The sequence below is a fragment of the Trachinotus anak genome, unplaced genomic scaffold (assembly GCF_046630095.1).
Source record: "Trachinotus anak isolate AG129_WGS33_773 ecotype Australia unplaced genomic scaffold, CSIRO_AGI_Tana_v1 ptg000025l, whole genome shotgun sequence".
NCBI lineage: Eukaryota > Metazoa > Chordata > Actinopteri > Carangiformes > Carangidae > Trachinotus > Trachinotus anak.
Genome location: NW_027273876.1, coordinates 6,339,252 through 6,400,199, shown reverse-complemented (window position 1 = coordinate 6,400,199; position 60,948 = coordinate 6,339,252). Strand labels below are relative to the sequence as shown.

At 41.9% G+C, this 60,948-nt stretch overlaps 5 protein-coding genes and 1 non-coding gene across 9 annotated transcripts; 2 read left to right on the top strand and 4 right to left on the bottom strand.

The window, feature by feature from the left end:
- Positions 1–1,094: 1,094 nt before the first annotated feature.
- Positions 1,095–29,294, bottom strand: LOC139608697 (neurotrypsin-like). Its single transcript, XM_071462676.1, has 14 exons — positions 29,013–29,294; positions 24,975–25,017; positions 15,224–15,466; positions 14,338–14,476; positions 13,319–13,497; positions 12,914–13,061; positions 10,660–10,838; positions 10,132–10,273; positions 8,429–8,649; positions 7,008–7,149; positions 6,645–6,923; positions 5,801–5,923; positions 5,413–5,681; positions 1,095–4,257 (listed from the first exon to the last, which is right to left on the bottom strand). The coding sequence occupies exons 1-14, from the start codon at positions 29,106–29,108 to the stop codon at positions 3,692–3,694; spliced, it is 2,769 nt and encodes a 922-aa protein (XP_071318777.1). The 5' UTR covers positions 29,109–29,294; the 3' UTR covers positions 1,095–3,691.
- On the top strand, positions 18,300–24,014 carry LOC139608907 (E3 ubiquitin-protein ligase TRIM39-like). 4 transcript variants are annotated; one of them, XM_071463040.1, is made up of 3 exons: positions 18,307–18,378; positions 19,819–19,930; positions 20,532–24,014. In XM_071463040.1, the coding sequence occupies exons 2-3, from the start codon at positions 19,903–19,905 to the stop codon at positions 22,208–22,210; spliced, it is 1,707 nt and encodes a 568-aa protein (XP_071319141.1). In that variant the 5' UTR covers positions 18,307–18,378; positions 19,819–19,902; the 3' UTR covers positions 22,211–24,014. The 4 variants fall into 4 exon arrangements, with proteins under 4 accessions (XP_071319143.1, XP_071319141.1, XP_071319140.1 ...); XM_071463039.1 differs by lacking the exon at positions 18,307–18,378 and adding an exon at positions 18,413–18,839; XM_071463042.1 differs by lacking the exon at positions 19,819–19,930 and having other exon boundaries at positions 18,300–18,378.
- An 8,784-nt stretch (positions 29,295–38,078) lies between the features above and the next one.
- On the top strand, positions 38,079–45,571 carry LOC139608509 (cerebellar degeneration-related protein 2-like). The gene is made up of 6 exons (XM_071462351.1): positions 38,079–38,355; positions 39,154–39,266; positions 41,327–41,475; positions 41,584–41,751; positions 43,316–43,535; positions 43,717–45,571. The coding sequence occupies exons 1-6, from the start codon at positions 38,274–38,276 to the stop codon at positions 44,326–44,328; spliced, it is 1,344 nt and encodes a 447-aa protein (XP_071318452.1). The 5' UTR covers positions 38,079–38,273; the 3' UTR covers positions 44,329–45,571.
- Positions 45,572–46,842: 1,271 nt separating this feature from the next.
- Positions 46,843–57,983, bottom strand: polr3e (polymerase (RNA) III (DNA directed) polypeptide E). The gene is made up of 21 exons (XM_071462350.1): positions 57,831–57,983; positions 56,854–56,967; positions 56,387–56,437; positions 56,218–56,295; positions 55,994–56,109; positions 55,398–55,480; positions 54,985–55,092; positions 54,802–54,851; positions 54,575–54,694; positions 54,299–54,384; positions 53,976–54,020; positions 53,780–53,871; positions 53,312–53,432; positions 53,013–53,094; positions 52,855–52,914; positions 52,130–52,287; positions 51,922–51,983; positions 51,358–51,821; positions 49,263–49,340; positions 48,396–48,518; positions 46,843–48,297 (listed from the first exon to the last, which is right to left on the bottom strand). Exons 2-21 carry the CDS (start codon positions 56,890–56,892, stop codon positions 48,241–48,243), a joined length of 2,073 nt encoding a protein of 690 aa, XP_071318451.1. The 5' UTR covers positions 56,893–56,967; positions 57,831–57,983; the 3' UTR covers positions 46,843–48,240.
- Positions 57,984–58,158: 175 nt separating this feature from the next.
- On the bottom strand, positions 58,159–58,240 carry trnal-aag (transfer RNA leucine (anticodon AAG)). Its single transcript has one exon. It is a non-coding gene; the product is annotated as a tRNA-Leu (tRNA).
- A 71-nt stretch (positions 58,241–58,311) lies between these two features.
- Positions 58,312–60,799, bottom strand: LOC139608511 (interferon a3-like). The gene is made up of 5 exons (XM_071462354.1): positions 60,074–60,799; positions 59,888–59,977; positions 59,609–59,758; positions 59,335–59,415; positions 58,312–59,245 (listed from the first exon to the last, which is right to left on the bottom strand). Exons 1-5 carry the CDS (start codon positions 60,203–60,205, stop codon positions 59,150–59,152), a joined length of 549 nt encoding a protein of 182 aa, XP_071318455.1. The 5' UTR covers positions 60,206–60,799; the 3' UTR covers positions 58,312–59,149.
- Positions 60,800–60,948: the final 149 nt, after the last annotated feature.

The following is a 60,948-nucleotide window of genomic DNA, read 5'->3' as shown; positions in this document are numbered from 1 at the left end:
ATCTCACATCTTCTCACCCAGGGCTGTGACTACACCAAACAGGTGTTCTGCAAACTTACATTTATAAATGACCCTAAACCTAAACCTAACTCTGAATATATATATACATATATAAAATAGGGTATAGTATGCTAAGTATCTTTTCTAATCTTCACCCACATTAGGTTTGTGTACTTTTTATCCGAGTCTCCTGAGTTACTTGTATTTCTTTTTTCTGCTACTTTATGCTTTATGAAATAAAGCATGATCTCTTTAATTACCCCTTTACTCCCCTACAATCATCTGACTGAAATTTAGTTATTAATTGTTCTGCAGGTACAAATTTTAGTTACAAGATGCTTTTCATATCAGTAGTTTATTCCCGCTACATCAATAATACTTTTTTATTCAGTAGCCAAAGTCAATCGTACTCAAACCTCAACATATTTTCAATCATATTTCTAAATATTCTGCCACGTCCCCAAAGCTGACTCATTTATGCTCATTATGAATCACTTTTTGTACAGTTCTGAACAAAAATTAGCCAATCCACAGCAACAAGGGTATCCTCTGATCCCCCCTCAATATAAAAAGAAAAACCCATCCAAACAAAAGAGAAGATTAACAGGGCTCATGGGTGACGGAGAGCAGCAGCTAAGCAGATTTACTTTTCAATTACATGGAGGCAATAAACGTTTTGTAAGCAATCGTTTTCATTTTTTTCCTAACTTATAAAATTCATGTATTTGAGTGTGGAAAATGGCATATTATTCCTGCAGGGCTTTAAGAATTTAATTGATGAAATAGTTACTGATTTCACAGTATGAGAGAGAACAAAAAGGATCTTGTTATGACGTGTTTTGCTGATTTTCTTCATCAAATCTCTCTGAATGCCTCCTCCAGACGTAAACATCGTCCTCATTCTGAATCCAAATTATGCAAAATGTGTATAGAAACTGAAAATAAATGCAGCTTACCCTTTGTATAGCGCATCGTCACCGTTATTTAGCATCTTTAGCAACAAACAAGTAAATGAAAGCATGGTACTGAATACTTGGGGTTGAATGAGGTTGTAAGAAGACATGAGAGAAGAGAAACAAACACCACCACTGATGCCGTTTTCTCACCAGGTATATGTTTTAATACTCAACCATGATTCAGCACATTACACTGAGGAACAGATGATGGGTTTAACACAGGTAAAGTAGGCCTACATCTTAAATACTTTACTCTGCTCCCCCACCGCCCAGCCATAGACATACAGTATTTACATCAACCTACAGGATCTGCATGGTAAAACATCAAGTCTCGGGAAGGAAGGAGTAAGTGATTGAGTTTATGTACAGGATCATAACAACAGGCATTGGACAGGTCCATGTTGGAGAAACAGCAGTTGCAGGTTACAAGATGCTTCACGACACAGTGGTTCACAGTACATCAAAGCACAAGTCAAGTCCGTACATGTAATAGCAAGAGTATAAAAAGAACCATCAGGGCCACATTATCCATCAACCGGTGGCCCTGTGAAAATAGAGCAATGTCGCCATCTTCTGGTTGGATCACACATCTCAGCTCAGCGAACAACAGAACAGACAACATTAAACTTCAACAGTTCAGCTATCTAATTCAGTCAAAAATGAATGCAGTACACATACTATCTAAACTCTGGAGTAGTAGCTATCTACCCGTCTATCTGCCTACCCATTTATCTATCTAGCGCCATCTGCTGGAATCAGTACAAAAAGATATTTCATGACCCGACAGTCAGCTTCCAATGGCTTTGAAAGGAGAGATTTGTCCTGTACAATTTCAAAGGACCACACCAGTTTTTTTGTTTGTTTTTTTTTTTTGCAAGTTTTACCCCGTTATCTACTCTATAAAACAAATTGTGTGCACTTAATATAACTGCTGACAAAACCATATTGTAGTGTTTCAGTTTTCCGGGCAGCAACTGTTTCCTTTGTTTTCCCTTTAGATTAGAAATCAATCGGCAGATTCTTAAAAACAGCAATAAGGTCCATTATTGTTGTGGGGTGATGCAGTTTAATTGATCTGCACTGCATTAGCTCTCAACAATAATGAAACTCTGACAAAAATAAATGAAGATTTAACATTTCTTGTGATGGATTCTGCAAGTTTCAAGAATCTGTTAATTGATTTTCATATTGCATGGAAATCAGTGGAAATCACAGGCTGCCTGGAAAGTGGGGAATATTTCTGAGGGGATTAATGCATCTACAACACAAGTCTAAGAGGCAAGACGGCCAAAAACAGACATAGAGACAAAAACGGTAGGCTCTTTAGGCTTTAGGCCCTCTTCCCTCCTGCAGGTTTAAATGTGGGCTCTGACACTGTGCAGTACCACTTTCTGAAATGACATCCTTTTAAAAGGGTTCATGGAAGCTGCAAGTAATGGTTAATAAATTATTTACCAATGCTAAGCTAACAACTTTGTGAAAAAATCTCACTGGTTGATGAACGACTAATAATCACGTCATTACTAAAGGGCCAAAAGTGTCTCGCTTTCCAATATGGTTGACACAGTGGATAAAAAGAAAAACACACTAAAACCGAAGAACACAATAAGATCTCACCAGGTGGCAGCTAAATTTTCAAAACAGTTGTACAAAGTGAGTTTTGAGTAGGTTTTTGAACACAGTCATTCATTACTTGTGATATGTGTCTCTGTTATTTTGATTTCCCAACTGCTTTCTGAATTGATTTACCTTCAGATTTGTGATACATAATTGGACTTGGGAGCGACAGTTGTGTATTAAATTCCCATGTGGAAAAGCACAGGAATGTTTGATGTCATTATAGGGTTTGAGATTCTCTTCAAATATCAAAGGTTTTCCCTGAAACACAACAGCAGCAGTGCACATTCTACATCATTGGTAAAAACATGCTAAATCACTGGTGTGGTCCAAAGTTAAATAGCTTAGTCATGGGTCTAAATGAACAACAGCACTTTCACCAGTAAAGGTATAAGACAACAGCCTGAAGAGAGGAGCCCTGTTTGAAAAAGCAACATCACCCACATCAGAATTTTTATCCAGAGTTTGGGTTTTTATCTACACTAAGAATCTCAGAGGGACAGAGATGATATGCAGTCAGCCTTTACACTAGTTTGTTGATTTTTGTTACTAAACAGAAATCTTCTAAGAGCTCACGCAGCAGACACACATCAAAAGGTGAATTTTTAGCATAGATTCTTGTGCGACCGTCTTAGAAATGTCCCCCTGAATGTTTTGATGCTAACGCTATTGTCCTTAAAATACATGCCATGCTGATTTTTTTGGATTTTCAGTATCAGTGAAAGGCCCGCATCAGCACGCAGATAAATCTGCCGGGCTCAAACTAAACGTTGCCGACCCATCAGTCATTGTTCCGGCTTTTAACGGGCTGTAACTCACATGTAAAGCACCACAAATCACCCACACACACTGACATCCTGGCAGTTTGGGAGGGTCAGCCCACACTGCTCATCTGACGCTTAGCAACCGCAAACACTTGGGATTCACAACACTGAGTTCAGATTTGAAATGAGCACAGAGACGGCCGTTTTTACTGACGTAAGCTATAAGCATCTCTCTTTTCTTCTGCTGTCAAAGTTAAGTTTCGTCTCCCTTTAACCCTCCTCCTCCCCCTCCTCCTCATCCTCCTCCTCAGGCGGTCACATGGCACAGATGGTAAGCCAATGGCACGGCCTCGATCAGACCAGAATTTGCGTGTTTGTGTCTGATTCCCCAACATGGTGGGTATGTGTGCCCTTAGTGTGTGTGTTAACATGCTGATTAGTGTGTGAGTGATGAGTGTGTGTGTGTTTCAGTTTAATCTCACTGATTTCGTTTGTCAGTTGTTGGTCGGGTGTGTGTTTGAGCTTGCCATGCGTGTGGAAGTACTTTTCTTTGCCCTGTGTTAGATCATTGTGTGTCAGATCTTCACGTGTCTGTGTGTGCGGTTCCTCCGGACCCGCTTGTGCGTCGATGACCTCGTCGATCCAGCTCCTGAAGCGACTGACTCGAGTGTAGAGCGCAGGAGAGGAGGGGTCAGAGCAGCTGTAACCCCCGGCGACGACCCCAGTGAGGACCCATCGACCCGTCTCTTTCTGACACACCAGCCCGCCACCGGAGTTGCCCTGACAACTGTCTCCATGGAGGAGGCTGGTGTCTGGAGGGCTGCCTGCACACAGTGTGCCGTGGCTGGAGAAGCTGTCGCCATAGCGCTTCTTACATTGCCATGATGACATCAGAGGGACCCAGGATGCAAGAACTGAGTCTAGGAGAGAGGATGGAGAAGATGATTAAAGAGGAGGCGTCACAGAGGTGCTGAAACAATTAGCTGATAAACTGATAAGTTAATCAACATAAAATTAACAATTCTGACTAGGAGTTAATCATTAAAGTCATTAATCAGCAGCATGTTAATACACTTACAGTGACAACGCTAACATGCTGTTGTTTAGCATGTTCACCATGTTCCCCATCTTACTGGCTGATGGTAAGGTCGTTAGTTAGGTATTATATATTTGGTCATAAATTCATATTTGAAGTAATTATAGTTCATTCTGATAGGAACATGAATTAAATTTCATGGCTGTTTATTGTTGAGGCACTTCACTCGAAAACCACATGGTGGTGCTAAAGGAAAAATCAGGAGATCATAGGATTATTCCTCTGGGCAAACCTGTGAATGTACCAAATTTCATGGATAACTAAAAGCCAAAAATGGGGCCTCTGAACATTAACCACAATGTCCCTGGTCCCCAAGTCTGCCGAGGAATCTTTGCTGCTTCTCCCTTGTTTCCTCTCATCTCTCTACTGCCTGTCTGTCATAAAAAAAAATACTGATGGCTCTAGATGAAAAGTCAAGTTATTAGGGTGATTCTCTGAGGAACATGAATGTCCTGCTGAGATATTACAGACTGGACCAATGTGGCAGACCGACTGGCTGACAGCCCAACATTACCATCCCAGGGGGCAGGGCCACTAGCATGGCTAAAGATGCCAAACATTCAGTAGTTCCAGCTTCTCACACGTGAGGATTTGCTGCTTTTTTCTTTTTTAAGTCTGAGTTAACTTCTGTTGTCAGAGATAACAGGTTATTTTTATAGTAATTTTAACTTCTCATGGTTGTCACATGAAGAGAGAAGCAGCCAAAACTGGCAACAAGTTGAAACTTTTACATTTATTATTTATCATAATTTATCTATTATTGATATCTAACTTAAAGTGAATCTGATGAAATCTGTGGTAAAACTCCTATACTACTACCTGTGATTTAATGAATACGAGCATATGGAAATTCTCACATAAGGCTTCGGCTTCTAATCCTTTATACTGCACTGGTGTTGGAGCTAAAACATATTTTTAGATACGTTCTGATGTTGATATAAAAAAGAAATATACTCTGGAGGGTAAAAAACACACATACCTGGTCCTGTCCAGCCAGTGGTAACCATGACAACACAAGAGGATGGAGCATATCCCCCTGATGCTGTGTCTGCAGCAGGAAGGCATGCCGCGTTAGTGTTAGGGTCAAAGGTCAGACAGTGACCCTTGGTGCTGGGGAGCTTCAACAAAGCCAGATCATGGCCTCCGCTCTGGCCCTTAAACTTCCTGTGAAGCACCACCTGCTCCGGGGTGAGAGTCTGCTCAGACGCCCCCACACGCACCACGTAGTTGGACGGTTCGCTGCCAAACCTAGAGGAGAGGGGGTGAAAGAATGAACCTAAGGTGGATTTATAGTTGCTGGTGTTTGGTGATCCGACCAAAGACGCCTCCAGTGTAGGTACTGATTTATGATTCAGTGTCAGATTTACCTGCTGACACAGTGCGCAGAGGTCAGGGCCCAGCAGGGGCTGATCAGGGTGCCGCTGCAGAGAGGACTGCCATCTTTTCCTTCAGACTGAAGCCACACTGACACTTGCCATGGCCACGTGGTCCTGACAGAGAGCAGGAAAAGGTCACAATCACAATTCTTCTTTCTTTCTTCTACGTCTGAGTTTCTGGAGGTTGTGCACAAAGTATGGTTCAAAGCTGAATTAACACCCACTCAAAGCACAAGACAGGTGCAGGTTTGACAATATAATGCATGTAAATGCAAATGTTTTAATGCATTCAACCTGTCTGTTACACCTCAAGAATATACCTAATATACTACCTTTAATAAAGTAATAGCATCTCTGTTAGGTGACTCTTGCATTATAAACTAACCTTGTGACCCAGTTTAATGGAGAAACCTGTGTAAGTGTGTTTTAAGACCTCAGTGGTGCATATTCCTGAATAAAACTGCTGTTAATCAAATGATCCCAAAGCTAGTTGACACATACACAAATCTGTGGTCAGGTTGTATATTCAGGCGCAAGACTAATGGCTGGTCTGCTGTGTGCATTGTATTTAGTGGGAACTAGGAGGCCACAATGTGCATAAATAATGGACAGTGTGTGGGAGGTGAGGCGTCGTTTATTTCACATGCAACAAATGTACTTGATCAAAATATATATCCATAACTCATTGCAGTTTTTTTGCAGTTTTACTGTATTTTCTAGTGTGTGTGCAGTATTTACAATTGTCAGATTGAGGCTTCATTGTCAGTTCAGTGTCACCAGGACAAAGCCACAGATTCGGACATATTGTTCCACTAAACTCGGGCCTAAATCTCACCTGAGCATGTTTTCCTCTCCTTGGTTCCTCCTCTTGCTCTCCTCCTCCACCAGCTTCCTCAGCCCGCAGCTCAGCTCCTGAGGCTTGACCTGTACCGTAGACTCCTGCGGCGCGACGTCACACCTCACCCCCGCATCTTCCCTGTGCCTGCAGCCCTGGACGCTCTGACCCAGAGAGGGACACTCTCCCAGGAACTCCTCCTTCCCCGTGCACCTCACCTGGTCCAGGTGGATGGGTCCTTTCCCCTGACCGAACCCTCCGGCTGCTACCGCTCCCCCGCTGAAAAGATGTTTGGGAGAGAATGTGAATTTTTGTGCCTTATTATTTCATTCTCATCTTTCTTTTATGGACATTAACATTAACCTGTGTCCAAGCTGTCTGCACACCACGGCTGCGTTCAGGTCGTTCCAGCCTGAGTCGCAAATACTCCCCCAGTCACCATGGAGATACACCTCGACTCGACCCTCCTTCCTGCTGCTGCCACCCACGAGACGCACCAGGGGACCTGACAGAAAGAATAAAAAAAAAAAACACAAAACTCTCATTGATATTCATGTCTGTGCATCTGCATACTCCAGTCTCTACTTGTGGTGAGCGAGCTACATGTCCACTGACAGTGTTAAATGTCATCCGCAGCCTCGTGCGTCTTTGCTCAGCTTCTATTCTCATTCTAATGGGCTGTGTGTGTCGACAGGAGGCGCAGGACCTCTGGAGCGCTGAGACAGTAAACAACGTGCTGCTCTCTCTGCTGTCAACATGTGGCATTTAAACTATGGACACCGGCGTTTTCACAATGAGGTAAAGATACAGAAGGAGAGAGAACTGGTTTCATTCGTTCATAGATAGATAGATAGATAGATAGATAGGTAGATAGATAGGTAGGTAGATAGATAGATAGACCAGCACTCTGCAGGGACAGCTTGGCCTTTTGCCACAAAATTAATCGCAGTTGCACAGTCACCACACTCCTGCAGTGCAATGCAATGATAGCCTGGTTTCTTCCTCCCTTTGTTCTCACTGCAATTGCTTTCCAGTGAACTAAATCTCTCAAATCGTTGCACAGCAGTCTGGTCTGTCTGGTCAGCATGTGGAGGATACAGTCTTGATTACTGCACTAAAACGATCTGAAACGGCGCCAAGACCAACATCAGACAACCTAAACCAGACTTCAGAGAAAAAAATTCGAATTCATTGTGAATGATCCGGATCTGCCCCAAAATTTAGAGGGTTCCTCCCTGGCCCATGATCCAATCCCTCCACCAGGTTCGGTAGAAATCGGTTCAGTACTAAACTTCCTTGATGGAGGTAAATAAATGTATGTTTCACTAAAGTATAGATCTGACACAGGATAATCTCTTTGTCAAAACCTGTAAAGTTAATTAAAGCTTAAAATCTGGATTCTGTAGAAATTCTAAAAAAAATTGTGAAGCAAACTTTTTGTGATTAAGTTCTGAGACAGGAACCCACAGTCACCTTATTGCTCTTTGCAGCTTTGATTCACAGCATTGTTCTCTGAGCCTGGTTTTTTGTTTTGATCCTCACACACTGGGGGCAGCAGTGCTATTGGTTGGGAAGAGAGTTTGTGACTGAATGGTTGCCAGTTTGGGGAAAACAGCTGCTACAACTGCTACAACTCCACGCTGTGGTTGTGCTCGGCAGCTCAGAGGTGTGAACGTGCTGACTGAGTGTTAAACGGAGTGTTAAGAGTATCTCTGTGTAATCTTGAATAGATAAAAGGTTTAAAAAAAAACATAGAGTGGCTCGCACCAGGTTTCATCTCTTACCTGTTGAAGGTGCGATGACCGGCACCTCATTGGTCTCGTGGCTGGATCGGCCCCTGCAGCGAACCCCGACATCCTCGCTGTGGGAGCAGTCGGTCCGACCCCAGATCCCATATTGACAGTCCAGCAGGGAGGTCTCAGATCCGTCACACTGGACGTCGTCCAGGAGGATCAGACCGACACCCTCGCCGAACGTCCCATCTGACACGACCTCAGCGTGACCCCTGAAGGTGGGGAAAAGTGTGATTCTTTCCTATTGTGGAGTCTGAGACTTGAAGTGAGTTCTCCAAATGTGCAAAACTACAAGTGGAATATTAGTTGTTCAGACTCCAGAATATTAAAAGTGAGGTTGTTGTTATTAATGTGTATTTTCCCTGGAACTCGGCTACTCAAGGGAAATAAACAGGCTGCAGACTTTAATCAGAGCAACAAGAAAAAAAAACACCCAAACTTTCTCTTTCAGTCCCAGATGTCCACTGAACATAACAGAAGGTAGAAAACAAAAACACCCTGCCAGACTGGGAAACTTCACTCCTACATATCTACACTTATATTACTGAACTTGTACCTGCAAAAGTCCAATATAATGATATGAAACTGCTGCAAATAAAAATACGTAATGTCCCACAGAATATCATGTGACTTCATTTTAAAACATACATTAGTGAAGTGAATAGTTAAGTAGTAAATTCGAACATTTAATTTGCTTTTAAATGAACAAATACAAAGCAAACAACAAGTTGGAGTAACAGAACCAAATTATTAAAACAAGGTAGTTTTTATTATTGTTTGTATTTACTTAGCGTGTGTCTTTGGATGCACACATACTGTCACCACGCTCAACAGCGATGCCACAGGGTCCTGGAGTGCACATTTACATCACTGCAGCCAGGTGAGAGGTTAAACCCGTGGAGGTCAGCGAAGACAAAATGTTCCAGGGTCGTCAAGTTAATCTTTAAGTATATTTGCTTCGAGTTCAACACTCAGCAGCTCAGCTAATCTGCCTCAGGACTGTGTGCTTGTGTTTTAACAAGGTGTGACAGGCTTTGATTTCTCGTTTCCCCCTGTTCCTCAGTTAATCCAAACACAAAACGTCTTGATAAATTCACCACAATGAGCATTTCAACAGCACTAATTCCATCAGTGCAGCAGGAGTCGTGTCAGGTGAATGAATGAAACCCAGCACGTCGTGCAGCAGCCTTCTTTTAAAGGTAGGCTTTTAATGTGAAAAAAACAGGAAGTGTTGAGTTTCGTTAACACTGACCAGAAGTATGGCAAAGAAGAACAAAGGAAACAACAACAACTATGTGAGTATTATTGAACTAGTGCTGTGGAAATGTACATTACACTCAATTTGTCATATGAGCTGCTTCAGGAGGAAACAGGTCATTTCACTGTCCTCTGGGTTTTCTTTTTTTTTACCCAGCCTTTTTTATTCACTGGCCTTTATTTCTTCTTTTCAACTACACCCCCTGCTCAAACAACCCTATGATCAGAGTGAGTTCGGTACAAATATTGATTAATCCTGATTGGTGAACAGAGTGAGTGACATCACAGCCACCAGTGAGAAGAGGAAATACAGAAAATCTCTCCTAGTACCAAACCTGGTTCGACTTTGGCATAAAATCAGACGTGTTTGTCTAGGACCTTTACTCAAAAACAGGTTTAACACAACAAAAACACAAGCGCTGGTTTCGTATTCATACCTGTAGCCCAGCTGTCTGCAGACCACCTCTGCATGCTGCTGGCTCCAGTGGTCGTCGCACACCGTTCCCCAGTCACCGTTGTGGAAAACTTCGACTCGACCCTCCCAGGGACTGTCGCCTCCCACCAGACGCACCACGCCATCTGAAACAGTTTCACACCGGGGTCGTTATTAAGTCCTCTGAGACCGTAAATGTGATTAAAGCCAGATACGCTTGACCTGACTGTGCAACCACGAGGCAAGATTACATTTTACAGATGCTACTTTTTCCATTAGCATTAACCTTAATATTTCATTTCCAGATGAATTATTAATCTTAGATTAGTTAGTAATTGTAGCTGCTGTTTCATGCCAGTAGATATGTTTCTTCTGCTGCCATTAATCCTCTTTCTGCTTGTCACACGGAGGATGTTGCTGCTTCATGTGGTAATGATTTATTGATGTTCAGGGGCTATAAATAGCAGCTTTATAAGCCTACCACTGTGTACAGCAGTGTGTGTGTGTGTGTGTGTGTGTACAGTGCATGTACCTGTATAAGGGCTGCAGGAGACTCCAGCATCCTCCATGTGGTCACAGTTGTGTTGCTCCCAGTCACCATGGGGACACTGATCCAGGAAGAGCTCGTTTCCTGTGCACTTCACAGCGTCCAGCAGGATCGGGCCTGAACCCTGACCGAAGTGAGCCCAGGACCAGGCTTTCGCCACACCCCTGCAACACACACACACACACACACACACAGGAGGACATTGTGTGTATGCCTAGATTTTTTAACAGCGATACACTGTGAGACGTGAATCAACTGGTTAACCTATTTGAATATTTTAAGTCTGGGCACTTATCAAAGACAGAGGGTGTCATATGTTGCACGGATTATAAAGCCCCTTCAGGCAATTTTGCAATTTGTGTTGACACTTGACCCTTGACCTCCCTGCTGGACTCTTACACACTCGCTCACAAGCAACTTGAGCTGCCACTCTCAACAGTATCCTAAAATATGAACTGATATTTAAAGATTTGTTTCCATATCTCAGAATATTTGCTATCATTTGCTAATTAGCATTAAACATAAAACTCAGCAGAGACTGATGGGAGGGACGTTCGTTTAGCAGGTGTTTGGTGACATGTCGAATTTTATCAAGGTGAAATTTTGACCCGATAAAGGTGCAAGAGGAAAAGTTGATGGATAATCAAGGTTATTACAAGGGAAGCATTTATATCTGTGAAAAAATATGTACATGGCAGCTGTCAAGATATTTCATTAAAGAGATGTCAACCTCATGATGGTGCTAGAAAAGTCAGGAAATCACCGAACTCTGTGGAGCTACTGGATATAAACCTGAGCTACATGTAGCTCTGCCCAGTTCTTACAAAACAGAACAAAAACAGCAACATCAAACACTTTCTAAATAAAGCATATGTCTAAAAAAATCTAATTCATCCAAATAAATAATAAATAGCTCTCAGAAAGATGTTGCTGTATTCATGTGGTGATGATTTATTGATGCCGAAATGCTACAAAAAGCATCTTGTGTTCGTGTGTGTGTGTGTCCATGTATTTCTGCTCCTCTGTCCATGTTTAGACTGAAAATAACATAAGAAGGTGGTCGGGCATAGAATATAATGGAAGACTCCTTCTTATTCTTATTCTTATTATTATTATTATACAGCTTTTAGAGTAGAAAATGCCTCAGAAATCAAAAGTGGAAGGATGAAAAGACTGTTTTGTCGTCTGTGCTGTCACTCATGTAACACCGACAGCCGTGAGTAGATGGATGGTTGTTGTCAAAAATCATATTTGCTGGAGAATTTATTTCACATGCCCAGTGGGAGGGGGAGAGAGGGGGTTGTTTTGATTGTTGAAAACATGAAAGTGCATAAATGCTTGACACAAATATCTATTGCAGCCACACAAAAAAAGCTGCGCCGGTGGGAAAAACCAAATCATTTTCGGTTTGTTGTGTCTTCAAGTGTCAAAACTCCTCAGTGCCTGTGTGCAGCTGTGTGAGAACCCGCGCATCAGCATCAAGACATCTATTATTTAGAGACGCAAACTCAGATGGCGAGGTGTCCCCCGCTGTTTGTGGAGATGAAATACAACCTCATGTTGAACATGGAAGGGTGTCTCTCTCTTCACAGCAACAACTTCATCACTGTTTGACACTCAGTTGTGTTGTTAAACCTTCTCTGCAGGAGTGCACACACCTGTGCACGAGGAGGAAACACCTGCACAGATTCAGATGGTGTTTCCCTGAGATTCAGATGGTGAAACCCTGATCCAAACCACACCCATGTGCTCTGCCCCCAAAAGTCTCCACACTAAACTATTCCAGCTCATTAATGGTTATTAACTCATTCGCTTCAGGAAAAGAACTCAATTTTAAAGAGTCGCAGCCCCTGTTTATCTAATTTATAGTAACTATAGCACAACTGCAGGGACGTGTCCCATTTCTATTATTCAAAATGACCCAAAGTAGCTTCATCCTCATTTCCTCTTTCCTTTTCACTCTCTGTGTTAAGAAGAAGGTTCCTCCCAGACCAGAGGGTGGACAGTAAAACCCTCCGACAGCAAGTCTGCACCAGCTGATTTTGTAAACGTCACTTCCCCTAAACAGCAGAGCTGGGAAGAAGAATTCAGGTTTCTCCTGGTTACTTTGTCAAATATAAAAATACAGATTTCCAAAGGTAGATAAACAGTGCTGGATGTAACATGTTAACCCCGTAGTTACCCAGAGACAGGGACTGAACGTCACCACACATATTTTAACTTGGTGTAGCGTGCATACCCAAAACCAAGCTGTCTGCACACCACTTCGGCGTCTCTGTCGTCCCACTGGTCATCGCAGACGGAGCCCCACCTTCCAGCGTGAAACACCTCCACTCGACCTTCAAAGTCTTCCTCACCTCCGACCAAACGCAGCGGAGGGCCGCTGCCTACAAAGCAGAGGGGATGTAGAAATACACCTGAAATCGGCCTCTGTTTGTTGTTTTCATTTCAAATTTAAATTTCCTTTATTAGCAAAACTGTGATTAATTTTATATTATTGTCCAAGTAGGGCTGCATAAAATGTCACTGTTTAGCTTCTATAACAGGAAAACAACGACAATAAAAATAAACTTGTCTCTCTCAGGTGTGTGTGGGTGGAAATATTCAGGTCTGGTTGCCATGACGCTGTAGAAGTCACACTGACCTTCTGGTGGCGCACACAACACTGCGGCCTCGTTTCCATGGCTACAGTCACCGGTGACGAACGTCCTGCTCCGGCACTTACTCAGGCTGTTCTCATCACCGCGGCAACCTAGACGCTCGTAGTGAAAGAGGCCGGAGCCCGAGCCGAACTGTGAGTGCTGCAGGGCTGTGCCAATGTCACTGTCAGAGCAGAAAATCACCAATGAGGGAAAATCTACTCAAGAGCTGTACTTAAGTACACATTTATACACACTTTATACTTCTACTCTACCACATTTCAGAGGGAAATGTTGTACTTTTTATTCCACTACATCTATTTGAGAATTTTGCTTCACGATTTGCACACAAAGCACAGGAAGAGCTTTTACAATATGATGCTTTCTTATAAGTGAAACTACCTAGCAGTATATACACGTAAAGTCAAAACAATTGGTCACTTCATCAATCAGTTGATCTACATAAAATTATTTCCCAACAGAAATTATTTAATTTTCCATGCAAAAATGCCAAATATTTTTTTGGGTTATGGTTTCAGCTTCTTGAATATCAGAATTCTGCTGCTTCAATTTAATAATTTTGAGGTTTGGACAAACTTTGTAACTGCCAAACTGTGGGAACTGGTAACAGGCATTTATCACTCTTTTGTGAATTTTTACAAACCAAACAAAGAATTGATGAATCATGAAACTAAGAAGATCAGTCCATCATAAAAATAATCATTAGTTGCAGCCCTACATAAAACAATTGAGTATTAGCTCCACTTTTACCAGGTAAAGGAGTAAAATGCTGCTTATGCATTAAAGTAGTGATAATCTAATGATATAATATATGATAGTGCAGCACACAGAGGGACCATTTTTCTTCACTAAGTACATGTACCTTTATTACTTTACACAAGTTTTCCTGTTTTTACTAACTGATACTACCTCAGTAACATTTTCAATGCCACTATTTTATTTTTACATTGTATTTTTATTTTGAAGGAGCTACAGATCAAACTTGTGTTTTGTTTCCTCCTACCCCAGGCCCAGCTGCCTGCAGATCACACTGGCGTCTCTGTCTGTCCAGTGGGAGTCACACACCGCCCCCCACTGGCCGTTCAGGTAGACCTCAACCCGCCCACTGCCGGAAGACGAGCTGCCGACCAGACGAGCGGCGCCTAAAAGACCCGAGAGAGATGAGGAGGTTTAAGGCTCAAACACAAACGTTCATCAGAAACAGTCGGATGTCTCACCATGTACACAACAGTCACACAAACATACAATGTCAAATACTATGCCATGTCCATGACTTATCATTTATACTCATTTATAGCTACATAAAGAGTTTCCAGCCACTTGATAAAAGTAAGTGCAGTATTCACTCTTCTTTTAGCACCGTCTTTTTCTGGCTCCCTAGCAGCTAAATGCTCTGTTAGCTAGATGCTAACTGTGTCTGCTGTTTGGTGCTGAGCACAAAACTGTCTGCAGGAAATGAGGTGGATGAGAGCAGAGTTTGCGGCCCAGAAAAACCAAAACCAATGACCGGAAACGGACTAAAAAGCTCTAGATTACACACAGTTATAAGATCCATTGTTTGCCTTCTTTACTCGTCTCACAACACCTCAGATTTACTGTGAACCATTAATCGATTGATAAAAGTCAACAGATTACTTGATAATGACAATGATCGTTAGCTGCAGTGGCAGTTTCATGAGTCCGATATTTGAAATGTCAAATCTGAACTAACTTGGTTTACAATGGAATAAGGAAGCGTGATTTAACTGTTGAATGTTGTTCCTTATCTGTGTGTTTTATTCTGAAACTTAAACCGCTTTGTAACTCTGTGCAAAGAAGTGCAAAAATAAAGTTTATGGTTTTTACAAATGGTCCTAAATCAGTCATCTCCTGGTAATCTGTGGTCGCACCCTGGTGGCAGTCGCAGTAGGCCCATCCAATGGCTCCAGAGTTTTGTCTGAAGAAACACCAGGGGTTGGACTCCCGGTCCGGGTTCCTGCAAAAGCTGTGGTCGCCCAGCCCTCGGCCCGGGTACTGCATGACATAGTCTGGAAAGTCGGTCCATTTCAGACAGGGGGCGCCAGAGTCTGTCTGGGACACGGTGCCGTTGTAGTATCCTAACTCTGTGAATCCCTCAGAGCAGGACAGAGGCACTGCACAGAGACAGAGGAAGGGAGGGAGGGAGAGAGTAAATGTTAAGGAGGATGCAAGAATAAGATGTTTTGGATGAAACAGGGAGGAGGGGGATTTGGGTCAGAGAGGACAATGTGAACAAAAGGAAATGAAATGGGGAAAGTTTGATAGCAGAAAGAGGAGTGGAACTGCTCTTATTGAAATCACATTATCCCCGTGTCTGTATTTTATCTGAACATAAAAGCTTACATGGATGATTTTCATGTGCTGTCCACTACCACAGTAGGATCCTGCCTAATGTACTCACCATTGCTGAGCCACGTTGAACTGGTGAAATTTCCATAACCTTAAAACCACCCTTATTTAATGTGGAGGTGACCAGATACTCGGTGTAATCTTCTCTGAGGAGCAGGAATGTGAGTGAAGCTCAGGCAGACTGAGAGGGAAACTGCTGACATCAAAGTGTATAGAAATTAGGCCACAAAGCAGCAGGGCTTACATACTGTAGCCTGTTAAAAACTTACATCACACATTAATGAACAGGGATCACACTGCAGAACATAACAAGCAGAGAGGCGCACTTAACCACACCGGGCAAGCTAACGCACTCACAGGTGCAAAGTGTGTTTTTTGGTTTAGAGGAGGGTTATAGAATGAAAATAGAAGATCTGTATCCGTATCCTTGTTTATGGGACATTTCATATCAAAATATTAAAATGTGTTTGTGAATTTGTGGAAGTCTACACCATGAACCACCATGTGGCCACACTAGCATCATGGCTCCAGGGATGGATCACCAGCAGGTTGACATTTTTTACTTGTAGTGAAATGTCCTTACAAGCACTGGGTGCATGTCTGTGAAATCGGGTTCAGATGTCCGTGGCACTGAGAGAATGACTCCTGATGACCTCGGCGATCCCCTGACTTTCTCTATAGCACTACAAAGGGCTCACATTTTTGCACTTCTTCTGTGAAATATTTCAACATCTACTTGTTGGATTGTCAAAAAGTTTTGTACAGACACCCCACCCATAACTTAGGGGATTCCCTGACTTGCCAACAAACTAAAATTTTCCTTTTTTTCCCAATATTTGGATTCATGATCCAAATATTTGCAAAACTATACTCCCATGTATCAAAAAGTGAGGATATTGAACACAACTAACACTACAACTGCTTGTAAGTCTAAGTGTGCTTTGAGCTGAATGTCAGCTCAAAGCACTGCTGTGGCTGTGGACTGTTGTTTCTCGAAAGCCCATGGTGCCCTCCGGTACAAAAATAACATGTAAATTCATGCTTTCACATGTGAATTGTCCTGAAACCACTTGTGCCTGTATCATGTGAAAAGTATAAATCTACCAATATCATGCAAATTCATCACACTTAAAATGCTGTTGAATATCTGCAATAAAACCCTATGTTTTCACGTGTGACGTCTCACACTTTCATGTTATATATCAACTGCGTATGCCTGTATGTGGCTTTTACACATGTGAAATAGTGTTTCTGATTATAGTCACATATAAATAAATAAATAATATGTATTTGGGAGACTTCACACCTTTTCTCCACCATATTTCAGAGGGAAACTTTTTATCTGACAGCTTCACAGAGTTACTCTGTATGGAGCCGCAGAGTGCTCAGTATTAAATAAATCAATAGGACATTATGAAATAAATTATAAATTAATGTTATTTCTTCATTCATAATGGCAGCAGAGCTGTCACCACCCGTCACCTTTCAGCCAACCATCAGTCTGAAAACATGGAAAACCCCCAAAACGAGAAAGAAACCACAGTGACTTTCTCTACATGTAGTGGAGAATTGTCCCCATGTTGTGTTTATAGTTTCTGGTCAGAATTTTAAAACTTTCCACACTGAAGCTTTCAGGGTTTCTGAGGCCAAGCAGCAACTAAACTATGATGAATGGTGGAGGTGCTTCAGTAACCAGCAACAGTCTTATCTCCTCAACACACACGGCTTGGCCGTCCTGGAACATTATCTACACAGTGCAACACTTATGCCCAACTCGCACACTAACACACAAACACACACTACATTCCAGTCAGATGCAGAAACACACACACACACACACACACACATACATACACACACTGCAATTTGCAATTTGGAGGGAGATAAGAGAAAGAGGCAGCAGGGAGAAGCAGTGAAAGCACTGGAGAGTCTGAGAAAGAGGAAATCAGGCAGAAATGTACTGAACTAAAACAGAGATCTATCCTCAAACAATAAATAATACAGAATACACTCAGACACTGGACCCAAAAACAACCCTCACAAGTATCCAAACCTAAAAGAAACAGCCTATTGATACAGCGACAAAAAGGGTGTCTGTGAGGGGCCGAGTTGTAAGGCAATGAGGAGTCACAGGTATCTTTTCAAAAAGAGGGTTTATTTACTCCAAATTAACAAACCTCAAATTACAAAAAATGAACCAAAACAGTCTGGGCCCATAAAAGAGGTCAAAGTGACAAAGCTAACTGAGGCAAAATAACCTAGAGCCAAGCTCAACCTAACTCAACTGACCTACAGACGAAGAACACAAGGGAACATATATACTGGCTGATCAGACCAGCTAAGACACACAGGGGGATAACATAAAAACGAACAATTTAACTAACAAATAAACAAACAGGACAGTCGGTCTCAAGCTTAACACAATATCTAATAAACCTGCACAACAAAAAGAAATACCCTACTATCAAACTAAGGTCTAAATAAGTAAATAATCAAACATAAGAACTCCAATCTCCCCCCATAATGACAGATACTTAGTTCAGTCCTAATTAACACATCCCCTATAAAAGTCTCCAGCTTCCTTAGGAACATCCTTTGCTTGACCCCAGCCAGATGACCCAGGCAGCAGAGGTAAGGAAACACCGAGCACCGGCGAAACAGAAGAACACATCTTAAGGTAACTTAAATAAACACAAATGTTAAATGTAGAGAAAATTAACTAAACATGTGTACTGCAAGTTAATCTAAATGATAAAATAAGAAATAAACCATAAGTATGTCATATGAAATAAAGAACTTTGTGTCCTTCTTTATGTGTTTACATGTATGTGCAATATGGGTGTAAAGTGTAAAGAAAACCTAAAATAACTAAAGAGATGTCAGTGCATGGAGTTACTGACTTTTACTGTGTGGCTGCAAGTGTGGCCATCACAATACACTCAGACACTGGACCCAAAAACAACCCTTACAAGTATCCAAACCTAAAAAAAAAACAGCCTCTGGATACAGCGACAAAAAGGGTGTCTGTTCCTTTAAGAAACATGACACAGGAAGAAACTGAAAGTTAAGTTCTTTCTGTAGAAAGGACAGAGCGCTCCACTGTTTTTCCCTCTGCTTCACTCACCAACGTCAGCACAAGTAAGTGGTCATTTCTGAGTCAAATGTTCATTCTAACACATGAGAAGTGAGACTTGTTGTGTGTAAGATGTAGTTTTCATCCCACTCTTTGCTAATTTGAGCCTTTTGGTTGAGAAATGTTGCTTCTTACTCCAGCACAGTTACAAATGTGTTGCCAGAATAATCTGACCTCAAGGTCCAGTTAGTGAGTTTTCATATGACATGATCTCTATTAGCACAGTTTGCTCAGTTGTTATGTAACTGTTGATGTTCAAACTGTCTGAAAACAAAATAGCTGACCACAAGGTCCATTTATTACATTTTCTGGAGCTTTCACATATGTTACAATGTCTTCATAAAGATCATTCATGATATTGTGGTGATTTTTTTTTTTAAACTGCTGTATTTGAAGTTAATAATGAACTTTGAACTTCAGCTTTCATTGTGGCTGAGAAGTCCTCATAGATGCAGTGAAATGACAAATTCCTTTCCACTTTCTGATTAAACCTGTGCTTTTGTCTCATTTGTCCAGTTATCTTTTCATATGTGCCAAATGCAGGTCGAAAAAGAATGTTTCTGTATTTTTATATCATCCTGATTTATCTATATGAATGTATCCAGTCAAACTTATTTTGGAGCATTTAATTTACCCCACTCAGCATATACAGCTGCCCGTTCCTGTGGGTCATAGTTAGCAGAGCACCGTCATGGCATGAGGTGTGTGTTTGGATTTCAGCTGACAGAAACTTTGTTTACATTTCCCCCACTGGCCAGATGTAGTAAAGATATGTATTATTATATATTATTATATATATTACTAAGGGAGGTGTGGGAGGCCAGCAGTCTTCTGCAGCCACATATCATGCCCCGCCCACTTTTATATGAACCAATGACATTTTATTTACATCACTGTAAACTCAGCCCAGGTTTTCTGTTTCACCCAGAAATACGTCATTACTGCAGCTTAAGATGTTCTAACCATTTTAATGTGACTTTAAAGGTACTAGCAGAGCATTGGACCACTTGATTCTGATGAATGGATCCCTGTCCTGCTCGTATCTCGTTCAAGATCACAAACCAGTAGATGTGGTGTTGGTGTTGTAACAAGAAAGGTAACAAGAAAAGTACTTTTTTCAAAAGAAATTAGCTTGGAAATGTTTCACGGTGGGTTATTTACATTACATACTGAAAGATTCCCATCACGGTTTCAGAGCCCAAAGATATTCACTTTATCAGAAGAGAAAGTGGAAGCAGTGAATTTTTGCCATTCTTGCTCTAAACACGACCTAAAAATTAGTCATCAGAATTGCTGCCGATTCATTTTATAAATCGATCAACCAGCTGGTTAACCGACTAATTGTTTCAGCTCTAAATTAATTCAATGCATCTGTTACAGACTAAGCTTGGTGGTGAGAAAACAATGAATGTAAACAGAAACTTTCTTTGTTTGGAACTGGAAAACACTGAAGGGTACCTTTTAAAGTGCTCAGACAAATGAAAAAGCTGCTTACATGGGATGTGATTTGACACGGTCTGGTGTTTACATGCACTGACGCATTTCATGGAAACATTTTATTCTGTTTGGGCTTTTAGATTTCAATATTATTTTGCAAATGCTGTTTCTAAGGTCAAGAACGAGCTCTGGATCTCTGAGTTAAGTTGTAAGATTGTAGATTCTTAAATTTTAGTTTTTTGTGTTTTTGTTTGTTTTAGAAATGGCCTCCAACACCAGTCTCTTATCTGAGGATCAGTTTCTTTGTCCAATCTGCCTGGACACGTTCACTCGACCAGTTTCGACTCCGTGTGGACACAACTTCTGCATAACCTGCCTCACATCCTACTGGGACAACGAACCAATCTGCCAGTGTCCAGTCTGTAAGGAAACGTTTGAAAGGAGGCCGAATCTCAAGGTCAACACTTTCATCTCAGAGCTCGCGTCACAGTTCATGTTGCTTCATGCGACCGATGCTCACATCTGGAGCCCAGACCAGGTGAAGGCTGATGGCGGCGCAGTGCTATGTGATATTTGTGGTGACATCCAGCAGGCGGCTGTCAAATCCTGCGTGGAGTGTCTGACTTCTTACTGCAGCGTTCATCTAGAGCCTCATCACAGAGCTGCCGGTCTGAAGAGACACAAGCTGGTTGAACCTCTGGCGAACCTGGAGGACAGGGTCTGCAAGGAGCACAACCACCTCCTCGCATCGTTTTGCAAAAACGACAAAGCTTTGCTGTGTGACATCTGCGCCAGTTCGCTGCACGTGAACCACGATGTAGTTCCCGCGCAGCGAGCACACAGAGAGATGAAGGATCTGCTCGCGGACACGGAGGCAAGGGTGCAGCAGATGATCCAGGAGAGGCAACAGAAGGTGCAAGCCACGAAGGAGTCGGTGAAACAAAGCAAAAGAGAAACCAAGGATGTGATTGCAAACAGCGTGCGGGACTTAACAGCACTGGTGTCCGAGATTCAGAGGAGCCAGGCGGAGCTCGTCAAAGGGATGGAGGAGAGGCAAAAAGCAGCAGAGGAACAAGCGGGTGGTTTTATTAGCAGTGTGGAGCAGGAGCTCGCTGAGCTGCAGAGGACGGCGATGAAGATGAGGGAGCTAAGACAGACCGAAGACCAGCTCCACTTCCTCCTAGACTTTCCAAAGGCATCCCTCCTACCACCCACCATGGACTTGTCCACATTCATCTTTAACAGAAACCTGGAGATACAGCACGTGGAGAAATGTTTGAGCAGCTCTGTGTCTCAGCTGCGAATGCTACTGGTAAAAATGAACACAGAAATCAATACATCCTCCGCTTCCAACGACGCCATGCTGACGTACCTACAGCGGTACGAAGTCAACGTCTTGCTGGATCCTGATACAGCTCACCCTCTGCTCATTTTGTCTAATGACAGGAAGCAGGTGAGATACAGCATGGGTGCAAGTTTGTGGAGAATCCAGAACCTGAACCCGAACATGTTCACTGAACACCTGGCAGTTCTGGGACAGAGAGGCTTCTCGTCACACAAGTTTTACTTTGAGGTGTTTGTGAGTCAGAAGACTGAGTGGTGTCTGGGCGTGGCCACGGCTTCGGTCCAGAGGAGAGGGGCGCTCGTTCGGAGTCGTCACTCTGGACTCTGGGCCATCTGGTTTCTGGAGGATAAGTTTGAAACCTTCAGTTCTCCTGGTAAGACGGTATACTTAGGGAAAGTGGAGAGGGTCGGTGTGTTTGTGGATTACCATGGAGGTGAAATCTCGTTCTACGATGTGCAGACCGCCGCACTTATTTACTCATTTACTGAGTGTGTCTTCACCGAGGAGCTCTACCCATATTTAAACCCCTGTGATAATGAATATGGTTCAAACTTGGATCCAATGGTAATTGTTCCAGTCAGTCGCACAGCGTGAACAGAGGCTTCAGAGATGCAGTGATTTGTGGGTTAATTAATAAAGTGCAGCTGATGTGTTTGATTTCAAAAGCACCTTGAGTTCAGTGAAGACTTTTTGGTAAAGTAGCTTTTCATTATCCTAAAATATGGAATTGATGGAGAAGAACCATCTGCATTGTGTGAGGCTTAGAGCTTACATTTTTCTGCTATATGTGAATTTATATAGTGAAACAATATTTCTCTATAATAATACTTTGAATTATTATAAGGGAAAACATGTATTTATGGCTGCGTGTGTTATATTTAAGGTATATTGTGCTCCTGGAACCAGTAATCAATCAATTGTTAAATTATCACTTATATGCACTTATTGTTAATTTATTTTGACTGGGCAACTAATTGTTTAAGCTAATCAGAGCGATTGTTTCTTATCTCTAGGATGTTGACTTCAAAATGTTTTGATTTGATCAAACAATATTTCTTTATTACACACAGGGAGCAAACAACAGAAATTCTAATTACTAAAAATGACATATCAGCCTGACTCTTTCCTGACCACAGAAATGATGTGGTTTTTATGAAGACTATGTTTGGAGCTCCTGCATCCAGGTACTCAGAGTGACGTCAGTTTAAGTCTGTGAAAGTCCAGGGTTTTTCGCTGGAGACATTTGTTACAAAAACACAGGTGTAAATAATGAAATGAAGGATGGCTCAGTTTCAGGGTCCTGGTTTTGCTCATGCTGACTCACTGTCACACTGTCATGGTTAACTGGGAAACTTGAACAGATAAGAGTTATTATTTGCAGCTGTGTTTTTACAACTATGATGAATCATAATAAAAAAATACATCATTCAACATTGAATTTTAATTCCCCAGTTATAAAACTCCACATACCATTCCTCCTTTGGCAACACTTTATTCTAAGTCCCTATTTAGCATTTATAAGCAGTACAAAAAATTAATAAATGGTTTATAAAACACTAATAAGTATTTGATGTAAAGCGTTTGTTAACAATTATAACTTCTACAAAGACATGCTTATTATTATTACTACTGTGTTCTACTCTATTATCATTCATCATTTGTTTATACACAAACTACTTATTATAGTTGTTAACAACTGCATTAATAAACACTTATTCCTGCTTACAACCATATTTTCATGTGTTATAAACAATTCATTATCTTCTATAATTGTTTTATATATATATCCTTTATTTATTATATTATACTAATTTATTATATTAAAATATTGACTTACAAAGCTTCTAAATACTAAATGGGGGACTTAAAATGTTACTCATTCTTTATTTAATTGTGTTTTGTTTCTCTATGAGTGGAATAAGTTGAGCAGTGAAAGAACAACAATGAAGGATAAAGTTTAAGATAAAAACCTGCATCCATGAGCCCTGCAGCTTTCTTAACAGCCACAGACACTATTATCTAGGCTTTTATATTAAAGAAAACACTATTTATACTTTTGCACCTTCACCTTCAATCAGTTATATTAAGGCAAATATGTGACAGTCTGTTTTTTGATGATGTTTTCCTAATTCAAAGACTACACTAATGAATCTATGTTATTTAAATCAAGTCAGGTGTTTGTTCATTTTGTTTTTATGATGACACTACATGCTGTAACCGTCACTGTAGTTGTCTGTGTTGGTCATGATTAGCCAAACGAATAAATAAAAACATGTTTTAAGCTGTATAAAACTTTTATGTCAGCTACTCCAGGCAACATTTTGAGTTTATTTCTGTCTAATCCCTCATTTCTATCATTGATGAAAGCAGGAAATATTAAAACAAACATTTCATTTTTTGTGTTTAGTTTCATTTTAACTCCACAACTGAAATTTGTCATTAAATTCCCTTTTTTCCCCTCGTCCTGTAAATTTCACTTCCTGCTCCCTCATCGTCATCCTGCGCATCTCATTCAACCTCTTTAATTCATCTCAACACCCGCAGCGTTCAGACACACACACACACACACAACACTCACTGCTGCTAACACCCTCCTCATTGCCACGACAACGGTACCCAGCCCATCGCCATGGGAACGCTCAGTCTCCCTGCTCCCATAATCCATTTCCCAGCCACAATGGGTATTTGACACGGTTCACACTTGGAGGTTTGCTGTATTGGATGGGGGAAGGCAGCGGCATCTTCTACACAAAACACACGCACTGTAACACATATGGAAAATGTTTTTCACCATTTCACCTGATTTTGACACAATTTCACGCAACAAAAGAGGAAACGCACAACATTTGTGCAACGTCTGCTGAGTTGTCATTATGAAAATAAACCTCAACCTTTTGAAAAGTGTCTTGAGATGATAAATGGGAGGAGCATTTGTAACTGCACATAATTTTCACTTGTCTTTCAATGTGTGCGCGGCTTCAAAAGCACAGATCAGCGCTGGTAATGAGCCTGAGAAGGAGGAGTTCCTCACTCTCCCCACCCCCAACCACCACCATCATCATCATCATCATCATCATCTCCTCTCAGGGATGTTGAGAAAGAAAGAAAGAAAGAAAGAAGAGGAAAATGAAAAGCAGAGGGGTGCAGGCCGGAGGGAAGAGGAGAGGTAAGGCTGAGTGTGGGAGCAGGGCAGAAACAGAAAGGGAGGGGGGGGGTGCTCATGAGTGAGTCAGAATGAGGGTTAAACTGGAGGGAAAAAACAACACAGGTAGAGCGGAGGGAAGAGATGGTGTAGGAGGAGAGGACAGATGGAGAAAGAGATGAGAGTGCTGTGTTTGGAGTATCACCTCCCACCTACCTGAGTTCTGCACCTCGTTTAAGTAACTGTCCTCAGCCACCACCTGCAGACAGGAAGAGGAAGATGCACCGAGTTAGATAAGATAACCAATACTAGGAGATTATTTCTACTGCAAAGAAGGTTTTGTTTTCTGACCTGTTTGTCTGCTAAATTAACAGAATATCAGAAAACGTAACAAATAATCAGTTATTGATGCAGAAAGTGCAACATTGAGCAATATTAAGCTATTTGCGAGAGATGGAATTCACCAATGACTTTGCTGATTCGAGCCATTTCGGTCTTTTCAGTTCACAGATTTGTGGTCATTGACTGTTCGCTTTTGTTCCTGAGGTCGAACCACTGATATGGCTGCAGCGTTCAGCTCGATTCCATCCATCCCATGTAACGTGAATGTGACATTACAGTGGCTTCAGGAAGTATTCAGACCCCTTCATGTTTTGGACGTAACATCTTTAATTGGATAAAAAATGCCACATTTGACAACCGAGCTACACTCAATAAGCCATAATGACAAAGTGAACACTTGTCATGTTTTCAGAAATTCAAAAACCAGGCCGTGAAGTCCCATGATAAAACTGGTGTGAGCCATAGATCAGGGCAATGGTATAAACCCATTTCTGTTCCCAGGAGAACAGTGGCCTCAGCAATTGTGAAATGAATAAAGTTTGGATCCATTAAAGTTTGGAACTGAGTTATCTGGCAAGAACCCAGACGCTCACACTAATAAAACTGAAGAAGCCTCTGCAGAGACGGAGAACCTGCTGGAAGGACGACCATCTCAGCAGCACTCCATCAGCCAGGCCTCTGTGGTAAAGTGGCTCCACAGAGTGAAAGGCTTATGATCACCTGCTTGGGGTTTGCCAAACGGCATCTAATGGGATCTGAGAGCATGAGGAAAAAGGTTCTCTGGTCTGATGAGACAAAACCTCAGCTCTCTGGGCAGATTCCCAAACATCATGTCTGGTGAACACCAGGCACTGCTCATGAAGCACGGTGGAGGCCGCATCACGCTATGCTTCTCAGTGGCAGGGTCATGCAGCCAAATACAGAAAGGTGTTTCAGGAAAACCTGCTCCGGAGTGCAGGCAACCTAAGACTGGAGCATCGGTTCACCTTTTGACCTGAAGCATTCAGCCAAGAAAACAGTGGCATGACTACTTTTGTAAATGAGTTTTTAATTTTGAATGCAGCCTTGGTGAAGGTGTTTACATTCTACATATTCTTGAATATGAAATACAGTCACTCAGGTTCAAAGCCGGAAACAAAGAGAACAAAGAAAAGTCTGAGAGATCAAGAGGTACAACTGTAAACTGAGCATTTTTTTCACAATTTCCTCACGAGTTTATTCACTGATGATGCAGGGATCACCAATCAAAGGAAAGAAATATTACAAGTTTGAACCACCCAGGTACATAGTGTACAGTGTCAACACACACACACAGACACACACACAGGCACAACAATAGTACTAGACAGCATCAAATGATATCTGACAGAGGAGTGTTTCTTTCAGTTTCAGAAATCAGGTCACACCTCTGCACAGCGGGGCACCTGACAGAAGAGGAGAGGACACACATGTATGTAACACACACACACACACCCATATACACTCTCTCTCTCTCTCTCTCTCACTGTGGAATAAAAATAGTGAGGGCAGTGAAATACAACACATTTCACCTTGACTCGGGTGAGTTCTGCTCTCTGGTTGTTTCTTTACAACAACAGACGCACACACACACACACACACACACACACACACACACACACACACACACAAAAAATCATCGCACAAACACCTCCCAGAAGGCACTGCTCATCCTAATGACATTAATGCAGGAACAGATGACCTGTGGTTGTGAACACTGATATCTCCATTTATATCAATCACACGGCTCGATTACGGCGCTAATCCGTTATGATGCTCTCACACCTGCATCCAGTGCATTGCCATGCAAACACAGCCACAAACACACACACACACACACACACACACAGACACCATAGGGAAGGATGTGTATGGATAGAGGGGAAGAAATGAAAAGGAGAGTCCATTTCTGCTCTGGGTGAAAAGACAGTACTTTAGGATGGAAGCTTCTCCAAACTGAGCTTTAAATCCTAGATAACAGAAATTGTGTTATCCTGACTGGTTGACACTTGAAAGCTTGTAAGGAAATCGCAGTGTTGTCCTCTCTGTAACGGTGCAATCTGTGACAAGTAAAGTCCTTTCGGTTGACGTTCCCAGCTGTCCATCATTACACAATTTCATTCCCCTCTCCGTGAGAGACTGGTGGTGCTGAAAGCTTGGTGACATGGTGACCACTTGCACCACTAAGCAGTTAAAATGGGAAATTTAAGTGAACATATTTGGACCATCCACTCCTACTGAGCGGAGAAACACAGCTTCTTTGATAGGATAGCTACATTGAATTATTATTATTTAATCTGACGATTACTTACAAATCAACCAATCAGAATACAGATACAAATCAAGCAATCACAATATGGCTAAAAATCAACCAATAAGAATCTGTCTACAAACCAACCAACCAATCAGAACACAGGTACAAATCAACCTATTAGAATACAGGTACAAATCAGTTAATCAGAATACAGCTACATACCAACTAACCAATCAGTATACACCTACAAAAAAACTAACCAATCAGAACACAGGTACAAATCAACCTATTAGAATACAGGTACAAATCAATTAATCAGAATACACCTACAAACCAATCTGATTACTCGTACTACAAACAAACTAACTAATCAGAATACGTCTAAAAACCAACTAACCAATCAGAATATGGCTACAATTCAACCAATTAGAACATACAAACCAGCCAACTTTGCAGGTTGAGGAGGACTGCTGATTGACAGTCTGGTTTCTTCCTGTTTACCTGTGTGGGTCTGCCTCTCTGATATTTTGTTCAGATGAAACCAACAAAAGAAAGTGCTGCTGCGTTCAGGAGCCTCCCGGAGAAGAGATTTGTCTAATGAAGCTGAAATGAAAAAGAAACTAATCTGCCATGTGCTCTTTGTGCTACTGCTCCCAGTGTTTGTGGGTCTAATTAAACCCTGTACATCACTGTTCCCCACTAATGACTCCTGCACAGGCTCCTATACACACTGCACATGAACACAACACACACTGTGGCAGGAGAGAGAAGAAAAGGCGAAAAATGAACGAGTCTAATCATTAATCGATTGATTGATCTTTAACTGATACTCGGCCCATTGCAGATCTAACATTCAGGACCATCAACCAATCCTGTCTCATAAATGACTGAGCCTGACCTCCAGCTGAGAGGACGAGCATGTTCTGCCCCGCACCTGACAACAACACCTGCCCCACCGGTCTTCACTCTCAGCACGTCTGAGTTGGCTGAATTGCTGTGACAAGCTCCAACGGCCCATGCAGGGTTCACTCCCACCGCACCGCGGGGGCAGAGGAGCCCCCGACGGGTTCCTCTCATGATATCCCGCCTAAGGGGTTGGGGAGGGGAGGGGAGGGGAGGGTGATTGATACCATGCGTGATTTTGCGTGTGTGTATATATGCGTGTGTGCTGGCACAGTGTCCGCTCTTAAAGTGGATAATGCGCATCACTAACTGGCTGAAAGAGCGGCTGTGTGATGCCGCTTCACTGCGCCGACCCGCACCTGCTTTGTTGGAAACGCACCCTGGACAAAACACCGTGCACGCACAATACAGGACCGCGTCCGTTAGGTGTGTTTTCAGCTCCACTGGATGACAGCTGTGGATTTATTGTAAAGCATGAAAACGCAGCCAGTCATCAAAGCCTGGTGCCATTGCCCTAAATTCTGGTACAGCCTTGTCAATAGGCTAATTATCAGTAATTTATCCATCGATTTAAGGTTTCTGGTAAAAAAAAAAAAAAAAATGCAGCATAGGTCATCAAAGCGTGGTTGTCATGGGTCATGGCTCCAGAAAAAAAAAAAGCATGTAAAGAAAAATCAGGCCAAATTACAAAATCAACCCATCATCCTCATCATCATGAAACAGGCTACAGTACGTACCTCTGCCAGCAGCGGCAGCCAGAGGCAGGCTCCGATCAAGCACAACATTTCCCGGCTGGTTAGAGCCATCCTTCCCGCCCGGTGCGTCCGTGTCATAGCCAGAGAAGCCGTCGCTCCACTCCCATCTCTGTTCCCCAACTGCCCGTGAGGTGAGCGGCTGTCCTCCCCGCGTCCCGCTGCTGGAAGAAACGTGGTGTGTGATGATGTACGTGGGAGGTTTTACGCACAGAAAGAAGGCAGGGTGGGGCCCAGTGAACGGGATGGAAAACACACACACACACACACACACACACACACAGATACAGTGATCCTGAGTTAAATAGTGTTGAGCTCTGCAAAAACCTGATGCCACAAGCAACCCCCCCCACACACACACACACACACATTGTGCAGGCATTTGTGTATTACAGGGACACTTCTCCCCAAACACTCCTTTCCACTTGCTGTACAATTACAAAAACAACAAAACACAAATTCCACGACTGAACACACTTAAGACTATACAACACAAAGATGTCAATGGGCTGATTAAATGTGCAATTGAAATAATGAAATGAAAGGGGAAGTTTTACAGAAGCCCTGCAATGCAAAAACTTTTCCATAGTTGTGTTTCAGTTGTGTATGTGTGCAAGTGCCAATAACACATTACAGTATTTACAGTTAAAAAACACATCACTGTCATGTCGCAGCTCCACTTTGTGGGTGCTGGACTTCAAAATTCGCTGCAGATCCTGAGGATTGAACCCAAGACCTCAAAACCCCAGAGTAGACCAGTTTTTAGGTCCAGTTTTTTCTGATGCTCATAAATGTTAAAAAGTCCAAAGAGGTGTTTTATGACTGGTTTGAAATTTTTAAGTTTGGGGTTCAATTGTGGCCTGGTCAGAAAGGCACATTATTACTTAAGAGCATGAAGGGGTTAATACAAACAGCCTGCTCCAAATACATTTCAGTAAATCTATATTGATATAGGAGAAACTGGACTTTGACTCCTGAGTTCATGCGGACAAACCAAACCTCTCAGTGCTCTCCGATGGAGAAACAATGAAAGTGAGACAGTTTTATCATTTATCATTTATCATGTCTGTTTTTGGTCAAAATTCTAGATCTATAGCTTTTGTTTTCGTGGTCAACAAGAAATGGACTACAACAGAAAGCCCAGATATCAGCTCACAAATGATTAGAAGTCTATCGCAGGAATAATAGATCAACTCACACCTCATCTCTTTTGCTTTTAGATGTTATAAAAGCAATAAATGCAAATTTAAAAGGCATTATTTTATGTAACTTTGCTGCACTAATAATAACATTTAGAATAGAATTAAAGAGGCTGTATCACTGCGTGTCTGTGCAGGAAATCTGTTCATATTCTGTGGAAAAGTTTTTGGTTTTTTTCTTTTTGCTGCAGCTTCTGTTTGTAAAACCAATAAAAACATAATCAGCTTTGGGAGGAAACATCCAAAATAGAAACTGGCTGAGAAATAAAATCAACACAACAAGGATTTTGGCCGACGGTGACAAAAACGTTTCCGAAAAAAATACACATTTTGATTATAGTTGTGGACAAAATTGTGTGTGTGTGCTGCTTCAAAAAGTAGTATTTGAGGCTGATCCAGGAAGATGCATTTCAGATCAGGAGCGATAAAAACAGAGTCAGCTGCCAGGACATGTTGTCTTTATTCAGCAGTTGGACTGTGCCGCTGGAGAGAAGTGGTCAGTTCAGCTTTTTCCAGTTTGTCATATCTCAAGAAACACAGTCACACCAGGCTGCAGTGTGTGTGCATTTACAGCAAAGTCACTCAAATCGCACAAATTAAACTGCAACTATTTTATTAGGTCAAAATGTTATTGATTCTAATCAGTGTTACTTGTTTGATTAACTCTTACCTATCTATTTATAAATCTATACCATATCTGATTCTATAATATTAGGCTGGGATCTATGTTTTGTGACCTGTGATTTGCTGCTGCTGCTCCTGCTGCTGTCTTGGCCAGGAAACTCCTGTAAAAGAGATTTTGTTCCTCAGGCTCCGAGCTTCAGCACATTCAATATGAAATAAAATAATGGACACAATATTAAGGGACAGAGTCTCAGCTTCATTCATCAGTATAGAGAGAAATGTGTAGGAGGTAGAGCCCTTTTTACACATTCAGTAATTCCTAAAGATTAGCGGTTCAAATGTAACTAAAGAAATACACAAAATGTATGCTGGTGATGTTCTCCCCGGCCTTGTCCATAGAACTCCTTATATATGTTTTTGTAAACTGCACCCTGGCTTTTGTGTTTTTGAGTTTTTGCGTTTTGAGGTGAATCATCTGATCATGGACAAGGAAACATGTCTGCCAACGTCCTGGATAATTTTTCTTCACCATCCAAATGATTCTCTGCTCATCGCTGGTGTTCCTCGGTTTACTGGTTGATTTCCATGTCGTAGTTTTCCTGTACATCTGTACTTTTACAACATACAACATATTGATTTTGGCAAACCAACTACCTTTGATATCTGATAGATTTATGCTTTTTTGAGCTTCATCATTTTTTTCCTCACTTGCACGGTCACCTCTTTGCTCCTCATATTGACAGACAGCTCCACCTCAATCCACATGTATGGCAGCTCTCAACTCTCAGTCAACTCTGAGCCATGTGTGAGCTCTTCAGTGCATGAATTAACAATAAAATGGCAGCTGCCCAAGAAACATTTATTGACAGGCGTCCAATTACTTTTGAACCAATACAATTTCTGCACTATGTTAAAGGGCTCAATTTCACATGCAGCTCTTTCAGTTATGCTGAAAATCTCCACAAATTAAAGCTCAGACCTTGCACTTTAATGTAGCACCTGAAGAACAAATTCATACACACATACTGTCCAATTTATGGTCTATGGATTCACTCAGACCTCGTATGGTGGGGAAGCACAACGCAAAATATTTTCATCATCACAAAGAGGTCGCGCTCAACAGTCAGTAGATCAGGAGATCAGTCCTCTGGGGACCATGAATGACAAACCAATTCATCCACTAATCATTTCAGCTCTTAAATGGATTGCCTTTTTGAAAGTGGGGTTTAGCACCTCCTCTCCCTTGCCATCCATCATCCCTCCTGTCTGCTGTATCAGCAGTGTGTTGTGATGCAACATCAGCCACGTCTCTTCTCATCCACACACACACACACAACAGAAGACATCTGAGCAGGAGGCAGCTGTCCGTTATTCACTTCAACCTGGAAATGCAGAAGCCTGTCATCCCGTCTCAGACGGATTTTCCACTTGGATCCTGATTATGTCCTTCTTCTTGCGTTTAAGATCACTCATGCTCAGTATTTCTGCGGTGTGAGATGTCTCTGTTTCATAAAATTGCAGCACCAAACCAGGCACTGGGTTGATTTTCTTTCCCTGTGCCTCTGCGATCCCCTGAAGCTGTGCGGGAGAGATTAGCTAAATTCATCTACTTCACAGAGTTTTGTTTTACCCATGAGCCCCAGGGTGCGGAGATTACTTATAAAATTAAACTTTAAAAAAAATAATCTTCATAGTCTCCCTTGCCAATGATGCCTCTGATGTTGCTTTTCAGTGATAACAGTTTGTTATCTTTAACCCAAATCCAGCTTCTCATCATCATCATCATCATCATCATCATCATCATCTTTGTCTGTCTTGTTATTTCCGTCTCTATGTATGGCTTTCAGTGTTTGTGAACATCATGGGTGGACTGGTGCAATATAAAAGTAATACGTGCAACACACACATGTATACAGCATGTGTGTTTCCCTGCTTCTGCCAGTATTACTTCTGCCCCCCCTCCACACACACCCCCTGCTGCAAACACAAGCCCATATGTGATACTGGATGAGAGTTGGCATCACGCTGATTTTTGCAAACGCTCGGTTGTCATGGCAACACTGCGGCTCCTCTCAATGCAAGTATATCATCCCATCCCTGGCTGTTTGTGTGTGTGTCCAGAACAAAAGGCGACGGAAAACAATAAACGAAGGGGGGGGGGGGACCAAAAAAACATGAAGGAAGATGGGAGTCAGTCAAAAAAAATCACAACAAATTAAAATCACTGCAGGCTCGTTGCTCTCCGCCTGTCATGATGGATTTCTGTGAAAAGGAAGAGCTTTGAAGATTAACTTAAAACAAGCGCTCACACACACATTGTCATATGCATTTTGTGTGTATGTGTGTGTGTGTGTATTGGAAGTACTACCCAGAAGTACTTCCTCAAATCCCATTACACCCCCTCCCCAGCTTCGCCCCCGAAATACTGAGAGGATCCAGTCCCCCAAGCTAAGACAGTTGGTATAGAAACGGATCAGTAAAGCTCCAAATCTCTCTTTTAACGACTCATTACCGGTTGTTGTTGCCCATTAATGTCACAGCTTCCACGCGATGGCAGCAAGAAACAGTATTACCAACCTTGAACGCTGCAGGGATGAGGAGAACTGTGTCAATCGGCTGGTGAGCACAGTGGTAATGATCCTGTTTACTTGCACTCTCGCCTGTAATATTTCAATTTCCTCCCTCAGTTTATCTAACTTCCTTTCATTTGCAAACCCATTATTGTGCTACTTGAAGATTCCTTTGCCACCACAGAGAAAGCATGATTGGAAACCTTGTTTTGCATTTGTAATACACCTTTAATCCCTTTTCTGACTGGGAGATGACATAAAAGGAGGACTACAGGAGAGCATGGGGGTCCCATTCTGTCGTTCTGGCATTTCACACCCCATGAAATCCAAAATGAAAAGGCAGTACAGTATCAATAAAAGCAAAAGATAGCAGAAACACAAGCAGAGTGTTGATTCTGCAGGAAAAAGATCACAGCTATTTTATCACTCTGAGAGGCCGAATCCCCACAGAGAGCTCTTGCTTCCTGCTCTGCCTTTTCCCTCATCTTGCTGACAAGCCACAAAACAGAGGTGCAGAAATCAGAAGGATGGTGGAGGACAGATGGGAAGAGAGAGAACACACTTTGGGGTGGAGCACAAAAAGGGGGAGAGCACGTACGACATGAAAGAGCTGGAGCTAAGAGGCCTTAAAGGAAAAGCTTGTGATGTTACAGCTTCTAATCCTCAACCTGGCTGAATACTGTGGCCCCAGGTGAGCGAGTTAGAGATGTGACTGTATGACTTCTGTTCCAGCAGCTCCCAGAGTCAGCGGCTGCGCCAGTCTCACAACTACTCACACAATCTGTTTGTGAAAATCTGTTCTGACTCAGCTTCCTGGTTTAAGTGACACTTAGTAATCAGGGCTTTGATTCACGTGTGGTAATGATTGATGAATTAATTGCACCACCATCAATAACTGGTGCAAATATAACATTTTAATGGAGGAAATGAGTTGGCTTATAAAATACTCTGATACTGGAGGATTTCCAATGTTCCAGCTTTTTTTATCTTTCTCTCTTGAGGCATTTTAGGCTTCCAAGTAAAAGTGTCTCACAATATCATTTCCACTACTAAACTAATAGCGAGACTACCCACACAAAAATGTATGGGTATGTACTGTATGTGTAGATATACATAAATTATTTCCATATATGACATACATGTACAAATAAAAGCACATGTGTAAAAATCATATATGAAATCTATTAGAAATTGGAAGAATTTCATATATGACATACATGTCTAGCCCATACAAACATATGTGTATGTTTATACTGTAGACATATGTTATGTATATACATAACACATAAAAAACATATATAATATTTAAAATTTTTAAATGTATGTTGTTTTAACAAACTTGTAAATATAAATTAAATATATATAATTACCAAATATTGGTATACCATATAAAATGCATCAAATAGATACTCCTAATATGAAGTTTTACTATGGGTATTTCATATATGTTATAAACTATTTGTATAACCGAAGGATGTACATATGTGATGATGATATAGGTGACATATATGGCAACATCACTCTTGACATATACGTCATATATATCTAACATCATCTTGCTAACAGGCTCAGATTGACAATGCTAGTTTGTTAAAGTTTAGCAGGTGTGATGTTGTTATTATATTCACCATCATAGTTCAGTGTGTTAGCGTGCTAATGAGCTAATTAGTACACTTGAGACAAATGGGAACGTCATGAGTTTTGCAGGAATTTAGTCATGAACCCAAGTAAAAATGAACTTGATGAAAAGTGTGTGTGGCTAAAATTGCAATTAGGTGGAAGCCAGAAATGTAAAAGTCCAACTGGCTAATTGCTCTTAATCAACAACACTATTAAGTTCCAAAAATCCATTCAAATCAATCAACAACGTGGTCTTGGTGTTGCTGAGGAAAAATGTAATTTCTTACTTTGTTTTACCATCTACTGAAGCAGTCCGACAAATTACAAGAAAAACCTGAATAAGTGGAGGCACTCACTGTCATGCAGATGCTTCCACGGTGCAGGCCTGAATGCTTGACACCTAGAAAGAGGGGATCTGGTTATGGTTTGGGTCCACTTGTCCCCTTAAAGGGAGGGGTCACTGCAAATCACTTTAAAGGTGTTGTGAGTGATCACCTTTATCCTGTGATCAAGCATTTCTATCCTGATGGAAGTGGTCTCTTCCAGGATGGTTTGATGGGTGTAGAGATGACGTGAATCACATGCTGTGGCCTTATTTTCGTCTTTTGTGGAATAATTACTGTAAGTCTTTAAAACAAAGGGAATTAAAAATAACCTTGGATAAAATTACCTCACACGATGAACATAAACACACACGAACATGCAGTACGTTCCAGTTCAGCTACGTTTTGCACCATTTTAGAAAAAGGAACGGCAAAGCGGTGGAAGACGAAAGTGAAGGTGAAGGGGGCCGGCGCTGTACTCATCATCGTCCTCTGGGTGCAGAGCAGCAGATCATTTATCATCAGCTGGCAGGATGTTTCTCAGAGCAAACATCCACCATGGAGAATGTTTTCATCTGTGTGCGTCTGATAATGAAAATGAAATATGACTGTGCAGCTGAGCAGACGCTTTAGTTTATGTTGTCCTGTGTTATGTTAATCTACTTGATCAAGGTAATTTCTTTTAATGAACATAAAGAAATAGTCATGTTGATGTTATGTTATTTTGTTTCATGTATTTGAATGAATCAGTTATTGTAAATCAGTGTGTGTTTCTCGAACATGTCTTCTTTGGTTTAAATGAAGACTTCAGTGTTGTGCTGAAGGAGGATATCAGAGGAAAATGTGAGATTACACTGCCACCAACTGCTGGAAAACGAATGTGCAATACACATAATAACACTGGATTTAGGTTCTTTCTATTGAAACTGAATTGGAAAAATTTAAAAGTAATTTCTGTCATAGGTAAAATGCTTCTTTGTAATTGCTGTTATTGTGCCTCTTTTTGCCTGCTTCTCTGTCTTTTCTTGCCTGGTTCTCCCGCCTGCTGTTGGGTGAACTTTGCCTTCAGGGTTTTCTACCAGGGAGCCGTACTGGCAGAGAGGTTTTCTGGCTTCAGTTTTCAGTCACAGTTTGGTTTCGTTTTAGGCAACAAACTACTTAGGTTTAAAAGAACATCATGGTTAGACCCTTTCACAACTTTAACCACATGCAAAGTTTTCTGGCCGACAGCCCTGAAGACAAACTTCTCTCATGTGCTCCCTGCCTTGCCTTCTGTTTATCTTTGCCTGCTGAGTCTCAATAAAGGTGAACTGTTTTAACTTTTTATCTCTGTTTCTGAGGCATTTTAGTCCCTCCAGCTCTGAGCGGGGACTATTTAGTGCCTCTTTGTATTTATTTTGTCTCTTTGTAGTTGTTTGTGTCTCCGAGTGGTCCCTTTGTGTCTTTTTGTTGGTTGTTTGAGTTTCCAACAAGGAATGTGATCATTCATTTGGTGGCTCTGGATCAGGGGCCCCAGGGCCTGAACCACATCCAGGTCAGACAGACGTCTCACAGCCTCTCAGCTGGCTGCCAGTTGGTGTGTCCTGGCCAGCTCAGGTCCAGCTGCAGGGAAAAAGACAGAAAACAAACAAACCAAACAGGCTTTTCACAAGTCTGCAGCATGTGGCTGGTTATTTAGAACAACCGTATGAATAATAAAATGTTGTTAACGTGTTATTTCAATCTTTTTCCTCACTGCAAACTCTGGTATTCAATATGGTGGTCAAACTACTGGGTGGCCTAATCTACACCACAGACTTGTGACTCAAAATCTTAATCTGGATTCACAAAAACAACAGGATGAATTGGATGGAGGATAGAATACAGTATTCATGTGAAATGTGATCTATGTACAGTTCAAGTCGTGTTTTGTCGCCGCGGCGCCCCCGTGTGGTCACCGGGACTCCGTGGGCGGAACCGAGCAGAGGAGCAGGTGTGGTGAGCCGCTGGTGAAATCCACAGAGAGACAGGTCAATGCCGGAAACAGCTCGAAGCAGTCTTCAAAATAAAAGCATAAACATGCGCCTTTTGGAAGGAAATGTCTGAGTTCTTATTATTTATTGGGTTAAACTATATTGACTAGAAAATGGAACTTCTGAAGGATGCAATCTGTAAGCAGTTGTTGAAATACCCAGTGCCAAGCACCAAGCAGCACTATGGTCCCTACAGTCGAGAGAACTTAACAATATATGCCATTTTAACATTAAATATTTAGGTTATATTGATGTAAGCATAGTAAGCCTGCAGTCACACTGAAATTCATCCCATTTCATTTCAAACCTTTGCACTTATATCCAAGTTAGTTGTGTTATATCAAGACTGAATTGCTAACCAGGCAAAGTCAGGGTCACTCCATGTCCATCTGGTCCATATTACTTTATTGCTGCATCACTGAAATACAATATCTGATGGTCCTTCATCCTCTATTGTGTGGTCTGCTCTATATTAGGATCTTTATTGTTTTAGTTCACATTCTGTCCTTTTGCTGTAAATAGACCGAACAGACAGAAAACCTTGGACACTGCCCCCCCCCCCCCCCCCCCCGCATCTCTTTGTGGTCATTTTGTTTCTCTTTGTGGCTGCTTTTTTTTTTTTTTTTTTTTTTTTTTTTTGCTAAAATTGCTTTTATTTTGAAGTCGAAAGCCGGAAACGTGTTGTGGTTCAAAGCGGGGATCCGTCTGTCTGTCCGGGGATGAGCGCACACCGGTGCCGGTTGCAGGCGAGGACGCGGCGGCGCGGAGGACGCGGAGCGCACCGTGTATTAACCCGTGTCTTTGTCATGCTCAGAAACCGGGGAAATCCTTAAAGTGTGTGTGTGTGTGTGTGTGTGTGTGTGTGTGTGTGTGTGTGTGAGCGATTGTAGTCGTGAAGATGCTGACAGACATGATTGTGGAGGAGGAATTTGAGATCAAGGAGGAGGAACCGTGGTACGACAAGCAAGACCTTGAACATGGTACAGTTTCCTCTCCGTCTTTGTCTTTCACCCTGAGGAGAAGCAGATTGATGTTTAATTTCATAAACAGTTTCATTTCAGCTCCAACAGAGACATATGCGGTGCCTTTATTTAGAATCACGTTAAAAACGTCTAAACCACAGTAGGATGAAATTGTAGGAATTTTCTTGCGATTATCTAAAATTATAATGTTTATTATCTTTAGCTGGGATATTTAATGAGTGTACAAGCAGTTGCAGAGGAAATGAAGCACCTTGCCAGGCTGCTGGAAAAGGCAGAAGTCAGCAGGACACTCACATATGCGGCAAAGTGGGAAAAAAAAAAAAAAAAAAGAAAAGGGCTGAAATGAATTTTTGATTCATTCTTTTATTGCAAGTCTTTACACTAAAGCTTATATGTTTGTCTGTGAAATATCCCCTTCCTCTGCTTCATTTTCTCATCCCAGTTATATTTTTTTTTATTATTTTCTCTGGATTTTGTTAGATATTAGAGGGTGGATGAAATAAGGGCCAAATGATAAGGGGCTGGAAAGTGGAAATTCATACCTGTGCATAAGAAATAACCAGCAGTCCCTACTTATGAAACGACCTTCAAGAGCCATTTGCATTAACGTCTGTCAGTTTGTAAACTGGATAAACCCTGTGGCGCAAATTTTAAAAAGTGGGTTACTGGACTCCTGCCAGCAACAACAAAACCTCCCAAAGCTGCTTGTGCAGTGAGGTCCACCAGATCTCCACCAGTGACACTGAGCTATGAGCGCCGACACACTGCTGGTTCCTCACTCCGTCTCTCCTGTAGACCTGCAGCTGGCAGCCGAGCTCGGCAAGACTCTCCTGGAGAGGAACAGGGAGCTGGAGCAGGGGCTGCAGCAGATGTACTCCACCAACCAGGAGCAGCTGCAGGAGATCGAGGTAAGAGAGCTGTCTGACGTCTCTGTCGCCAGTCTGGCTTTTTGTGTCTTTATCCCAAACCCACTGTCGCCCTAGACAGAGCCTCTGTTAGACCCGGAGACACTGTGACTGGAGCCAGAGAAGAAGACTGATTTGTACAATTAGAGGTTTATGTTGAATTAGAATTAGAAATGCCACCAATTTAGCCTAAAAGAAAAATACAACATGCTGCTGTGCAACGGCAGAGTTTCCACTGGGGATAAAGGGGCACATGTGGGGGGACATGCTGCTTTTTAATAGCCTTGCACCAGTGCTCACCTGAGTGTCCTCCAGTCATTACCATCCACTGGCAGAATTTACGCTTCACATGCAGGAGAGAGGGATTTGCAAACTTTCTTTTGCCCCAGATTTTGCTTGTCAGGCAACGTGCAAGCTGTGCAGGCTTGTTGTTGGGGGTTGTTGATGTTGGTATGTAGACTGCAGACACGCAAAAGATGCTAGAACTGATCATCAATCAAAGATAATGCAGGAAAAGACAGATATCTGCTGTAAAGATGAAGTATGCACTGTGTTTAAAGGTTTATTGTTTTATATATAAGATATTTCCATTGTTATTGTGCAGCTTTATTATTATGGAAAGCATGATAAACAATTGAATCAGAGGATATAGAGTTATATGAGGTAAGAAAAAGCTGTTTGTATTACTTGTATATACTTGTTTTGTTAGTGTTATTGCTGAAGAACCTCTGACTTCATTGCATGTGTGTCCACACCACCAGAGCTACACCCTTCCTGCTGTCTCTCTGTGTCTCCTTGTGTTCACTTTTAGAGATGTACGTACAGGAACTCGGCAGGAAACCACCATCATCTTATTTACGCCTGAAATCACAGAAACTCAACATTAACTTCTGCTTTAACAGATCTTTCTGGATTTTAGGGCCGGGTTTTAATTTCCTTGAGTAGGGTCAGTCTGGGGTGTCTGGCAGTAAATCCCTCTCTCTGTCACTGCTGACACGCCGAATTAATCTCTTAAGACCTGAGCTGGACACTTGTGATGTCACGGTTCTCATTCAAGCTCATGACCTGTGTTGCAATTGATTACCTGCTTCCCGCTGCGTTTACTGTCACTCTTTACTCAGATGAACCGAATCGAATGGAGCAGAAACGACATGAAAACAACCTTTAAAAATAGAACTAACCTCCTTAATGTTGACATGCTGTACATACACGTTACTCATTGACTTCTGACTGTTTATGTCCCGTGTATTTGTTTAGTTTGGCATTGAACTGCTGCGCCGACAGCAGGTCTGCTGTCAGTGTGAAGCGGATGTGTTGGTTTTTTCAGCAGCACTTTGTGTGACGAAAGGTTCAAATTGTTCTGGCTGCAACAGCTGATAAGATAAAAGCTGCTCTTTAAGGAGCTGAGCTTTCAGAGACGTTTAGGTGTTACTGGGAAATAAAAGGGTTCGATTGTCTCTTTACATTCCTTCAGAGTTGCATTTATAATTGGCACCTTAAGTAATAATAATAATTAATAATAATAGTAGGGGTTTAGTTTCCTTATGAGCATCATTTTAATTAATAGAAACTCCTGACTCTGCTGGCAGTTTGACCTTCTACCTATTCATCTGTATGAATTGTTGTGTAGTGAAAACATTACATTTAGCCTTTCAGATGAATCAGAAAAAGGAGGTTGAAGACATGAATTCCCTTTGTTGTTTGTGCCTTTCAAGTCATCACACAGCATCTAATGACTGAAAAGCCTTTTTCCTTAATACTCTGGGTTTTACCTCTCCTACAGTATTAATGGTCATTTATATTTGTCGTTAATCAATTTGTGTATGTGTATTTTTTTATGTTATTGTCAAGCACATTGTATTTTGTCTTTTTGTATGAAATGTCCTTCACTCGAGTTTCATTATATTTTATTCTAGTGTGATGTATAATATGAACCTAACTAATAATAGTGATGATAGTCGACTGGATGTGTCAGTGTTACAGACGTCTCAGCAACAGACTGTCCTCATCCCTCTCATTCTCGTCTCAACACTTTCACCCCCCCGTCTCTCTCTCTCCTCCAGTACCTGACGAAGCAGGTGGACCTCCTCAGGCAGGTCAACGATCAGCATGCCAAAGTGTACGAGCAGCTGGACGTGTCGGCCAGAGAGCTGGAGCAGAGCAACCGCAAACTGGTTCTGGACAACAGGACGGCGCAGCAGAAGATCCAGGGGTAAGACAGGGGATGAGGATGCTCTGGAGAAGTCATCATGGACACGTCTTTTGGACTAAAATATCCCTCATCAGTAACCTAACGGAGCGCTCTGTTCTCTCTGTGCAGGCTGACAGAAACCGTGGAGCTGCTGCAGACGCAGGTGGAGGAGCTGCAGCATCAGGTGGAAGAGATGAAGTTGAGTCCTCCGCCTCAGAAACCTCCGCAGGGAGAGAGGCGGTCAGCTCGCAGCAGTCAGAGTGTCTCCTGCCTGCAAGAGCTGCAGAGAACGCTCCGGTGAGGATGCTCGAACGCTGTATTTATATTCGTCATGATGAAGCCAGTTAATCGAGTAGCACGCAGACGTAAAATCAGAAAAGTTTTCACAATCAATTTATCGTTTTGAATAATTAATTAAGCCAAAATGCCAAACACGCACTTGTTTTAGATTCTGAAATGTGAGGATTTGCAGGTGCTTCTTGTTGCTGTATTTGGACGGGAGCATTCGGCTCACAAGGGTCAAGAAATTCATCAAACCCTTAAAGAAATTTTTGTCATTAACTTATCCCTGAACTTGGTGAAATCTTAATTGCGGTGTCACGGATCCAGAAGCTCTTTGTAAGCTTCAAGAGGGAAAACAGCAAATCCTGCACTGAGTCTTTAGCTCTGCTGTCTGTATGTGTGCTAATCCTACACACTGGCAGCTGGCCATGTCTACCTCACAGCAGTCTGAATGCTTCACGCTGTGGTCACTTCCTCTTGGCCTGGACCGGGGCAAGTTCATTCACTGCCTGAGTTTAGTCTCTGCATTGTGTAATCCTGTTAGGGGCCGCTACATCAAAACATCCAGGTCAGATGGTTGGAAATCTCACTGATAAACACAGCAGACAGATACGAGGCGGGTTCGAACACGCAGTGCGTTGGAGATGAGGTTGGAAGGAAAGAGGTCAAAGTCTGAGCTGGAGGGCGCACGCATGTCTCAATATCTCTTTGAGGCTGTAATCGATTCCTCAGCTGATTTCTAATCACCTTGGTTCTGCTGATAAGTGCTCGATTTCTCGCCGAGTGTGCTTTTCTCTGCCTATCAACTGATTTTTTTAAAATCTGACATCACCTGCTTTTGTGTTTTCCTTTTTCCTGTTGTTCAGCTGTGTATTGGTTTGACTTATTCTGGTTAAATAAATAAAATACTGCATACATAAACTACTTTTCTGTCACTTTAGACGTCACGTGTCCTCTGTGTAATAAGACTGAACCTGGCTCATGACCTTTGGTACATATTATCATCATCTGTGCATTTCCTGTCACCTTCCTTAGACAAGTGATGAAGATAACATGCTAAGGACAGTGAGGACAAAGTATCAGCCTGCATGGTTTAATAAATGATACTGGTTGATTAAGAATAGCTGTTGAAACAGTCTTCACTCTTAATGGCTCGGTCTGGAGCTTTTGACTGTATCGCATCGGCTTCATCAGCAGATGTATTTTTATCAGTTGCCCTGGAACTGTTGCCATGGAAACATTTAATTACTCTGGCATTTTTGTAGGACCTATTGATCATTTATTTTATAGATGGCAACCTCAGTCTGTCGCTCCACCACTTCTCTTCTCTGTGTTTCCAGTCTTTATGCTAGGCTAAGCTCCACCTTCATGTTTACCACACAACACTCTTCTCATATTATTCTTAACAAGAGAGAGAATAAGGGTATCTCCCCAAATGTCTTAATTTCCTTTAAAACAGACTGATTTAGTTTATTTGTCACTACATTTTATCAGCATTCATCATATTGGAAAAAATCAGAAAAATCTTAAGGTCCAATCAGAAAGAGAGTTTAGGAGAGTGTCTGTGTTTTCTGTGCAGGTACGACTATAATGCTGATGAACCCTCCAATGACCTTGAGGCCTCCGACGTGTCTTGGCGGGAGGAGGAGCAGGCGTCGCTGCGACACTCCCTCCGCGCCCTCCAGACTCAGTTTGCCAATGAGCGCGCTCGGAGGGAGGAGGCGGAGCGAGAGGCGGAGCTGCTCGCCGGCGAGAACGCGGCGCTGGAGCAGCAGCTGACTGGGCTGGAGGGATGTCAGGTATGTCCGACCAATGGGTTTGCGCAACAGACACGTACAAGCTTGTGAGCTGACACAATTACATAGAAATACATCGACATCATCAACATATAAAGGAGAAAATAGCTGATGCTCTTTTCTCTTTTTCTTGGGTTCATTGAGAGCTTCCTCAGTCTGTGTGTCATTCATCTCTCCTCTTCAGGCCAGAGTGTTTGAGCTGGAGCGTGAGGCTGAAGAGCTTCGTCAGCTCTGGAAATCAGAGTCCTCTACTCGATCCTCCAGGCCGAACGTCATCCACAACATGCTGCCGGACTCAGTGTTCCTCAACCCGGAGGAGGAGACTGAAGGGGATGCGGATGCGGCCAAAAGCCCCAAGAAGCTGAAGCGCTGGGGCAGCGAGCGGCTGATGAAGGCGATGCAGATGCCCGGCTCTCCCGACAGGATCTACGACCACGAGTGCTCCTGCGTGCGCCGGGCCGAGGTGGTGAAGTACCGCGGGATCTCGCTGCTCAACGAGGTCGACGCCCAGTACAGTGCCTTGCAGGTGAAGTACGACGAGCTGCTGCGGCGCTGCCACCTCGGGCTGCAGGAGGAAGAGCAGGACGGGCAGAGCCACAAATCGGTCCAGACTCCGTCCCTCGTCGGTGCTTGTCCTGCTCTGACAGACATGGGGGACTTTGAGGATGACTTTCACCAGCCAGAGTACAAGGAACTTTTTAGGGAAATCTTCTCCCGTATTCAGAAAACCAAAGAGGACCTGATTGAAAACAGGGGGAAAGCCTCAGCTGGTGACGTGCTGCCTGTTTTGCATTAGTTGCTTCCAGAAAAAGAAAGAAAAAGACGGACCTGCTGCGAGAGGAATCACCATCTTCCAGTTACAGAGCGACTCTTTGTAAAGACTTCTACAGCAGCACACGAGGCTAACTAAGTCTGAACTTTACTGTATGTTATTTGCCCAGAAACACCCAGCAAAGGGGTTAAGACAAAGGAGTGATGCAGAAACAGGAAGGCCAAACACCACCAGCTCACGTCTCAGATGTGGCCCCATTTGCACAGAAACACCAGTGCCTGATGCCGCCGTCCCTACTGTCCAATCACTCTACCTCACTTTGCACAGTTTTTAAACAAGCTCCTGGGGAATAATCTGTCTTCTTTTCATAAGATGTATCAGTAACACTTTATTTTTTACAGGTCCTGTAGTTTCCTGTAATTTCTTATTCCATGCTGTATCTGTTTCCCTAGTAATTAGTCCCAAATTATGTACCCCTCCCAGGACCGTGGAAAATTATTAGGAAATGACAGATTTGTAAAATACAGTGCTACTGTTGTATCTGCTCTTTTGTTTACTGATCTCTTTCGGTCTGATGTGAACTTTTTCATTTATTTTTATTTTTCTCCTTTGCAACTATAAAAAAAAAAAAAAAAAGTAGCTTCATCTGTGATAGTTTTGCCTGCGCCTATAAGAACGACCAATGGAAAGGGCGACTGATATAGTAGCTGATGTTATATTGGAGAAGGAGGTGAAGTAAAAGCCGGTGATTCAAGGTGCTAAAATATATCTGGATTTTTGTAATTGTAACATGCATTTCTCTAAAATAATACTCGATTATTGTCTGTTAGGTTAGATGAAATGAGTGAATGTCATACTAAAGGGAAGTTTGGAGTTTTACCAAAATAATAACTCTCTATGTACTTGATAATGTAACGGCCTCCTGATATATTAGCCTCAGGAAGCCATGTATGATTAGAAGCTGTTGCTTTTGCTGCCTGACGTTCCCGTGCCCTCGTCCAAGCTTAAAGATTGTGCACATATTTGTAGACGTCCTGTTAGATCACATTGAGATGCACTTTAGAATTGCACAGGCATTATTAATGCTCTCCTGACACTTTATATGTCTGTCTTGTGTAGTTAAAGCAAGTGTGATGTGCTACTGTTTGAATCATATTCTAGACCTGAATAATCTGCTGTATGTATGTACGTATGTTTTTACCTGTTTCATGACTGGACCTCGTAGTTAATGTTATTGCTCTGAGCCATAAACCATGAAACAAGCTGAGACAGCAGCTGTGTCTTGTTTTCTTTCGCTGAGTCAGTCCGTTGTAGAAAAAGATTAAACCTTATTGATAGATTTGACGTCACAGTTAAACCTGGACATCATAGATCACTGTGAAAATGATTGTATCTTTGTCGTCTGATGTAATAAACTTATAAACGTCGGCTACCCACACATCACATCCTGCTGGACTGCAAACAAACGCAACACACCAGCCTAAGAATAAAACTGACAAAGAATAGTCTAACAACTCAAATTAGATTCATAACACCCCCGATCCCTGTGGAAAATAGTGATGTAGCAACACAGAATCTAAACACATGGTGTGTAAATACAAAAGAACACAAACACAACAGAGGCTGTTGTTTTTATAATCCACCCTGAAGAGCTCATCAGAAATGAGGAATATTTTTACTAAAAACCACAGCCATTAAACCACCATCATACCTACAAAACATGAATGGACTTTATCTTTAATTTGACTTAAGTTGAAGCTTGAGCCAATAATCGATAGTAGAAAATATTTCCCACAATATTTTGCCCAGCTGCTGAGTCCAACCCTCATTTTCCTGCTTTACTTACTGTGCTTTGTCAAATAAAACTGAACTGCTGTTCAGTTGCAATCTTGATTATACCAGAAATATAAACTACTATATATATATATATATATATATATATATATAACTTTCAACATGAAATACAATAATTTAATTACATATTACAAAAAGAACAACTGAAACACAAAATACAATAATATAATTATGTATCATAAAAAATTAAACATAAAATACAACAATAAAGTTATAACCCCCCCACCTCCTCCCCCCACTGTATTGAGATATTACATTTTGGATATCACCCAAGCCTATTAAAATCACATAAACCAGCCAGTTTCCCTGTCTAATGAGAACGTACCTGATTGTAATAGTACACACAGATCTCTAAATTGGACATTCTGAATTTCCCCTGGGGATTAATAAAGTATTTTTGTTTCTGATGAGACCAGTTCTCTTCACAATTTAGGGTTGTACCAGATATCAACAGACTGTTGTCCTTTATACAACAATCACCAGAAAACATGAGTATTACACTGTGATTTGTTTTAAGATAAAAAAGACTAATACAAAATAAAGATTTCACCTCATTAGTGAAGGGATGTCCATGCAAAATGTTCCAATTCCTAATATTTCTAGCGAGCTGCTGTTCAGGAACAAGTCAAATCATTCTCATCTCGTGTCCCTGCTGACGGCTGCAATAACAACAGAACTCACCAAACAAGTTAACATTACAGTGTTTATTGAGCAAAGTGACAAACCAATGAAAAAAGATAAAACTGTCATTTTCTGATGAAGACTTTATTCAGAGTTAAGGTCTAAATGTCTTGTAGTATTTCAGTAAAACTAAGAGCATTGTTGTTCCTGTAGTTCATCATGAGTGGGTGGGAGTTTGTTCTGAGAGGCAGAGGCACTTTAGATGGAGGCTCAAGATAGCAGCACGTGATGATAAACCAGCGTATCCATAGCAACAACACCCCATCACCAAGACGACGGTCCGGTGTTTGTACTTGGCCAAGGGTCCAGTCCATAGACACCATCCATTCTACTTTGTTTGTACAACATTTAATCCCAACAGATTTATGACAAAACTTTATTCCAAGTTGCATCTTTATTGGCTTTCATCAAAATCAGTCACTCAAGTTTCTCTCACAAAGGAAAACCATTTGAAACTGTACATTCAACCAAGAAAAACAAAACCTCAACAACAGCCATTTAATCCACTTTTTCTCAAATGTAAGATTTGACTGAATAATACAGAAATGTGGGAAAAGCCACATTTGATGTAGCAGCTTCCAGGTCCATGATTGCCAAAGACAAGTGATTTCAGTTTAACAACATGAGAATAAGGACATTAGGGATTTTTTTTGCTTTTTTTCCCTTTTGTTTCAGGTTTCTCGACTCGAGTTTGGCAACGTTTCCTCAAGTGCTTTAATTTTTATTAAGCACACATCACATCATCCATCCTTAAAGCTCACCCCCTTTCATTTGTGGATAGAGGGTGGAATAAATACTCTGTTCAGTTGATATTTTTTAAACCAAGTCAGATCCAACAAAATGTATGAAGTTAATGGATAAAACAAAAATATCAGATTTAAGGTTTTCTAACCACAAGGCATTAAACAATGTTTGCTTTGTTGATAATACAGTAAAACATGTTTTTTTCTGGCAAAATGTAAAGTTAAATGAAAGCACTCTGAGCCACGGCTGCTTTCGATAGTAAACACCACCCTGATCTGGTAAAAGCTGAACTGAAAAGTAATCAAACATGAGGTCATAAATCCAAAAATCTACTGATAAACCGTATATGTATCTTACTATTTCTTCATTTTTGTAATATTCATGTTGTCCTCCAGCTGTCAGTGTGAGTATGTGAGGAGTTTCTGTCCTCTGCGCTGCATCAGAGTGCTCACGTTAACGGCCGAGATGCTTCAGTTGAAACGAGAAAAGCTTCGTGTTCTGAGCAGAGCAGACGGCTGACATCTTTGTCCTCCAGACGCCCGCCCTCACAGCTGGGCGAGCTGCGATTGGCTCTCATCTCTCTGACTGCCCTCCCACTGGACACCTGGGAGAGGATCTGATTGGCAGACGGTGACCGCAGGGGGCAGGACCTCAGTGTCACGACTGTATCGTTCCCTTGAGGTACCACATCCCTGCGTGGCTGCTGCAGCACTCCTGGAACAACAGAGGACATGTTATAGCTGTGGAGAGGAGGACAAAAAAAAAAAGCGCTCCTTAACAAGGTGCACATTAAGTCTCGTCACCAATCTCACCTTGAGCAGCCGGTCGATGTCCGCTTTAGAGACGTCTCCTAACTCCTGGGCCAGTTTGGCCTGTATAATGTTCCTCCTGACCCGGTAGTTCTTCGTGAACACGTCGAACAGCAGCCGGCGGTGCTGCAGGAGGAACCAGGCCAAAGAATTCAATTCCAGGAATAGTTTCCTGTGAAATCCATTTATTTGTTTCCTGACTAGAGTTAGATGAGAAGAGCTCCTGTGTGCTTGTTGAATTTGAAGCGACAGCCAGCAGAAGATGAGACTTAGCCGAGCTTATCATTGAAATAAAAGGTGCTCTGAGAGTTTATTATTTGGCCTCCGTATTGTTACAGGGTCAGATATGGGCTGCCATCATTTTTTAGATTTTCAAGTTGGCTATGAGTTGGTAAAGGATGGGAATCGCTGGTCTAAAGTCATCTTTGCATTAGGAAGTCTGGAGCTGACAATGGGTGTTGAAATGTCCTTAAGGTCACAAAGCATTAACCATCACTACCTCCCTTTTCAAATTTTAAAAATAAATAGAAACATAAGATGAAGCTTTAGTGTCGTCCCTCACTTTTAAGTTGCTCTGGATAAAAGTGTCTGCAAAGTGAGTCAATGTAAATATACGCAAGAGAGAAAAAGCCCAACTTCGCATGCAGCTTAGACACTTTCATTTGGTTGTGGCTGGCACACAGACCCGTGACCCACTTTACTTTTCTGTGTTGCGTTGCAGTGACTAGCCAATCGTGGCCCAGGCTGAAAAATGCTGCATGTGGTTTCTGAAATTCATGTGAACTTCAGTGATCGCTGTGGTTTGTGGTGCATTTCAGCTGCATGTTCAGACAGACGAGAAGGATGTTGTGATGCTAGCAGAGTGTTTACCTTGTCGAAGTCCTCTCCAGTTTCCCACAAACCAAACACCTTCTGTTCGTCGGGGGCTGCTGTGCTTTGAGCAGGAAACTAAAGTTAGATGGAAAAAGCAAAGTTAGAAAAGCGACTGACCAGGAGGTGACAAGTTCAAATCCCTAAACCTGCTCCTAGTCTGAGCAGGGAAGTAAGTTAAGTCTGGCTCTGTCCTTAAACATTCTCAGCACTCAAACTGTGTTTAGACTGACATAACTGTGTGTATAATAAACATAATTAAGTATGCATGTTCATCAAAACCTTGATTCAAGTGTGCAAATGCCATTTTATTCAGTAGTTCAAATTATAGCCAACTGTCAAATCATTTCCATTCTCTCAGACTTAATTTGATCCGTCGTCGAAAAGTCGAAACAAGAGCAGGACGACCACCAGAAGGATCAACACTGAGCACTCCAAACTGGGATTAACCCTCCAGACACATTAACTCGTCAACTAAAAACTGATCTGTGAACTGTCAGACCTCTAGATAATGTTGTTTACAGCGACGTCGACGGCAAGTCACCTGATTCCAGATCTGCCTGCATTTGCAAACAACTTCGCAGATTAACCCCTGCTTCAGCTTCAGTAATGAGCTTTGCTTTGAGGCCAATAATCTGTTGCATAATAAAGATGGCGGCCGGCCATTCCCTCCCCCCATGGCGGTTGAAAATCCTCTCACGTCAAGGATGCAGATTGGATAAGACCTGAGCCAGGACAGGGTTGGTCCTGGCAGGAGACCTGGCTGCTTAATGAAACAATAGGATGTGGCACAGACCGCGCCACTCCACACCCTACGAGCAAACACCGCTACAAGCAAAACACAGCCGATCAAGCCAACTGATAACAGACCACATCTAACTATATTAAGCCTACAAACAGCACCCTTAGTCCAAACACAGAGGGCACATAAACACACTCAGGTGTCAGGTGGCTGCTGGAATTTAAGTGGAACCTGAGAACCACTTCTGCATTACGAGTAAAACGACCGTTACTGTCGTTAGGAAAACTGATAGCAGCGTTCAAGCTGCTAGCGAGAAAAAACCCCATTATACAGCACCAGCGGGCAGTTTGAACTAGACAGAACCCGGAGTAGAAGCGGCTCCTCGTCCGAGACAAAGGGGACTCTAATCTGTGTTTTTTAAAACCTGATGTGCAGGTGAAACAGGGGATCACTTCATTCTAATCCTCCTGGGGCGTTCTCTCTGAGTCCATCTGAGCCAAAATTAGACCTAACTACTGAAGTTTGACACTGGGTCTTAGTCGTTACCTCAGCTCAGTTATGTTCTGCTGCTCCACATTTCAGTGCTTTGTTGCATTTACTCAACAGTGGATGTGGTCACTGTACTGTTGTGTGTGTCTTGCGTCTTCCTGTTGTGTTGCATTATCTGTGCGCTGCCGATTTTGTTGCTTTTGCTGTGTCATTTCATCAGAATTAGCCATGTGGCTGACACTAGCACATTTACAGAAAAGCTGATGAATGTGCAGTGTTCTTATAAACAACAAAAAAAAAGACATGATCAGTTAAAGAAAAGAACCAAATTGCAATAAAAAGGGAATAGTTACAGTTATATCTTTGCTTTTAAAACCTTCATCATCTTACCCGAATATATGCTATATAACAATATACTGCAACATTTTATCTACAGTATATCCTCCAGCTCTAGTTACTACACACATTATACATGCCTTGTGCTCTACATCATGTTTCATTGCGCTAAATCCACCGTCAACTGTGCCGAGTGTCAAGATGGAGGAAGTTGAGGCTGCTGTGAAATCTTTACAAAATGTCCTCCCTCAAAGCAAAATTAAATGCCGTGCAGAGTTTTGACACCTGATAATCTTTCAAACTGGATTTCCAGGTAGGCATCTATTCAATGAATCACAGAAACCTTTTGCAACACACCCACAACAATGCAGCGCTTTGCCAGACTACTGCCAGTCTGAACACAACCTGAACAGTGACAAGAGTCTGCATTAACACTGAGAGAAGGGAGGAAAACAAGAGCATCCAGATTCTAGGAATGAAATCCTTCATTTTGAACATAAAAAGGTGACGTCCTGTGGGGATACTCACAGGCACCATTATCTGTTTGCACTGGCAGAGCAGAATGGCGTCCTGTAGCATGTGGTCCGAGATGGAGTGGAAGATGCTCTGTCCCGCCGGCATGGAAGCCAGATGGAGGTTAAACAGCCTCTTTAACTCATTCAGCGTCAGTACAAAATGTTTCCTGAAAGTCTTTATCACAAAGTCCTGCAGCTCCGGGGACGCTGAGTTGCCGTTAGTGTGATCGAAGCCGGGGGAGGTGACACTGGGGTACCCGTTTACATAACCATTGGGGATGTAGGAGGAGGAGGAGGAGGAGGGGTGGCAGGAGGTGTCCATAGGCTCGTCTTCCTTGTCGCTGACGGGTTCCTGTTTGACGTGGACGCTGCTTCCTGCTCTTCTGGCGTCCAGGTCCTTCTGCAGGGACAACTGGTTTTCTTGAGCTCGCTCCTGAGCCACCTTCAGACGCTGCTCTCCACTGACGTGGACAGGCTCTGCAAAACAGATATCAGCTCAGTTAAGATTCATCTCCACTGAACATTTAATGTGTTATCTATTATTAACAGTTGGCTGTTACAAATACAAGGCACACACCAGGCTGAGGGGAATTCTTTGGCACAAAGTCTTCTTTAGAGAAGTTAAAGACCTTTTCCAACCTTTCAAAAAGAAACAAGAGATTGGTACAAATTAGTCTTGATAAACAACCAACTATCCTGCGAGAAAAACATTTGACAGCATTTCCATGATTGACAATAATACTCCGCTGAGATAGCAGAGCTTCTTCAGTGAGAGTGTGACCTACTTGCTCTGGATGCCGAGCCACAGCATGTGTTGCCTGTGGGCAACATCTGGGTGCTTCTTAATGAAGTCTACATCAGTTGGCAACAGGAACTCCCAGCCCCGGTTGATCCGAGGTGTTGCCACATGCTCCAGGAACTCCTTCACATCCTCTGGAGGAAGCTGATGGAGACAGAAGGAAGGACTTGTTAGTCCTGTTTCCCCGAATGAACTGCTGAGGCTGCTGCCTCAGGGAGACAGGAGCAAGCTCGAGCAAGTATTCAGAGGTGCTCCTGTTCCACTGAAGCTGCCTCTAAGCCTCTAAAAACTACCAACTGACTATATTTCGTTCCTGCTCAAATTAGAGGAATAAACTTGAAAAATGATCAGCCGGTTAAACCTTCATACATAGATGTACAATCCGGTCTAAGAAACGGGTGATAATACTAAAGGGAAATTATGACACCTCCGCAAAGAACATCCTCTCATGTACTGCACGTTATGTATGTCACACCCCATGGGACTAATTTACTATGAAGTGAGCCTTGAAGGCAGCACATATTCTGAGGCTGTGTGGCTTAAACAAGTCCAGCTTTACTCTGCTCCTTCAGGTTTTCAAGCTCTCCTGACAACAGCAAAAATCTAAACATGCTGGACAAACAACTTCAAGATGCTGATGTGATGGCTTGATTTAGATTCATAGTTAAAAAACTGTTTCTCGTGCCTCTTTTAGGTAAACTTGATCCTTACTTTGATGATGGATGCAATCTCCTTCCTCATCACAGAGCGCTCCAGAGTGAACCTCCACATCTAAGAAGGAAGAAACGACTGAGTCAAAACTGCACTGACCAAAGCAAACTCTGAGCAATAACTGATTTGGTTTAATTCTGAGTAGCGCCTTAACTCACCACAAAGTCCCTGCCACGACAGAGCACTTCAGCGGGGACACCACTGTGAGGACTGCAAGTGTTTTTAGGATACAGAACATCACTGAGGAAAAAAAAAAAACACAGAGAAACGTCAGTCTGCTGTCAGGTCGGTGTTTCATGTGGAAAATATTACACTGCTCTCTCACTGTAGGCCACAACACCCTCTTATGATTTGTGATCGTTGTAACTTCAAATCCTCACTTTACACTATTCATTTAAAATCTTTAAAGCTTTCTGTGACATTTTTCCTTACGATACATCTGCTTGGTTGGACTCACCTCTTGACAACCCAGTTCCCCTGAACCAGCAGTGCCACCTGCTGGATGCAGCGCAGCACTGAGGTTGAGTCTGTGCCAGAGGCAAGGAGGCCCATCAGGTTAGCGAACGGCATCACCTTAACTGCAGATGAAGAGAAGACGTCAGAGGAAGATCAACCAATCCTATGGTTAAATGCTGTAAATTCAATGCAGGTTGATATGGTGAGTCAGAAATATGGATGGAAAGCAAAAAAGACAGAATATTAACTTTATCTTTGAATATTAACAAAGAAACAGATCTGTTATTTAAATGTGCAAACTGAAAACCAGCCTCCCGGAGACACAGCAACTAATATAACATTTATTTAACTCTGTAGCTGAGAAAGACAACATCTTCAACCGTTTCACATAGGACTGGCATCAGTACTGATGCTCCGTCACCCCCGTCTGACTAAAACAAAAACTGCATGGAACTGTGAAGCAACGTACCATTCTTCATCAGGGTTTTGACTTGCTCTCCCAGCGGCAGAGTGCGGAGCTGGGCCATGGAGAGCACATTACTGGGACCAACAGGCTTCACACTAATGGTCAGAAAAATGAGATGTTGGTAATGCCTCATGTCTGGAGCAGTCAACCAGTTTAAAATCAAGCATTTTTTTCTCACAGAAGATTGAGGAATACTTACACTTTTTCCTCGGCGAGAGGGGGCATCAGCATCGCCAGGTACTCCCTGAGAAACAAAAAAAAAAGGAAAGGAAATTACATAAGAACAAGGGAACTAGAACAGTTGAACCTATAGTCAATAGTCCTGGTAGAAGATTGTAATTTTGCATCTATATAAGCCAACACGGACAAAACACATGCAATGAATATGAAATGTTGAACACTGAACATCCAGGAAAGACAACAGTGGCTTTTGTGTTACAAAAATATGAAGAATACAGTACAGACTGCAACTAAAATAATAATCCCACTGCAAGTCAAAGTAATGAAATGTATCATACTCACTTAGGAGTTTTGACCAGTTCAGAGTTCTCTGAGGCGTCCACCGACTGACAGAACAGGTACTGCCTTTCATGCTCCGAGCGACTGTCCTGAATTTCATTAATAAGACAAAGAGAAAACAATGAGACAACTGCTGCTATAAAAACCACCATTCTATAGAATAGCATATCATCACATAGTGTATGTATTGTGGTGAAGGTGATCAGATCTGTGCTCAGTGTCAGCTGACAGTAAAGTGTATAGAATGTGGTACCCTGTCCATAAGTGCCCCCCTCCTACCTTGACACTGTGGTAGTGCAGGTGAACCCAGGGCTCCTCTGCCTGCTTCTTCTGGAGGAACTCGTAGGACTGGATCCTCCTCTGCCGGGCCTGCTCCGACTCAGGTCGAGCAAATCTCACCTGGAGCAGAATACATGCAGGAAATTCATAAATTATGGGTTTTCGTGGGCGCATCAAGTCCGAGTGATCGTGTGTTTACGTGTGTGTGTTTGTGCACAAGTTCTCACAGTGATGGCCTTAGCTTCTTCCTCGGCTTCATCCTGGGAAGAGTCTCCCCCTACAGACAGAAGACTGGTTATATAACAGTCTTCATAACTGACTATATCAGGTAACACAAGGTTTTAAGCAAATTTTCAAAGCCGATGAAATTAAAAGATGTTCAGATGTAAAAACGAACAAACAACACGCACCTTCATTGGCTGCCTCCCTCTCTCTGGTTTTGTTGTCAGCTTTGTCCAGGTAAGAGAAGCTGGGTCTCATCTGGAGGATTCCTGTCAGAGGTGTGACGTGAAGTTCACCTATTGACAGAAACAATAAAACAGTCAGAGACTGAATCCTGGATTTGATTTGCGATAATGCAGCAGTGGGTCATGGAGTCCGTCATACTGACATATTTTGTTATCTTCAACATAAACACTCAGTAAAATTGTGATAACTTAACACTAAAAGATAAGAATGGTAACACTGATAAGGATTCACATGGACTCTGTGAACATATAAGTGACCTTTGTGTGTTTACAAGAAGCAGCAGCAAAGTCAGACCAACAGAATCACAAGCACGATGGTACAGTGGACTAAAGAAGCACAAGGTATTAGATCAGACCTTTGCGAAATACGGCAGCAGCATATCTGGAGGTGTTGGTAGTGGCTTGGATGGAGGAGAAGGTCTGCTTGTCCATCATCTTCCTGGAGAACAAATGTAAAAATGGTTAAGTATTCAGCTTATTTTCTGAAGAAAAGTCAACAAAAACTTCACTTTGGGACAACACTGTCAGCTTGCATCTGTTTATTTGATATTCAAGGAATAATATGGGAAATTTGCTGAGAATTAGATGAGAAGACTCTTGTTTTTTAAATCTGCACAAAAAGTAGTGTACAAACTACGATTGGCTGGGTTATGTGCCAGACTATTTCTTGGCTCTATGATTAACTTGTGCAGGCTCAAGGAAGTCGTTAGTCCCAGCCAAGAAATAATTCTCCTGCTTCCCATGTTGATTCTGGGCTAAACTAACCAGCTGCTGGCTGTAGCTTCATATTTAACAAACTGATATGAGAGTGGTATTGAGCTTTTCATCAAACTCTTTGCCAGATAGTGAACAAGCATAGATGTCAAACTATTCCTACAAGCCAGTGGTGAGTAATACCAGCATCCAACAGCAACACATTAAGATTGTAGCTGAGGTTTGACGGTAGACGTACGCTGAATACGTGTTGGTTTCGTCATAAGCTGTCCCATCCACATTCAGAGCTATTTGCTCTCCCTTACTCCGACAGTAGTTTGGACTCATTGTGTTGATGGCCATTTCCAACTCCACCTGCATAATTATTAATGCAAAAACACACATTACTAATACAGTCAGATGAATAAAGATTCTTATTTTCTATACTGATGGATTGTTAAGTAAGAAAAGAGCCTTTTGTACCCTTTGCTGCTTGGGTTTGATTTTAGCCGTTAAGTGGTTGACATCATCATAGGTCATGGTGGATGGTCGGACAGGGTACTATATGAGAAAGACAATGAAGGTAATTAAGTCACTCTTGACACTGTGTGTTGTACTCATCAATATTAAGTAAAACAAAGAAAAACCTTACCTGGAAAAGATACAGCTTATCTGCGAGGCTTTTGGCAAGGTACACATCAATCTAAATAAAAACAAATAACACTGTATTCTATTCAAACCTCTCTTGCAAAAGACATCTCATTAAGATTACCTGATGAAATAAAGGCTTTAAACAAATTTCAATAATAATGTAGTGTTTCCCCAACTTTTTTCTTTCACTTCCTCAGCCTGCAGCATCGCAACTATTTTTAAAGGTGGATTAAAATACACTTTGAGTATTTCCAGTTTCAAATAAAATTCATAATGATGAACATCCTTTGAAATGGTATGGCTCACTGACTTTTAAAATAGTTTTTGGTCAACAATGGGGAGCTACAGCACAGGAGGAATAAGCTTTACCACACTTCAGCTACATGGGAAACATTTGTGAGCAGGACAAATTCATTGTCAGTAAGAATATAAGCAGCTTTATCCTTTAACTTCAGTCCATGGACATACCTCTTCTATAATGGGGTCATCATCATCCCCACTGGCCATATTGATGTAAGCAGAGCGAGGAGGGGAGAGGAGATGAAACAGGAGGAGAGCAGCAGCAGATCTAAAAGATCCACCCTGGAAACAAAGACACACTAAGTTAAAGGGATTTATTGTTCAGAAGCACATTCCCATCCCTATTAGCAAGTGACTCCACCCAGAGTGGTAAAAGAGAAAATAGGTGACAAGCAGCTGGAGCAGTAACAGGAACAAATGTAATCCAGGATACCAAGGTTATATCAGCATCCATCATCATATTTTAAGGGTGTTTCAGGGTGTGATTCTTAAGGAAATCTGTAGAAGAGATCTTAATCTAGAATAACCCCTATCCAGAAAGTGAATCAGTAAAACCACTTAAATAATGAACAGAAAGATCATGATCAGACAGCCTGTCAAGTGGTGCTACCACTGTCACTACCAGATACAACTCACATGATGTAACACAATGTAATCCATAATAAATGACTGCTCTTCATACAACATTTTTACAGATGCTGTAAATACCTAGGACATAAAACTGCGATGTCAGACTGTTATAAAACTTTTGACAAGTTATAATTCTTAAAAAAGAAGCACTAGTTTCTGGCTACGTTAGCTTCGTTAGCAAGCTAGCATCAAACCCTCCAGCCACTTGTCACAAGGCCTGCGTTACACTGCGGGTTATATTTTTATTCCTCTAAAAAAAAAAACAACAAAAAAAAAAAAACACAATTCTGTAAAAGGAAGCATGATAAATATTAAAAAGCTCAACATTTCCCTTTCGTGTAAACAAATGTATAAGCAACGAAACTAGCTAACAGGCTGCAAACTAGCCTAGCCAGGCAACTTTAGCCTAGCATTAGCAAGACTAGCCAGTCAAAATAAGACACAGTCAGTCATCGGGTCTTGGTTTAAACTGTCTTTTTCTCCTAAACGGCATCCAGGCGAGATATAGCGCTCACCTGCACACTTCACTGTACAGCTTTAGCTATCTCATCCGTGCGAGGACAGTCCAGAGGAGCGGCGCGTACAAGGAGGAGGCGTCTAGCTAACGCAGCTGAAGTCTGCTGGTGTCGGTACCATGTTGACTCCGCTTCACACAAACACGTGGGGAGGAGCCCAGGCCCATGATGCACAGCGGCAGCGACTGGACTGCACCGTTATCGTTTCTCTTCACTTTCACTAGTTCAAAACCGTTAGAAATCACACTTCAGCTTCACATAAGTATATACAGGGTGTGTGACCATGAAGGGGAGTTCGTTAAGTAGCCGAAAAAAGATGAAAAGCTGATGGCAGCGGTGGGATTCGAACCCACGCCCCCGAAGAGACTGGAGCCTTAATCCAGCGCCTTAGACCGCTCGGCCACGCTACCCTTATAAACACATGCGTTTTACCAATTACTTTTATAGTGTCCTCTCAAAGAGTTGCACACAACCAAAGACACCAGGTCGGTCTGGTAGTTTGCTTTTTTCATCTCTGTGGATTTATTTATTTTTGGTCATTTTTGTCTCTTTGAAGTATTTTTTGTGTCTCTTTTATGGTCAAATTGACTCTGCATTCATTTTATGTTTTTCTTTGTCACTGCCAGTACAACAACAACAACAGCATGGACTGAACTGTGAATAACTTTTAATTGCTTTGACATAACTGTTTTGTTTCTCACTCAAACAGCTGCTAAACTCTTTATTTAAAGCCCATTTTGCCAGTATAAAACAAAAGGGATGAAGAGTAAGTGTCCATTCCCAAGAGAGGAAAACACAGGGAGATTAATATGAAGACATATTAAACTAAAAAGTGCAATTTCTGAGGAAATTGTGGTGGGACTGCTGGTTTCTGCAGAAGCTGAAGCTAAACAGCATTGCTGCCTTTAATTTCTATGAGGACACAGTTGAAGTAGTAAGAAGAGTGTGTGTACCAAATTTGAAGAAATTTCCTCAAGGCAAGGGCTTAGTTAGCATAGTCTAGCATAGCCTAGCCTAGCATAGCCTAGCCTAGCCTAGCACTAGCGGGCTAGGAAAAAAGGAAAAGGAAAAAACCCTCAACAGGAATAAAACAATGCACACTTTTCTATTTGCTGGAAGATGATTTATGTTTACTGGATGTAAAAAAATAAATATTTCAATTTTCACAGTGCAAATTTTAAAAAATGACTCAGATAAATACATGTTCAACCAGTCAACTAATAAATAGACAAGCAACTAAATAAATAAATATGTTAATAAATAGCTAAATTGATAAATAAACAAGTAAATAAATGAACACATTGTCAGTCTGACAGATTTCAGTTGGTGAGCAGAGATGAAACCAGCTGGTCTGCTCTCATTAGATGGGTCTTGATTTCCTTCCTGATCAGCTCCCAGGATTTAGCACTGTGGCGCTGCACACACAAGAATATTATCATCAGAAACATAGATAGATAGATAGATAGATAGATAGATAGATAGATAGATAGATAGATAGACTTACCATTCCTTTCAGGACATGGCTTGAGAGTCTCTTGAAATACATGTGCAGCTTCTTGTTCTTCTCGTGGCTGTGGCTCTCAATCTAAATGAAGACAGAGGTAAAAGTTATTTTAAAAACAGCTTTGTATTCATTTAAATACATTTGCATGACACTGTCACCATGAGGTGGTTAATTAATCAGTTAGAGAAACACAAATCAGTCAGAGAGCCCTGATGCATTAAGTTTGAAATGTAAGGGAACAGGTGAGGCGGAGTTGATCCACCCTGACACTTACACAGGAGCGGAGGCCGTCAGCCTGCTGCGTCACAACACTGAGAAAGTCCTTCACTGTTTTCTCCTCAAATGATGCAGAGCTGTAATCCTCCTCAAACAGGGCAGCCATCTCATCCAGAGCCTGCACTGTGAAAACAACTTTATCCTCAGCCTGGAAGAAGAGCAAGAGTAATCACATTACTACAAGGACACATTTATGACACTGGTGGACAGCTGTTTGGAAAACTGTTTCATTCACTGCAGGTATTTGTTGGAGACAGAAGCTGAGGAGATGACTTACTGAGGCTTTGGACACCTGGCTGTACAGATCATTAGGGAAGGCCACGGTGTCCTGCACTTCACCCTCAGTGCTGTTAGTGGAATTACTAACCTGCATCACACACACAAACACACACATCATGTATTGAAGCAAACACAGTTGAGATAATTCAGTGACTTTAAATAACGAGCAAAGAAGTTCACTCACCATCGTTTCCACGAGAGCCAAAGAGTTTTCACTGTACTGTCTGAATTTATGATCCATCCATCTGCAGCTCAGCGAGGAGCCTGCACTGTACAGACCCACAAACAGGCAAACAAAGAAGGTCCTGGTGAGCATTTTCAAAAAGGTACAAGTTGCCTTCGTATAGAGCAAGTTCAGATGTGTGCTGGTGTTGTGTTGGAGCAGACCTGTAGCACTTCATTTATAGCAGGATTCACCTTTTTCATTTTCCAGTCAGACCAGCTGGGAAATCCTGGACATGAACTGTGGCTTTCATATAGTTCAAAGGTCAAAATCAACCTCAACATACATGAATAATGTCTCACATTCAGATTTGATTTAGTGTCCTAAAGAAAAAACTTTTCCCACAATAAAAGAATTAAAACTAATATCACAGCACAGGTAAAATATAAATATGCCCCCTTACATATTAAACAATGCTGCTATGTAGTAATGACATATAAAGCATTTAGTAGAAAAAAACGTTTGAAAAAATATTCCCCCAAGTTTTCCTCAGAAAGATCATTTTTGAATTGTTGCAATTGCATCATAGTTTGTGTGTGGATTGATAATAATCATTTACTGATAAAGCTGCGGGTGTGAGTGCACTTTGTCCAATAGGAACCTTAAAGAGAAGTTCCTTTTCAGAGAAAATGAAAGCGGCTCCGTGGCTGCAGCCTGCACTGCGGCGCTCATTCATATGAACTGATCAAAGACTTTTTTTCTTGCTTTAACTAGAACATGGCTGCTTCAGTGTGAGAACCAGATCAGCTGTAGAGAAAGGGATTCTCCCTCACGTTTTAATGTACAGATCACAGCACATTTTCAGCCTGATAGAAATCAACATGAAAATCATTACA

Bases quoted from the DNA above. Each gene is read 5' to 3' on its own strand.
- LOC139608907 (XM_071463040.1), top strand. From the start codon at position 19,903: ATGTGGTGTTGGTGTTGTAACAAGAAAG. The intron at 19,931-20,531 runs GTAACAAGAAAA...TGTTTGTTTTAG, and splicing joins TTGGTGTTGTAACAAGAAAG to AAATGGCCTCCAACACCAGT.
- LOC139608697 (XM_071462676.1), bottom strand. From the start codon at position 29,108: ATGACACGGACGCACCGGGCGGGAAGGATGGCTCTAACCAGCCGGGAA. The intron at 25,018-29,012 runs GTACGTACTGTA...TCCTGTCTGCAG, and splicing joins GGCTGCCGCTGCTGGCAGAG to GTGGTGGCTGAGGACAGTTA. The intron at 10,839-12,913 runs GTATGCACGCTA...TGTGTGTTGCAG, and splicing joins TGCAGACAGCTTGGTTTTGG to GGGTGTGGCGAAAGCCTGGT.
- LOC139608509 (XM_071462351.1), top strand. From the start codon at position 38,274: ATGCTGACAGACATGATTGTGGAGGAGGAATTTGAGATCAAGGAGGAG. The intron at 39,267-41,326 runs GTAAGAGAGCTG...TCTCTCCTCCAG, and splicing joins AGCAGCTGCAGGAGATCGAG to TACCTGACGAAGCAGGTGGA. The intron at 41,752-43,315 runs GTGAGGATGCTC...TTTTCTGTGCAG, and splicing joins GAGCTGCAGAGAACGCTCCG to GTACGACTATAATGCTGATG.
- polr3e (XM_071462350.1), bottom strand. From the start codon at position 56,892: ATGGCCAGTGGGGATGATGATGACCCCATTATAGAAGAG. The intron at 48,519-49,262 runs GTAAACACTCTG...TTCCTCCTGCAG, and splicing joins CTGGAGAGGACTTCGACAAG to CACCGCCGGCTGCTGTTCGA. The intron at 48,298-48,395 runs GTGAGATTGGTG...CTGTTGTTCCAG, and splicing joins ACATCGACCGGCTGCTCAAG to GAGTGCTGCAGCAGCCACGC.
- LOC139608511 (XM_071462354.1), bottom strand. From the start codon at position 60,205: ATGCTCACCAGGACCTTCTTTGTTTGCCTGTTTGTGGGTCTGTACAGT. The intron at 59,978-60,073 runs GTGAGTGAACTT...TGTGTGATGCAG, and splicing joins TGGCTCTCGTGGAAACGATG to GTTAGTAATTCCACTAACAG. The intron at 59,759-59,887 runs GTAAGTCATCTC...CTCTTCTTCCAG, and splicing joins GCCAGGTGTCCAAAGCCTCA to GCTGAGGATAAAGTTGTTTT.